Here is a 72,089-nt window from a genome sequence, read left to right as displayed (position 1 = left end):
AGATTCTGCTCTCCCTCAGTTACCTTCCCACCGCAGAGCGCCTCACAGTGGTGGTGGCTAAAGCGAAGAACCTGGTCTGGACTAACGGCAAAACCACAGCAGGTCAGCATGGTTTTTACTCCAACTTTCTTGTCTGTATTTCTTCCTTTCCTGTTTTTCTAACTTAATGCGGATTCGAACAGATCCGTTTGTGAAGGTGTACCTCCTCCAAGATGGAAGGAAGATCAGTAAGAAGAAAACCTCCATAAAGAGAGATGATACTAACCCCATCTTCAATGAGGCTATGATCTTCTCTGTGCCTGCCGTCGTGCTTCAGGTAAGAGATAACACATAGGACGGATTATTAATACATTCTTAATTAATTAATACGTTGGATGCAGAGATTTTTGTCATGGGAGAGGGGCTGAGACAGACACAATTTATTAAAGATATGGCACAGGGCACACCTCACCCCTAAAGTGTGTATTTTGAACATTTATCCAGAAGACTTTGAAATTTCACAAAATTTACGTCCGTTGCTCAAATGATGTATTGCCTGTTCATGGAAGAAACAAAAAATTGGTGGAGTTTCACTTAACTTACTAATTAATAGGGATAAAACAGAGATAAAATAGTAACTTTAATTTAAATTTTATAATTTTGTGTCCTTCTCTGTTTCTGTACTTCTGTAAAGCTGCTTGGAGACAATGTCCATTGTTAAAAGGGCTATACAAATAAATTGAATTGAATTATTTATTTATCTATTCTACTATTGTTAGCATTGAGGATAATGGTGGAGAAAAACAAGGGTAATGATAAATATAAGGTTACTTAATTGTATTTCCATAGTCGATGTTTGTAAGGATATGTTTTTATATCTTTTTTGTACAAAACAAACAAACAAACAAAAACAAAAAACACTGGCACAGGATCCAAAGTGATTAAGGTCAAAAACAACAGACGCAGGTCAGGAGATCAACAGACTGTTAGGAGTAAGGCTGACAAAACCAGGTCAAGAAAACCAGAAGCATTATATAAAAAAAGAGACAATCAACGAATAAAGGCTCAGTAACAACACACTGACTGTATACTTCATGTATTTGAGAAACAAAGAACAAATATCATCCCTCCTGCTAAACAGGCAACATTTCCATCTTTATTAGATTTAATTCAATTCAATTTTATTTGTATAGCGCTTTTAACAATGGACATTGTCTCAAAGCAGCTTCACAGAACATATGAAATATGGAACAGAAAGTTCAATATTAATATTAAACAAAAGTTCGAGATTAATATCAGACTTATATTTAAATTTATTGAAAATGATTTATGTATTAATCCCTAACAAACCTGAGATAACTGTCGAGAGGATAAACTCCCTGAGATGATATGAGGAAGAAACCTTGAGAGGAACCAGACTCAAAAGAGAACCTCATCCTCATTTGGGTGACACCAGAGAGTGTGATTATAAATGATTAAAAACACCGGAGAGTGTGATTATAAATCATTAAAAACACCAGAGAGTGTGATTATAAATCATTAAAAACACCAGAGAGTGTGATTATAAATCATTATAAACACTGAGAGTGTGATTATTAATAATGTCCTTTCTACAGTCATATACAGTCAGTTGTGTAACCAGGAGCTCCTAAGCAACTCTTAAATTAGCTCAACATCTGAATTTATTATAGATTCAACACCAACTCCTCCATGCCCAAGCTTTCAAATACTCAATGATGGAGATACAGCATGATGACACATAGATGAATGTTATTAGTTGATATCAAAATTATTGACATTTTACTTCCATCCATGTTTAAGATTTGTACACCATGTAGCACTTCATGTCAGATATCGCACTGTCGTATGTTTCAACTTTGACAGAGATGAAACCCTGCATTACAATCTGTGTACTTTCTTTATAAAGACATACAGCTTTGATTAACAACTGTTTATCGAACGCCACTATTCTGCAGCTTGTATTGGTATTGTTTTATGATATGTACATTATTACTATCTTTATTGGGGTATTTTGTCTTTTAATGTTTGTGTAATGCCTGTGTTATGTACAGGACCTCTCTCTAAGAGTCACAGTGGCTGAAAACACAGAAGACGGGCGTGGTGAAAACGTAGGTCATGTGATCATCGGGCCAGAGGCAAGCGGCATGGGCATCACTCACTGGAACCAAATGCTGGCGACTCTGCGCAAACCCGTCTCCATGTGGCACCCGCTGCGGAGGACCTAATCTGATTCCTGCCCTCCTGATCCCACCTGCATGGTGCCTACTGTCTCCGTGACCCAATCATCAAGACTTCATCAAGAGGTCATCGTTATTCAGGAAAAAAACAGTATCTTCTTAAAGCAGTTGCACAGCCAGAGCCACGGAGCAGATTGTAAAAGGAAAGACTCTGAGAGAGACTCTGCCTGTCTCTGCTTTAATTCCCAGGTCCTTTTATCCAGGTTAAATCTGTCTTCATTTGTAGCAGTTATAACAGGGTGGCTGACCCCATTGAGGGCCAGTCAACACTGAGTTGTAGTCATTTGTTCAGTTGTGGAGTAAGGAGTAAGTGCAGCCACATTCTAATACCTACAAATTATTATTATTATTATTATTATTATTATTATTATTATTATTATTATTATTATTATTTCTGTGTTCTGTGTGGTTTTATATTTTTATGCTCAGTAAAAAGCAATAGAACACATCTGTATGTATGATGGAGAGAACTTTAACCACTTCTTTGTGAGAGTGCAGTAGTTCAAAGAGTGTACAAATTCATTCTTGTTAAATTCACATTCCCGTCCCGTCCATCGGAGCCTTTCTGCTCGTAAGAGAGACAAGCTCTGTGTTGTATCACGGTGAAAGTGAACGCATTAAACATGAATTATATATTTGATATTATATTTTAGTTCACACCTTCGTCCCTGGGTTTGCCTGCATTTTGGAAATTTATTCTGGGCGTTGTTAATCACCTGTTGGAAGTGTTTGTTGAGTTTCTGCAGTTTTGATTTGTTGATTTTTATGCATTCTGTCTAGAGAGATTTGTTTAAAAAAAAAAAAAAGAAAAAGAAAAAAAAAAAAAGAAGAAAAAGACATCCTGCCTCCAACTGTTACTGACTACTGACTACTACGAGGAGTTTGGCAATAAAATTTCTTTCATTCAGCAGAAATCCATTCAACATTCACATTCAGATAAAGGCAAAAATCTTACTACATGTTCCTCACATCCAGGCAAGAGTCTGTTCAAAGACATGTCTAGAAATAGTATACAACTAACCAGGTTCAAGTTTTTATTAATGTAGCCTAGATGATTAGCGTTATCTCAGTGCAGTGTTTGAGGTTTCATGACTAACTCTGTTGTACACAGCACTCAGTTTCATCCTGTGCCAAATCAACCACTAGAGAAGCAATATTTTATTTAGGCTTGAGTCTATATTCTGTTTGTGAACAATGAAATTTAAAAAAAAAAAAAAGAAGTCATTTTGCAGTGCATGGAAGTGTAATAGATATGGTATATTGATGTTAAAATATAACTCTTTAAATAAAGAAATGTCTCGAATTGTTTCCTTGTCTTTTCAAAATAATATTAAAGTTCAGAAATTTGATCATTATTTCTTTTTTATTACCAAAGAAAAATAATTTTTAAAAAATCTACATGCATTTGTGCCTGCAGCAAACTTTGATATTATTCCCCCCCAAAAAATGTTTAAAACCTCCAGATATAAAATATATTTAAAGATATACAAAAGGAATTCTCATATGTTAATCACTTATATTTTAATGTACCCCATGAAGTCCATTTAAACTCGAAAATAAACGTCCTCAAATTTGTGCATTATTTTAATAATGAAGTGTTTCACTTTCTATTTTAAATATATTTTTGCCTTTAAATATTGTAATATTGATAATGTAATAATAATTAATAATGTAATCATTCTTTTATGAAGCATCTTGTCATCAGTTCAACAACAGACAGCAGGTAAGTGATCCAGCCTTATAATGTGTGTGTGTGTGTGTGTGTGTGTGTATGTGCTGGTAAGAATCATACATCAACCATACGTATATTTCACAGCATCTATACCATGTGCTCCGCCCAACGACTGCATATAAATACATCCAAAATGTCTCCCTCTAGTGGCTGGCTGCGGTACTCTTAAACCCCGCCTATTCCCATGTTAGTAAACGGAAATGTTTACGTTACAGCTTCTCAAAATAATCTTCTGTAATTTTTAAAAGTTGTCCTTTTCTATCTCCCTTCATATTATACACGTTTCATCATTATTTGTGATAAAAAAAAAGAAAGGTTGTGATTGATGAGGTGCCCATGACAGTTGAGGTTAATGAACATGAACTCATGAACATAAAGCTCTTGATGGTTCTGTAGCAAAGCCTTGTCTTGTTGTAACCCTCTCTCAGCTCATTATATTACTATTATAACTAGAAAACCAACCTGAGTGAATGAAGTGACAACACAAGCAAAATTTCTTAACAATTTAATAATTTAGACTTTTTGTTAACACTTAAAGCTAGTTTGGTAAGGTTCGGTTTGTTTTTCTTTTAAATATTGATTGGTTGCTGTATGGCATTAAAGCTGGAAAAAGACCTGATTTATTTTATTATATTTTATTTATATATTCTCTGGACACTTTAATTTTCCCTTTTTAATTTCAATTCACTTTCATGGATAAATAATAGATGATCAGGCCAGGGTAGCACAGGTTCCTGTAGTAGAAGCTGGCCACACTACATAGTTATGTGGACACTCTGGCATGGACACCACGAGCGTCTCTGCTTCTCTGTCCTCACCCAGAGGAACGTTTAGTGGAGTTGTGGAGCTGTGCATGTTACTCAGTGCATGTTACTCAGTATCACTGTGCTGTTTGAAAACCTTCAAGCTTCAGATTCATCTTTGGTTTGGTTTGGGTTTTTATGGTTATGGGACCTAATTTATACACCAACCACACTGTTTCAAGTAAATCAGCTGCTGGTTATTTTCAGGTTAATGACCTATTTTTTTTTTTTTTCCTACTTTGACATGTACCATGTTTCTGCAACACATCTTTTATTTCTTATTATATTAAGTGATTATAGATAGCATTCTACTGTAATTATATTAATGATGCGTAAATTATAGGTTTTAATTAATTAATTAATTTATTTGTTTAATTAATGTCTGTTGTGGAAAGCAAATGATGAATGATTTAGTTCAGTTACAGAAGACACACAATTCAGACATTCAGCAAAACCACAAAGAACAGCTTTCAAATCTTTTGTCCAGTTTAAATAAAAAAAACATAGAATACTTAAAATCTTAAATATAATGATATTTTTATTATTATATATATTTTTATTTTGTAGCTGTTACATTTTCTAACCTTAGTTCTGAAACTTTAAAATGATTGTTGTTCAGAGGTGAATTTAATTTCCATTTAAATTTTATGCAAAATGTTTGGTTCAGCAAAGTAGGGAAAGTGTTTCCTGATAAATGATTGGCTTGTTTGTGTAAGGAAGTAAAAAGGAAGTTGGTAAGAAAATAGTCAGTTCTCGTAGTCAGCGTGTTGGATTCAGCAGAAATGGGCTGGCATGAAGACCTAAGGGCTGGTCAGATCTGATCAAATCGTTATAACCAGACACCAGGATTGAAGCATCTCTTTCCTGTCTGGTCCAAATTGAATAAAAGGCTACTGTGGCATAAGACAGAAAATTTTAATGAAGGTTTCAAACCTTGTCTACTTGTTGAAATTGACAATAACAGGTATGTAAGGATTGCAAGAGAACCTTGGAACATCAAGAAGGTCACATGGTCTGATCTTTTACGTTTTTCAATTTTCAGTCTCCTCATGAGTATAAGCATCAGAAGGTCACAGATAACGAGTGTAGGTTATGGGTGAGCTAAACGTTTGCTAGCAGCTAGCCTGATTCCAAACACTAGACATTTTACTAAGCTGTGCTTTGTAGAAGATGCATGTTGATGGTGCAACCCCCACCACCATGGGGAAGAGCAAAGCTCAGACTAAGACATGCAAGTCTAGGAACATGATTTCGACTATGAACAATCATGTTGTGTGCTTTTTTATTACAGGGGTAGCCCTAAATTATCCCAAAGCTTTAGCCAAGCTTCAGAACATCTCTTGATGTTCTATGCTACAACACCTTGAATGGATCACATGGAAAAGTGATTTTGTGGGGATGGGATTAGTGGAGGTTGTAGTCTAGAACCTTCTGCATGTGCTAAATATTCATTTGTCCACTTATTTTTGTTATCTCTTTCCATTCCCTCTCTTTATACACTCACAGAAGCTTGAAATCTTTATTTAAGTCAGCATTAAATTAGGTGAGAACAAAACATGATAGTCCACATACTAGTTGAATAGGCGATCGGAAAAACTTAGTGAAGTTGCATATTCAATATAAACATCCCTAACTTTTCATTATTATAGTATAGTATAATGATAATTAGATGTATGCTAACTATAACAGTTAACTTTTAAGTATTCTGTGCCTCAGAGTTATTTTGAAGAACAGTACATACACTGGAAAGCTGTTTTTGGTATTTTGCTAAATGTCTACACAGAACAAATCTTAAAGTGTTTTCTGCAATCAAGTGGCATCCCGTCCTCCCAGCATTCCCAGGATTAACTCCCTGCAAGCTCAATCTAGTCAAATCTGAGCTGGTATGAAACTTTCACAGGAAAGGAAAAAAGAGCTAAAGATGATCTCTAACCTGTTCTACAGTTAGAGTATGTAAATAAGGACTTGACCTCTGAAAGAAACGGTTGAATCTGAAGCCTGGAGGTTTTCAGACAGCAAAGTGAAGTGTAATACTTGTGCTTCAGTGAGAATTCTTTGTATTTGGAAATATTGATTTATTATTATTAACATTATTATTATTATTATTATTATTATTATTATTATTGTGTATTTTTTTTATCAGTATTAAAAGTCCTAACTATTTGAATATTTGCTATAAATGTAGTATCCTTTTGTGGTTGTGAAATATCTTTTTTTTAATTGTCTTTGTGTCTGTTTCAGTCCAAATACTGGAAGATTACAGCGAAAACATATGGCTCCAAGGCGTGTTCTATCAATTACATTGTGCTTGCGCTTATCATCATTTCCTTTATAATGTTCATAATGTTGATGGTAGTGATTTTTGCAGTGTTGTAGTAATATGTATGTAGTTTCCAGACATAATTAAACCCCAGTCTCCTATGTCAAATTTTAGAGTAAATGTGCTATTTAAAAAGTAGGAAAAATGTTACACAGCAAACAATATCAGTTTTCAGAAGAATAATGTGCTGTTTATGTCCATCTAAAAGTCATAAAATACTTGTGCAATGAGTAATAAAGGATTCTTACTGACTAAGGTATTGACTTAAAGTTGTTCATTTAATTGCATTAAGTGTAATGTAACACCAAGAAGAGAGAAACGCTGGATAGTTGCAGCACAGGGTCTACTGATCAGTAATCCGGCAGCTTAAGCACTGAATTATCCCCATCCACAATTCATGGCTTCTCCTGGTGCAGTGCCACAGGATAATATTTGTAAAGCAATAACATTTAAGAATTCACTTCTACAATAAGTTAAAAACTTTTTTTTCTGGATCTATAAAAGCTATTCTAGAGCTATGTAACATCCAGGAGGTTTCTAAGACAATGTTTCCTGGACAGCTGGTGGTTTCCTTCATGGTGTCTTTCCATAAACACCATTCTTGTTCATTGTTTTTCTGTTAGTGGACACATGAAGAAAGATTTTTGAGATTTGTAGATTTTCTGCAGGTCTTTTGCGGATATTCTTGAGTCCTTTTTTTCTCCTGATTTTCCTCCAGTTGTAGACAATGTGACTTATTGTAAATTGAACAGCCAGGTCTTTAGAAATGCCGTGAAATTCTTTTTCAAGTTTATGAATCTGTATAATGCATCTTATAAGGTACTGTAAGATCAAGGCATGGTTCACAATAATGAATTATTTTCAGATTTTGAACAGATTTGTAAGTAAACAACCTTAGGTTCAGATGCCTAAAAGCCAAAAGCAGCGGGCTAAGGAACAGTTTTTATCCCACAGTGGTTACCTTAGTGAACTCAGCTTCACTAACCTCCTTACATGGACAGTAACTTCCCCCCACACACTGATAAACCCGGCAGTGTCTCTGTAAATACTCTCTGTACATTCGTTTGTATAGTCTGCACATAGATATGTATATTCATATAGGTATATAGGTGTGTGTGTGTATGTATACTCCCTGCATATCCATCCAGCTGTAAAGTTATGTAAAGTTAGCTTTTATTTATATACATATCTGTATATATGTTCATATTGCACTGCTAACTTGCACTTCTGGTTAGATGCTAACTGCATTTCGTTGCCTTGTAACTATGTGCAATGACAATAAAGTTGAATCTAATCTAATCTAAACTTCCTATCAACCTCCTGAATGCAAATACCAGACTAGTTTTTGGAGGTTTTAGTGCAGAGGTTTGCTTACTTTTCCAGCTTGCACTGTGAAGGATTACTCAATAACCCTCGATAAAGACCTGATAACTCCTACTGTATGTGCATAATTCGCTTATTGAAATTGCCCCTTGTCTCTGACTGTTACTAGATGAAGATCAAACCACAATTTGAGAGCAATCAATGCAAAATCCCTGGTAATTTAACAGGTTTTACAAAGCTGGGTTTCTCATTCAACCACAAAAGCATTAAGTGAGGAACTGGAGATCTTCCACATCATCACTGGCAAACCATGTCTTCATGGAGCATGCTTTGTGCACAGGAGCATCGTCATGCTAGAGCAGGTTTGTGTTCAAGTGAAGGGAAATTGTAAGGCTACAACATACAAAGACATTATGTATAATTCTCATCTTTCGCTGTCCAGATTTGTGTCGCGTTTTTCTGACATTTGGAATGTTTACTTAAGTGGGCCGATAGTTCACGCATGCGCAATGCTGATCTGCGTACCTTGACCCGTGAGCCTCTTTTTACCGCGCATGCGCACTCATCCTCGCACGCAGTGACACGAGATTGCCACTGTTAAAATTTGCTATAGTGATACGCGTAAAATTTGCCTATTCCAAAATTTACAAAATTAGGAAAACCTGCCTTTGATTTAAACGTACCAGAGTTCTTTTTCATTGTAAATAACAAAGCCCGGTCATGACCACTTTCAGTGACCAATCAGAATAAGAGACTGAATCAGGGGCGGGGCTTACTGAACTTACAAAAACAGTGGCAGACAACTTGCAGGTCAGGAGCCTTATCACGATTCTTGTTGGATTTGGCGTTTCTTTGAGTTATAAGAAGGATGGCGGAAAACAGAGAAAAGGCTACGGATCAAATGAAAATATGGAAAGAAGGCAGAGGATCTCAGGTTTGTTTTTTAAAATGTAATGCTTCTGTGAGCACCGTGCTAGCTGTGCAACGAGTAACGAATAATCGAGGCAAAGGTCACACAATACACGTTACTGCTGCTGTGAATGTTTATTTATTGTATTTACATTATTTATTTAATAACAACTAAGAGCTGAAGTTACACGCCGGTAGACATTGTACACAAAGCGATCAAATTGGTGCATTCGATTAGCTCGTGGTAGTTAGCCTTTATGTCTGTTCAATAATAAATGTTATGTCTGTAATCTTGTATATCTGGATTGCAAATCGCACAGATCACGTACAAGAAAAGCCAGTTAGATTTCAGACCTGCGCTCTAGACTTGTAGCAATAACGAGTCTAAAGTATTAAAAGCTGTTTTTCTTCGGACTAGCCTGTTTAAATCCTCTAACGAGATTGGTTGCTTTTATCAGCGGGCCAGCCAATCAGAGAGCCTGGCTTACAGTTCACAAGCGGTCGCAGTGCTTCTTTACGTGTGTTGGTTTTTAACGGGGTGGTTAAACTGTGCGGTTATGTAATCATGGCCGATGGACCAAGGTCTGTCCGGGAATAAAGTCCTTCATTTACAGCATAATAATGCTTAATCGTGTTTAATGTAGACTAGATGATAATTCTGTTTGATTAACATTATGTTCCAACTGATGTTGACACTGTTATCAAAGTTAACCATGACCCATAGAAAACTGTTGATAACTAATTGATTACATTTAAAGCCAGAGTGTTTTCCTTTTATTCATGCAAATAACCAAACCTTCAGACCAACAATATTTGTGTTTAGCGGATACAAGTGCATTATATAGTCTCCATCAAAAACATATCGAGTGTGTACTCACCTGAAGGCAGATGGTCACTCGGTATTGACAATTTGATGTTGGTCTTCCTTTTGGGTTTAGATGATTTCTGCTGGGAATATGGTACAAAGCAAGGTGTGCCTTTAAGACGGTTTTGGTTGGTGTTTGAAGAAACACGGCGATGTAGTGAATCTTGTAGGAGAACGTAATCTTATGTATAGATGCTAGTGTATCAATTTCCTTACATTGACCTTACCTGTGTATCCATTCCTGTCTCAGAGACCCGATGTGTTGACCACGGGAGCAGGTATTCCCATTGGTGATAAGCTGAACCTTCAGACGGCTGGACCCCGAGGCCCACTGCTGGTGCAGGATGTTGTCTTCACGGATGAGATGGCCCACTTTGACCGCGAGCGAATCCCTGAGCGAGTGGTGCATGCGAAAGGAGCAGGTCTGTGCTCACAAATGCTCAAATACAAGTCGGCCATCTAGTCCATTGTGGTAGTGTATGTGTGTTTAAAGATTTACCGTCTTCAGGGTTGTTCTCTGAAGAGATCACTGAATTTCATTAAGAGACCCAGGCTTTAATCTATATAGTGATTCTGTATAATACTGTTCCAACTGACTGGGCTGGGGCATTGTTTAATTTTCAACAAATGTTCTTGTGAAAAATAACATCCGTTTAGGAAAATATGATGTAGTGTTTGTTGGTAATACTTGGTCAATAAAATACTTTTGCTGTTTTCAACTTGATTGTTTTAAATGGAAGGATGATTCCATCTTACTGTGTGAAATGTAGTTAAACTAGTTGATTCACTGCCATGTCTCTGCTGGTAAAGTGCAGTGCAGTTTGTTGGGAAATATGTACAGAGAAAACTTTTTGAAAATTCACTCCTGACTAAAGCACTTTTCCTTCGTTGTGAAAGTGTCCAAAGTCTATTTGGATGGCAGTAGGTGGGAGTTAATCCAGACCTATTGAATTAGTCCTCACTCAAGCCCTCTAATCTTGGTTTGTAGAAATTAGAGAGATTACATTAAGCAGTGGCTGATCAGAGAAATGTGGAACTTTTTTTTCCTTTTCTGATTGAAACGATGGAGCAGCAGTTTGATACTATTCCTTCTCCGCAGGTGCATTAGGTTATTTCGAGGTGACTCATGACATTTCACACTACTGCAAAGCCAAGGTGTTCGAGTATGTGGGCAAGACTACTCCCCTCGCTGTGAGATTCTCTACTGTGGGTAAGACACGCTTTCTATCTCCTCTCTATATAACTACCATTTATATAATATCATAAATCTTTAATATCTTGTGCTTATTTGTTATTATACACTTTAGGAGACTGTTCATGGTGCAAATACAGACTGGAACAATATTCCAAACCTAGTCAATGTCATAATGCATCCCTTGCACTTTTTGCTTTTGAAGGAAACGACTCATGCATGAGTTCTGTTTTAAACTTCTGAGTATTTTTGGGTGAATGCAGCAACAATGATGATCAGTAATTATAGTGAAGTTGACCATACTGTAAACAAGTGTTTCCCTAAAAATATCTAGGGAAAATAGCTAAAATTATTAAAATATAATAAAATAAAATAATTCTTGATTGTTTTTTGTTTTTTAATGCAGAGTGCCAATAGTTATAATAGCAGTATATAGTTGTGTGAGAACTGGCAAGTGGGGGTGTGCTTTGACTCTTCTCTCTCTTATCTTACTGCACATGTTTGGTTCAAGTCAGATTAAGTAGTTATATTGGCAATAACACAGTTACCCGTTTCTGTTTATGCAACCGGACCCACCTCCCAGCCTCAACCTTTTACCCATGAACTCCATCTTTGGGTCAAAACAAATCCACTTCAGTGTAGTGCTCTCGGCATGCACCATGGTGGATGAGTTTGTTATAGTGCCAGGAGCAGCAGTATTATTTCTCTCGCCATTCTGTTTCTTCAAACCCTGTCTGTATTTCTAGCCGGTGAGTCTGGTTCAGCTGATACAGTCCGGGACCCTCGAGGATTTGCAGTGAAGTTCTACACCGATGAGGGCAACTGGGACTTGACAGGCAATAACACACCCATCTTCTTCATCAGGGATGCACTTCTGGTGAGAGAGAGACAGGCAGATATTCTGATTTCTTGCACTAGAATGTTTTATGTATGCTTATTGAGTGTTTGTGTTTTTGCACATGCCTAGTTTCCGTCCTTCATCCACTCTCAGAAGCGAAATCCGCAGACTCACCTGAAGGACCCTGACATGGTGTGGGACTTTTGGAGTCTGCGTCCGGAGTCACTGCATCAGGTTTGTTTCCTCTTCTAGAAGATGTTCCACTAGATTTGGTGTGGATTTGTGATCGTTCAGCTACAAGAGCATTAGTGAGATCAGACACTGTTGTAAGAGTGAGGAGGTCTGGGGTTCAGTCTGTGTTCCAGTTCATCCCAAAGGTGTTCAGTGGGGTTGAGTCAGAGTCAACAGAGTTTTATAGTTTTATGTTCTATCAGAGACTGAGAGTTCTTAGTCTGTGACTCAGTGAACCAGTATCAAGATATTATTGAAAGAGACCTCAAAGCAATTCTGTAACAGTGTCTGCCATATGCCCTAAACATATATGTAAAGAAATTAATCTTGGTTTCTTCATATGACAGACCATGGCCCGGGACATGCTTAGAGCTTTCCAAAAAGCACACAAGCAATCATTGTGTGTTTTTTATGGCTGTCTATGGTCTTATGGGTTTTGTGGCTGTCTATGGAGCTATGGACAACAATCATTTTGCATTTTTGCCCTTTTTGTTGTCAAATCTGTTCTTAAAACATCATCTTTTAAAAAACATCTTTTGCATAGTTTTTCATTACGATGTTCTTTTGCATAATAATATAATTGTAATATTACAAGTTAAGGGAAAAATGGTCCAAGGGTCTGCATATTCTCACTCTAAATTCAGAGTATGTCCAACTAATCCACACCTCAGTTGTTTCCGTCGTGTGATTATTTTTTCTCGTCTTTCTCTGTTCTTGCAGGTGTCCTTCCTCTTCAGCGATCGTGGATTGCCTGATGGACATCGCCATATGAATGGCTATGGATCCCACACCTTTAAGCTGATAAACTCTCAAGGCAACCCTGTCTACTGCAAATTCCACTACAAGGTGTGGTTGCTTTTGAGTTTGTTTGTCTGTGTCTTTAGTCCTATGTGTATGTTGGTGTGTGACACTGCCTCTTCCTGACAGACCGATCAGGGCATTAAGAATCTGACTGTAGAGGAGGCAGACCATTTAGCCGCTACTGATCCTGACTATGCCATCCGTGACCTGTACAACGCCATCGCCAATGGCAACTTTCCCTCCTGGACCTTCTACATCCAGGTCATGACCTTTGAGCAGGCGGAGAAGTACCTATGGAACCCATTTGATCTAACCAAGGTGCCCCAACCTTCTTTTCAGTAGCCATGCTATATGTATGTATATGGCTGTGATATTATTCCATGAAGGACCATGAGATGATATATTTCTCATGAATACACAATAATATTAATGGTAATTTCTATTACTACTACTACTACTACTACTAATAATAATTAATAATAATAATAATAATAATAATAATAATAATGATAATAATGATAATGATAATGATGATGAGCTTTTTTCCTTTGACTCTCAGGTTTGGTCCCATAAAGACTACCCCCTGATTCCAGTTGGACGCATTGTGTTGAATAAAAACCCTGTTAATTATTTCGCTGAGGTGGAGCAACTGGCATTTGACCCCAGTAACATGCCACCAGGTATTGAGCCAAGTCCGGACAAGATGCTACAGGTACAGCCACAGACACTCATATTACTCATTTATTTATTAATTGATTTATCTATTTATTTATTTATTGAACATATTGAATTATTTTTTATTGAATAATTTATTTGAATCATATACTGTTTCTGTGCATTTAACCCTTGCATGCATAAATAGTTTATATACATTTTTTTTTAAATTAAATGACTATGTAAATATTTTACTATGAGTAAAAAAAAAAAGAAATAAATAGCTTCCACGCTATGTGTAGATTTCTCATTCATCTGATGACCATGTTACCTTTTAACAGTCGGTTTGTTTTAACTCTGCTAATTATATATATCAGCTGGAGCAAGCTGAACCACTGTGGGGTTTTTGTTGCTGTCTATGGAGCTAAAGACAACAATCATTTCGCATTTTTGGTGTCAAATCTGTTCTTAAAACATCATGTTTTAGGATTCCGGGTTTCTAGGGCTCTCTCCATTCACATAGATAGGCACCTGGTCGTATGTGATTAGAATGAACAATAATGTGTGTGTTGCCAGAAAGGTTGCTGACTTTACAATAATAACCATAAGGAGGGTATTAAATACCACACTGGAATGTTTTCCTACTGACTCGTACTACTGAGTCATTGACACCGTCGCATCCGGGATCTATGTTTAATTTACGTCGTCACAAACTGCCTTTGAAATCAGTGTTTCAGCACCTTCATATTTAACCTTACCTTAAACATTATATACATTTATGCAGGTATTTCATCAGCCAATCATGTGGCACCAGCACAATTCATAACATTATACAGAAGAGCTTTAGTTCAATTTCACGTCAAATATTAGAATGAATCAAAAGTCTGATCTCGGTGACTAATTATGGCATGGTTGTTCGCATCAGTTGAGCTGGTATGATTTTTTTCAGGGTTTTGATGCTGTTACCAAGCTCAAAGCCACAGCTGATTTTGTCTGTTTTTTCAGCATAGTATAGCTGTGGTTGTGCACAAGTGCATGATAAGCCTGCAGTTTCATAGCGTGTGAGGATTTGGCACCTATTTGGGTTTGAACCCGCACACAGACTGACGTGAGGTTAGCTCTTAAATTATATTAGCTCTGGAAAAAAAGAGACCATTGCCCAATCTCCAGATTTGAACCCTATTGAAAACCTCTGGAATGTCATCAAGAGGAAGATGGATGGTCACAAATCATCAAGCAAAGCTGAGCTGTTTCTTTTTTTACAAAAAGAGTGGTATAAAGTTCCCCAACAGCAATGTGAAAAACTGGTGGAGAGCATGGAGCCAAAACGCATGCAAATCGGGGTTATTCCACCAAATACTGATTTCTTAATGTTATTTAAACAAAGCATTAACACAATTTGTTTACAAATTATTTGCATTTAGTTTTATTTGAGTTATTAAAGCTCTGCAAATACTGCATGACCTTGGGTTATTTTGATGTGTTGTCATTTCCTTTAAATATACACTCTAACAATAGTTATATTTTGAATTTAGGAGAAATATTGTCAGCAGTTCACAAAAAATGAAACAAAACTGTTCATCTCACCAATACATGTACCTGTAAGAAAAAAAACATAAACTGATTATTTTGCAGTGGTCTCTTATTTTTTTTTTTCCAGAGACGTGTGTGTGTATATATAAACATTCTAAATAGCCCAGATGCATCACCATGGCAGCATTATTTTACAAATAGCATGATATTATAAATGTATGTTTCTATATTATCATGCAGTAAGAATTACTTGCCTACTATTAAACATAACTTTTTATTATCAAGAAGCTGTAAGAATTTTAATATATCATATATGGTTTCTGTGCATTTAACCCTTTCATGCATAAATTATTTGTGTGCAAAAAGGTTTACTTAATTAAATTACTATCTAAATATTTTAGATATGAGGAAAAAAGTAAAAAGAATAAATAAATACACAAATTTGTAAAAAAAGTAAAATATATTTTTTTTAGGATTTGCATAGCACAGAGTTAAAAAAAAAAAAAAAAAAAAAAAAAAACTCTTAAAAAGGTTTTGAACAGGAAGTTAGTAAAGATTGAGCGCATCAAGTATTCTAGAGAGCTAAGTTTACATTATTTTAAAGCAATGGTCTCAAGGGATTTAGTAATGATTTTCATCTCAATTTTTTTTTTCTTGCATAACTTTACAGTGTAATAAAGTCCCTGTGTCTGTGCTGATATCGTACATGATATTCTGCTCAGGGTCGTCTCTTCTCATACCCCGACACCCACCGCCATCGTCTTGGAGCCAACTACCTCCAGCTACCTGTTAATTGCCCTTATCGTGCCCGCGTGGCCAACTACCAGAGAGATGGACCCATGTGCATGACTGACAACCAGGGTGAGAAGTTCTCACACATACTTTATACACACACTGCTGCTTTGTCTCTAGTTTTACACACTCCGACTCAACATCATGCCTTGCCACACATCTGGACAGATATCCAAACTCTGCACAAAACTCCAGAACACTTCACAGCTGTCTGTTCCAGTTCCACAACACAGAACTGATAAGAGATTTGTTATTTGTTTTTTTTTTAAAAAAAAGGGGGAGCTCCGAACTACTACCCCAACAGCTTCAGTGCCCCAGATTGTCAGCCACGCTTTCTGGAGTCCAAGTTTAGAATCTCTCCTGACGTCGGGCGCTACAACAGCTCGGATGAGGATGATGTGACACAGGTACTGAATGGTCTGACCTCGTCTGTAGGTGTGGGATTGAACATGTTGTGCTTTTCTAAATTGTTTTCTGTTCTCCTGTAGGTTCGCACTTTCTTCACCAAGGTCCTCAACGATGCTGAACGTGAGCGTTTGTGCCAAAACATGGCAGGGCATCTGAAAGGAGCTCAGCTGTTCATTCAGAAGCGCATGGTACATTTTGTTTTGCTGATTTTTCTTTCTCGGACATTACGGATAGTTTTAGAGTTACGGACAGTTCTCTCTCTGTCTCTCTCTGTCTCTCTCCCTCATCTTCACAGGTCCAGAATCTGATGGCAGTGCACCAGGATTACGGCTCTCGTGTTCAGGCGCTGCTTGACAAGTACAACGCAGAGGGCAAAAAGGTAAGGCTTCGTTCCAACAAAACACACCAATAACAAAATATGTTTCTGCCTACATGACAAATATTTGCTTTTTTTTTTTTTAAATTTTGTTCTGTATTTGTTTTTTTATTTTTTTTATTTCCAGAACTCCATCCATGTGTATACACAGGGAGCTTCATCTGCTGTGCCTTCAAAGATATGATGTGTGGAAATTCTCTCGTTGCTTTTAAAACCACACATGTAGCGAGCACTTGATCTTTCTTGTATCATTTAAGCTTCAAGACTAAAGTATTACCAGTGTAACTGAATAACATTCTCCATTAGATTAATTTTGAGAACAATTTAAAACACACACAAACTATGCTCTAATCATAGTTCAGCAGTCAGAAATCTCTTGATGCACTTCATTTTTTTTTTATATACTAAGAAATAAATGACTCGAGACATGAGACAACTCATGAACATTTCTTCAGTATCTTATTTTAGCTAAATACACACAACTCTAGTGCAAGTCACATTTCTTTAATTTTCCAAGTCGCTTTTCTTAAGTGATATTTCCATTAAGTAATTATATAGTCTGACAAAATGTAATTGAACAAATTCTTTCTTAGTTTTTTTGCATGTCCAGATTCAGTAAAAAAAAAAAAAAAAAAGTTCAGTAAGGAAAACTAAAAGCACAATATTCTTCGGCTTATTTCCAGCATAGCAGGATAAACCCTTTAGTCTTGTTTGTTTTTCTATTATTTCTATTATGTTCTCAGTTAAACAGTCCTCAGTCTCATTAACAACAAACTTTATCAATTACGTGTCATCACTGCAAAGAAAAAATAATCAACTTTTATTGTTTGAAAGAGTTTGTTCTACTTGCATTGTTTTGTCCTGTTATATACATGTCTCGTCTTTTATTAGCTCACATGTTGGAATGTTGCTCAGACACGCAGTAGTTCAGTGGTTTTGTTGTTTTTCTGTTTGCCACAGCATCACAGCCAGATTTGTGCTTGCAGGTTCTTGTAGGTTAAAACACTGTTTTATCTAAACTCTGTGTGAAAAACCATCCTCTAATGATCTATCCACAGTAACTTGGCACACCCTAGAAGTGTATCTGCTTTAATATTACGAAGTTAAATATTACGAAGGGTATGTCTAGTTAATGCTGACATTAAAAAATATCCTTTTACCAGCTAAGAATGTTTGTTTGTTTTTTTTGTTTTTTTTCTTTTTTTTAATCACTTTGATATAAGGATAGAGAAATGGTTTAGAGTTTAAAAACTAAAAGAATTAAGATCAGAACACAATGTAATTGTGCCTTAAGTCAAATATATCATGACTTACTATAACTGGATGTATTTCATAAGACTGTTTTGGAAAAAAAAAAACATACAAAATGCCTGGACTGTTATCTGTCCTGTATCCTATCCTGTGGAAGTTTGCTGTGTGTTCTGTAATTGAAATCAATAAATCCTAATTTGCTATGCATTATACGTATTCGATGTTTTATTTCATCTCGTAATCTCTTTCGTTTAAATCTTCTCTGGCTGAATAAATGAAACTGGCTAAGGTTTTTACTTGTTTGATTAAAATTTATCTAGTTGCTTATCAGTAATAGAATACAATAGATTTCCTACTCTATGCTTTCAATATAATCTGGGAATTCCCAGGGCATGTACTACCTGCTATATTTGAAATTAGGACATTAAATTGAAACGTTGCAGAAAATTATACTGAAGGTTCTTTCAGTTCCAAGAAAAAGAAATATAAAGAAAAGTCTTTGCCGTTTCTGTTGTTGCACTTGAAACAGTGTGGTTAGTGGTTATAAAGGAGGACAAGCCCCCTTAATAATCTTAATACTGAAGATCACTTGGCATTGTCTGAACTTAGTATATGGTTGTACAAGATTAATAACTCAAACTCAAGAGTTTTTTTAAAGTCTTACTGTCACCTCTGGTCTGTTAATTCCAGATAAATAATTTCAGTAAAGTTTCTTTGTGACAGTGTCCATTGTGAAGTGTTATGTAAATACATTGAATTGATACACTACATTTTCTGATGATAAGAGGGTGCATATTCTTTTAAAACGTTTCTGCAAACTTCACTTTTAGGACAAACCTCAGAATAAATAAATACCACTTACTTTTTTTTATTAATAGCTATTACAGTTCATTAAATGCTTTTGTACAGTCTCTTCTACTTCTTCTTCTTTCTTCCTTCTTGTTATTGTTAAATTATTTCCTTTAATTATTCCTTAAATCTATATTATGTAAAACGAATGATTTTGCAAGTCAGATTCTTTTTCTACAAGTGTTTGTTAAAATGGACCTAATTTCTTCTTAAGGAAGTTTTTTCTTAGTTAATTTTCCTCTGTGAGCATTAGTTTGTCTAATAAATATATTATAACTTGTATACTGTACATTTATAAACTGTCTTGTAATATTTTGGAATTTTTTTCTGTATAGCATTGTTTGTAAATAAAAATGTGTAGTGTAGTTATTTTATATCTGTACTTTTGATCACCAACGGCTGGTACCAAATTCTTTGTGGGTGTTAAAAAAAAAATACTTTGCCAATAAACCTTATACTGATTTTAATAAATAAAAGTCTGAGCAAAAAAAGTCACTTATTTCTTTTGTTCTTGCGCGTGTTTCAGTCAAGAGACCGGAAGATGGTTGGAGACATGAACGGAGCGAAGGAGTATGGCTCCAAGGCACTTTGTCTCAACGGCTTTGCTCTCGGGCTTGCCATCATTTGCTTCATTATCACTATCACAGTAACCATTATAATGGGCACCCAAAAAAACACGTGCTGTTAATTGTGATGTACTTGTGAATCATATTTGTGAAAGTATTAAAGAAAGATTGTCACTGGCAAAGGCATTGACTACTGTAGTTTATTTAATTATGTTAAAACATATTTAAGCTGTAATATCAGGAATTACTGTTCCCATATATAGTGAAATAAACTGCAGTGTGGATTCTTATAATCTGATATGCAGTTACAAGCAAGAACAAAATCATATTTATAACAGTGCGTCCATGTAGAACAACAGCAATATTCTATAACATTCTTTGCCCACTGCGTGCATATAACCTGTTTCTTGGTTCTGATGCATCCAGAGACCATCTCAGGGACAACATTTTAAACACAAAGTATGCAAACAGCCTAATAATTTGTCATTGAATTGTTCTGAAATTCAAGCAGCAGTTAGGACAGATAAAAGCCTTTATTTGTTACAGTAATCCAAGAAATTAGGAGTATGAAACCCAATACATCACACCAGGAAAGCTTGAATGACAGTCCAGATGAGCAGTGTTAGAAGACAGAGGTGGAGCTTGGACTTGCAGAAGTGGAAGGGTGCAAAACAGAAAGAAAGCATGTTAATTTATGTAATATTGATAATATTGATCTAAACATTGACACATATACATTTCTGGCATTTGGCGGACACCCTTATCCAGACTGACATGCAATTTATCTTATTTTTATAAAACTAAGCAATTGAGAGTTAAGGGCCTTGCTCAAGGGCCCAGCAGTTGATAAAGATATCTTTGAAACCCTTTCAGACATAAGAAAACAAAACCAAATATTAATGAATACAAAAAATATTCAACATATTCATAGTACAACAGCAACAAAAACAGCAGTAATTAGTAGTGTAACTGCAACTGAGTTAGTTGCACAAGAGCGCTAGAGCTGGTCGTTTAGATTCATATCAGTGAGTCGAATCTTTTGATTCCGTTCACCAAAAAGATTCGTTCAATGATTCGTTCAGTAACCCTTATCATGAGCGCTAATGTGTCCCTTATTAGATATTATATTTTACTATATAGATATTATATATTTTATTATTATATATTATTATTGATTTTAATTAATTAATTAATTAATAAATAAATAAATAAATAACATACATGTATAAAGTAGTTTTCCATGTTACAGTTTCGTTCATGGACGGCAATTACCAGTTCGTTCATAATCAGAAAGTCCAACCAAATGATCCACACTCTCCTTTTAAATCATGATTATGCTTTCGTGTACAAAACTTCTCCAAAGTGCGACATTCACTTCATAGCATCTCTCCAGCCCCCTTCACCTGTTGTTGAACCACAAAGGCTCACATCTGAACTGAATGAACGACTTGCTTCGTTTGTTGAGTTCGTTCATGACCTTCCCAAGATCACGTTATTAAGTCTCGATTCGATCATACAGTATAGTTCACAAAATAGTGTGATGTCCTTACATTAATGCACCACTAGGTGGCACTCAGGTAAAGTGAGAAGAGCATGTGCGTGTAAGTTATCCTGCTTGCTCAGAAAAATATAAAAGTTTCCAAAGAGAAATAATTTTCATTAAGAGGCATACAGATATGCATGAAGCTGCACATGATAAGAAAACTAACACATATTAAATTATATTAGCTCTGGAAAAAAATAAGAGACCACTGCCCAATCTCCAGATTTGAACCCTATTGAAAACCTCTGGAATGTCATCAAGAGGAAGATGGATGGTCACAAATCATCAAGCAAAGCTGAGCTGTTTGCTTTTTTACAAAAAAGAGTGGTATAAATTTCCCCAACAGCAATGTGAAAAACTGGTGCAGAGCATGGAGCTAAAACGCATGTAAATCGGTGTTATTCCACCAAATACTGATTTCTTAATGTTATTTAGCCAAAGCATTAACACAATTTGTTTACAAATTATTTGCATTTTGTTTTATTTGAGTTATTAAAGCTCTGCAAATATTGCATGATCTTGGGTTATTTTGATGTGTTGTCATTTCCTTTAAATATACACTCTAAATAACAATAGTTATATTTTGAATTTAGGAGAAATATTGTCAGCAGTTCACAAAAAATGAAACAAAACTGTTCATCTCACCAATACATGTACCTGTAAGGAAAAAACATAAGAAACTGATTATTTTGCAGTGCTCTCTTATTTTTTTTCCATATATATATATATATATATATATATATATATATATATATATATATATATATATATATACGAGGTGGAACAGTTCACAAAATCCTGGGTTCAGTTTGTATCATGGCCCTGTGGTCACGGTTTTCGGTTAGATTCGGTATACATTGTTAATGTTTTTTTTCCTTTTTAACACTCTAGAAATACCACACATCAGCATATAATGTATAGCATTATAATTCTACCATTTACATTATTTTAAAAACAAGTTATTCTCAAGGTCATGTAATCAAAAAACTGAAAGAATGAGGAAGCTTGATCTTAGGAATAGACACATTATTGTGACACTGATCATCATAAATTAAATGTGAGATGTTAAACTGTGAGATTCTGATACAGCAAGAGGGGAGATGTTAATTTCAACAGGCTTTTCATTTATTTGTAAAAAAGTTGGCCTTAAACAAATTGTTGCTGAGAACAAAAACACTTATTGTCAAATTTAAAGAATAGGCTTGTCACTGTCACTGCCTACATGTATTACAGTGTTAACTTTGTGTTGGCTCTTACAAAAAATGAATCTTTAAATGAAGAAAAATAAGTTAAAGCTGGTGACATTCAGGCAGAGGCCACCAACATAAAAAGAAACATAAGATCAACCAGCATAATACTTTTCCTTTCTTTAAAATAAACTCAACCACTTGAAATGAAAAAGCAGGATTTGAGAGAAAACCAAACAAATAAATATTGCTGGATTTTGTATCACAAGTCAGTGTGCCACTGTGTTATGTAATGTAAATAAATTAAATATCAAATTAGCTGCCCTTCAATATAAAATACTGTATATAAAACTAAATAAATGCATACTGCATAAATAAAACTAACTAATGTTGTTTCAAAAAAACATTGCTCTGTTCATTCTACTTTCATGTTCTTTTGTAAGAAGATTAGTATGTCGACGTTTTCTGCTTAGAGACAAGATGTACTTGCACTGACAATGTCCCCTGCTGTAAACACGATAATGAAGTGTTTGTGGGAGGGAATATTATATATACGGCTCGAGTACTTCAATCATATTCTCAGACAATGCTCTTTAGCCCTGTCCGACTTTTCACTGAGCGGTTGTTTAAATGCTTCGGGTAGTAGTTGTTATTTCCTACCCAACTTTCTCTTTTGTCAGTTGACACACTGGGGTACTCGATCTTAGTGCAGCTTTTGACTCCATTGACCACACTATTGTACAGCGTGGGGCACAAAAACTTCCCTTTTTTGAAGGCGAATGAAAGAAAAATTGTGGCTGATAAACAAAATTTATTTTTTGATAATGAAAGAAAATAATTTCAAATTTCAAATTATGCTGTTTTAAACAAAATATCTTGAAGGTGGTGGCCACCGTTCTCTATGCACTGATGCAACCGATTTCTGACGTTTCCCTTTACACGTTCCAGAGTAACTGTGGATGGTCTTTCTGTTTCATCTTGTCCAGCAGTAAAAGATCTTGGTGTGATTATTGACTCTGGTCTCTCGTTTGAAGCTCATGTAGATAATATCACTAGGGTAGCCTTCCTTCATCTCAGAAATATTGCTAAGATAAGAAATATAATGTCACTTCATTATGCAGAAAAACTAGTTCATGCTTTTGTTACCTATAGATTGGATTATTGTAATGCCTTATTGTCTGGATGTTCCAGTAGAAGCATAAACAAGCTCCAGTTAGTCCAGAATGCAGCAGCTAGAGTCCTAACTAGAACCAGAAGATATGAACACATGTTATGTAGTTCTCTTTCAAGCTATACATCCCACTCCCAAGCTCCCAGTATTCTGAGTTTCTACTATTACCACTGGTTCTACCCATGGTCAGAGTCTTGTCACTTGGTGGTGCTCAAGAAGCCTGGAGATGGATCTGTGGAGACAGCAGTGGACAGAGACACTTGGGGACTTTCACAACATCACATCTCTGCCGTTATATCTGTCAGCTTGCAACATCAAAGAAACTCAGAAACTACACTGACCTAATAGTTCCTCATAAAGAAAGGACATTATTCAGTAACATTTACATTACTTACTGTTCACTGTCACCCGAATGAGGATGGGTTCCTTTCTGAGTCTGGTTCCTCTCATTTCATCACATCAACTTTAATGTTAACTTTATTTTAAGTATATATATATATATATATATATATATATATATATATATATATATATATATATATATATATATATATATATATATTTCGCATATTTCCATATTTCAGCTTGATTTCAGTTACGGAGGAAGACTCCATCAGCCAATCCATCTTGTGGGAGATGCTCCAGGAAGCATCGGGTGAAACCTTAAAAAATTGACAGATAGAATGCCCAGGCTGTAATTGCTGCAAAAGGTGTTTTTTTTGATGAAGGCAATGTTTGAAGAAAACATTCATCATTGACATGTCAGCATTTAGCTGTAGTATATATACAGTATCTCACAAATACTGTCATCCATGTCTTTGTGGACCTTGCTTTGTGCACTGGTGCACAGTCATGTTGGAAGAGGAAGGGGCCAGCTCCAAACTGTTCCTACAAAGTTGGGAGCATGGAATTGTCCAAAATGTCTTGGTATGCTGAAGCATTCAGAGTTCCTTTCACTGGAACTAAGGGGTCAAGCCCAGCTCCTGAAAAACAACCCCACACCATAATCCCCCCTCCACCAAACTTTACACTTGGCACAATGCAGTCAGACAAGTACAGTTCTCCTGGCAACCGCCAAACCCAGACTCGTCCATCAGATTGCCAGATGGAGAAGCGCGATTCGTCACTCCAGAGAACGCGTCTCCACTGCTCTAGAGTCCAGTGGCGGCGTGCTTTACACCACTGCATCCGACGCTTTGCATTGCACTTGGTGATGTATGGCTTGGATGCAGCTGCTCGGCCATGGAAACCCATTCCATGAAGCTCTCTGCGCACTGTTCTTGAGCTAATCTGAAGGCCACATGAAGTTTGGAGGTCTGTAGCGATTGACTCTGCAGAAAGTTGGCGACCTCTTCGCACTATGCGCCTCAGCATCCGCTGACCCCGCTCCGTCAGTTTACGTGGCCTACCACTTCGTGGCTGAGTTGCTGTCGTTCCCAAACACTTCCACGTTCTTATAATACAGCTGACAGTTGACTGTGGAATATTTAGGAACGAGGAAATTTCACGACTGGATTTGTTGCACAGGTGGCATCCTATCACAGTTCCACGCTGGAATTCACTGAGCTCCTGAGAGCGACCCATTCTTTCACAAATGTTTGTAAAAACAGTCTGCATGCCTAGGTGCTTGATTTTATACACCTGTGGCCATGGAAGTGATTGGAACACCTGATTCTGATTATTTGGATGGGTGAGCGAATACTTTTGGCAATATAGTGTATATATGTATATATATATAAAATATTGTGTTGGTCCTCCTTTTGCTGCCAAAACAGTTTTGATCCGTCAAGCTGATCAAACCATTGCTGAACCATTTAGTCATATGAATTTAGTCATATATTCCAGCCCCAGTGAGATGCTTTAGTTGGCCATGTAGTATGTACAGGAAAACAGTGCTGAAAAAAGCCTCAAATTTTGCAACTGTGGCATTTATTACGTTTATTGCAGAAGTAGGAAACTGTTCTGTCTGATAAGAGAGCAGACATGAAAAAATAACAAATAATAATATTAGAGCTGGAGATAAGTACCTGAATGTAGAATGTACCTAAAAAGGGTAGCTAAAAATGCAAACAGACAGCAAAGCTCAACAGACCATAAAGAACTGTAATAATTGCGGTAGCGACCACGCAGCAAAAAGAGATAAGTGTCCTGCATTTGGTCAACAGTGCAACAGATGCAAAAAATGGAACCATTTTAAAAAATGCTGCAGGTCCACTCAAGCTAACCAAGCAAAACGACGCTATACTAAAGCTGTCCATAATATAGAACCACACCAGAAAAACAGTGAAGAAAGTGAATCATTTTTTATTGATGGAGTAATTGCAGAGTCTGTTGATTCCTTGACCAACCCAACACAAAAGAGTGAACTGTACAGCACTGTACACATACATTGCAAGCCGGTGGAACTAAAAGTGGACACTGGCGCTAAGTGCAATGTAATGGATTTAGACACTTTCCAGAACCTGCGAAAAGGGGAAGAACTCAATGTGTCGAACACAAAGCTCATAGCATATGTCGGCAACGAGCTACACTCACTTGACACCATCACACTACCATGCAGTATAGCTAGCCAGACCTACAACCTGCTGTTTTATGTCATCAAAATCTCTGCACAACCACTATTGGGTCTACCAGACTGCCTACGCATGGGACTTATAACACTTAACAAGGAAGTCCACCAGCTGAGCACATTCAGTCATGATGAATTCACAAACAGAATTCTCACAGAATATGCTGACCTTTTTAGGGATGAAGTGGGTAGACTACCTGTTACATATTCCATGAAAATAGACCCCACCATCGTTCCTGTCGTCTGAGCAGCAAGACGCATACCAGTTGCTATGCAAGACAAAGTTAAACAAGAGCTTCAGCGCATGACGGATCTTGGCGTCATTACACCCATTTCCGAACCAAGTGAGTGGGTGTCTTCCATGGTTGCTGCTCATAAAAAAGATTCTAACAGCATCCGAATTTGTATAGACCCTAGAGACCTGAATACAGCCATAAAAAAGACCCCACCACCCAATGAGAACAGTTGAGGAATTCTCAGCACAGATGTCAAATTCCACCATCTTTTCGGTGCTTGATGCAAAAAATTCGTTCTGGCAAACATCCCTAGACCATAAATCTTCACTAAACACAACATTCAGCACCCCATTTGGCCGATATAGATTCCTGAAAATGTCTTTTGGCATAAATTCGGCGGGTGAAGTTTTTCAATGCTCAATGGAGCAAATCTTTGCTGGATACCCTTGTGCTGTCATTGTGGATGATATATTGATTGGTGGACACACAGTAAAGGAGCACGATGATAACCTAAAAAGAGTGCTTGAGTGAGCGAGACAAGTAAATCTCAGGCTGAATTCACTGAAATGCAAATTCAGACTGAACGAGGTGAGCTATGTGGGTCTTCAGCAGTGATGGCCTGCATGCTGATCCATCAAAGGTTAGAGCCATCAGCGAAATTCCAGAACCCACCAGTGCCACTGCCCTTCAGAGATTCCTTGGAATGGTCAACTACATGGGCAAGTTTATTCCCAACCTCAGTGACATATCTGCCCCACTTCGCCACCTAACACACAAAGACACCATATGGTGTTGGCTGCAGCAGCACCAGGAAGCTTTCAACACTTTAAAAAAATGCCTTGCCAGTCTTGTCTTACTACAATGCCAACAATCCTGTCACCTTAACATGTGACTCCTCACAGTTTGATTTAGGAGCAGTGTGCCTACAGGACAATAAACCTATCGCTTACGCCTCACAGACACTGAAATGCGCTATGTGCAAATTGAAAAAGAGCTCCTTGCTGTAGTCTTTGCTTGTACCAAGTTCAATGATTACATCTATGGCAAGCCAGTGACCATTGAGACTGACCATCAGCCTTTGGTGACAATCACCAAACGTCCAATCCACAGCACTCCTGCTCGACTTCAACGAGGAAAACACATGTACGTAGCAGACACTTTGTCACAAGCCCCACAAACTTCCACACATGAACAATCCATGGAACAAAACACCTTTGAGGTGATGAATGTTTGCAATATCTCATCGTCACACATGGGTGAACTCAAACGCCACACAGTAGATGACACCATTCTACAAATGCTTGTGAATACAATTTGACAAGGATGGCCAAACAAACTGCACAGTCTTCCCCCAGCAATGTGGCCATTTCACCCTTACAGACACGAATTGATCATAGATGATGGACTTGTGTGAAAGGGACACAAAGTGGTTATCCCAGAAACACTTCATCTGTAATATATGCAAATTGTGCATCGAGGTCATCCTGGAGCTGAAACCACAAAACAACGTGCACGTGGTATATTCTTTTGGCCTACCATGACAAAGGACATTGATGCTTACATCACATCTTGTGCCATATGCAACAGCACCAAGCCCCACCAGCAAAAGGAGCCCCTCCAGCTGCATACAGTTCCCAGCCTACCATGGTGAACAGTAGCAGCTGATATCTTCGAATGGAATGGTCACCACTACATGGTGCTTGTTGATTCGTATTCAGGCTGGTACGAGATTGACCAGCTCCAGAATTTGACCTCAGTGAGTGTCATCAAAAAGCTAAAAAGACACTTTTCTGTTCATGGATCACCTCAAACCCTCATCACAGACAATGGGAGACAGTTCGTGAGCAATAAGTTGAAAGATTTCGCTAGGGCCTGGGACTTTGTTCATAAGACCAGTAGTCCAAACTACCCTCAGTCAAATGGCCTAGCAGAGCATGCAGTCCATAGCGCTAAACAACTCATGGAAAAGTCCAAGCGAGATGGCACTGACATCTATCTCAACTTACTGAATCTGTGAAATATTCCACGAGATCCAAAGCTTGGCTCTCCAGCTCAGAGACTAATGTCCAGACAAACCCGCACCACTTTGCCATGGCACAGCTCCTTGCTAGAACCTTCTCCTCTGGCCTCTAAAGAGATTCATCCACAGCTGACAAAGAAAAGACAGCGTCAAAAGAACAGCTATGACAAAAGAAGCAAACAACTGAGCACACTCTCAAAAGGTCAAGTAGTGAGGATGCAAACCCCTCGTGGTTATGACAGAAGAGGAATTGTGAAAGAAGTCTTCAGTGAACCAAGATCTTACATTGTCCTGTCAGGAGGAGAGGAGTATAGGAGAAACCGCAGACATCTCCTATCTGTGGAAGAGCCAAGGCCAGGTCAGGATGATAATGATAATGGCTATCAGGTAATCTGTGCTCCAACAAAAGTGAATGATCCAGTTCCAAAGATACCTGAAGTACTCATTCAAACAACCACAGGCCAAGGAACTTCTCACACACACACACAATTGAGAGCCAGTCCTTATGTGACACGATCTGGACACACTGTTAACCCTAACCCAAAATACATGGACTGAAGTGTTTGATATGATGCTGAATTGCACATTTTGTTTCATTGTTTATCTAATATAACGATGCAGATTTTGTTATTGTGCAATAAGCTTTATTCATCTGTCCACAGCACACAATAGTTACTTTTCAGTCATTGCTTAATACAACATTCGTTGTTCTAGTGAAGTAACAAAAGGTTGACTCAATGTTCATTATGAGGAATTTTGATGTTAACGAGTCTAATCCTGTTTTGTGTTTAATACTATGCTTAGGAAAGGGGATGTAGTACAGCAATACGTGTGACATCACTATCGTATGTGATCACAAGGTCCCTCTCTCTACCTGGCCACACCCCCTCCCCTCCGGAAGATAGCGGTGTGTTGATTAGCAGCTGTCGTGTGATGTGCTTACACGTTCAATAAAGCCTCCGATTACAAAGATGGACTGTTTGCCAGTTTTACTTATATCACACGAGTCAACACAAACAATAAATACACAAATAGTATGTGGAGGCTCATAATGGTTTTGGTAATCTTACGGTGGAACGCAAAGAATTTATGATATTCTCCTATTTCCTATTTCATTGATATGAATTGAAAACATGTATAGTTAACTTTAAAGAAAAAAAAAATCATAAATTGTGTGATTCAATAATACTCTGCAATACAGAAGGATATGATTAATAGTGGTAACTATTATTAGTAAGTAATAGTAGCTTTCATTAAACAAGGATATGGCAGAAAATCCATGACAAAAATTGAAAAATTAAAGCTCTGTAAATTTCAACCTTGAGATAAAACTAGCTGTGGCGTACATGAACTCTTCAATATCCCTATATTGGTGTCAGAAAGCCAAAACAGGGATCATAGGGAGAAATTAGGGAGAAGCCATGCTGCTGCATTCTGGATTAGATGTAGATGTCAGATGGTTCATAGGGACAGTAGTTCAGTCTTTAAATGACAAGGGGCTTAACAAATGCCTTAGTGGCTTCTATCAACCTCAGCTGAGGAGACTAATCATTTTTTTCCTGCATGTTCACTGGGGGTCCTCAATCTCTTAGTTTATTGCCTCCACAAAATAGGCTTTGGCGTTCTTAGACTTAGGGGGATCCAGTCTTATCCGGAAAGGGCTGGTGTGGGTGCAGGATTTCATTCCAACCAAGCAGAAGCCACACCCGAGTCTATTGAAAGCCATAATTACCTGATTAAACAGGTGGAATCAAGTGTGCTTGATTGGAATGAAAACCTGCACCTACACCAACCCTTTATTGATAAGATTGGACACCTTGCTTGGACCATGGACTATCAGTAGTTGATGTATTTGAGTTTTTAAGGTTTTATGAATAGTTGTTCGCACCCATCCTGCCAGAGACGGCACTTCACTCTAACATTCTGAGAGGGCTTAAACTGGGTTATGAGGAAGTGCAGCACCAGCAATTAGCTCAACAGCACAGTCACGAGACGGTTGAGTCTTTTTAAATTGTAAGTGTGCCTTGGATCACCTATTTTGTTTTTACATTAGTATCTTCAGATAATCAGCCCTGATGTTTTGAAAGATGTTTCTATGATCTAAATCTATCATTTTGATAAAACAAATTACCATTTTCCACAATTTTACCAGCCAAGAAATCTATTGTAGGACTATGATATTTAATAAAGATACAGTAGGATTTAGATTTTTAGAGTTTAAAATCAGAATTAAGATCAGAAAGACATGACAGCCACAATGCGATTGCACTTTACTGAAGTCAAACATTTCTTGCTGAAAAACAAAGGCAGGATCCCATGCTCTTATTGCCCCTTGTTGCTCTCAGGGAACTAACCCAGCCATGGAGGGATTAACTTCCAAGCCTGGTAAGACCTTTGCCAAATCTAATAATCTTGTGTGGTTAAACAGTGTGGTTATAATAAAGACCTGCCCCCTAACCTCAAGCATAAATAGTCGAGCTATTCTCAAGCAGCGCAGAGAGGCATAACACCAAACAAGATGCAAAGCCCCGTGGTTCAACTGAACGCTCCACTGGGTGATGGGAAAGGATCAGGGACAGTCATGGTGGCCATACAGGAGCATCCACCTGATTACGTAGTGTGGTCTGTTGCCAACCTCCTCTAAGGAAACCCGCTCTGCCTGGGTCTGCTCGCCTTTTATTTCTCCATCAAGGTGAGTGAAATTTAAAAAGTCATCCGAGTGAACCCTGCTTAAGAGTAAAAATGTGAAACTTCACAATAAATAATAATAATAATAATAATAATAATAATAATAATAATAATAATAATTTTCCCAAACATTTTAATTTATTATTATGTCTTAACTATTATTTACACCTGAAAAGGGTATTTTTATTTAAGTAATTTGTTTAAATTACTTTAAAGGCATTTAAATTACATGCCTTTGTGAACTATGTGGTTTGTTGTTCTTTCAATATTTGATCTTAATTATTTATTCTAAAAAATAAAGATTCTGCAAGATTTCTCTATTGGAAATGTTGGTCAAAGTGTTGGTTATAGCACCTAATTTCCACTTTATAAATGTTTAATGGCCTTTATTAACATAGATTGTGTGATGTATAGAATAAATTCCTGAGTATGTCTACAGTATTGAGCATGTAGACTTCATTTGGCACACCAGTTGTTTTTATTTTTTACATGATATAAAATTAAAGGCTACTGTGCAAGTACAAAACCATTAGAATGAAGTGAAATGTTTCATTGTCCTTGTGTGTTTCAGTCCAGAGACTGGTTGGGGACATTGCTGCAGCAAATTCATATGCTTCTAAGGCGTGTTACATCAATGGCTTTGCGCTTGGGCTTATCATTCTCATCTTCATCTTGATCATAGTGATCATAGTGATTCAGGTGACTGTGAAAGTGCCAAAATTAAATTCATCCTGAAATTCATCCTAAATAACATCCTGTCTCATGAGATTTGAGAAAAACATAATCCTCTCTCAAAAAATTTTGTCCTTTTGAAGTGAAACACAAAAGAACTTGAATTATGTATTTGTGAAATGATTAATAAAATATTGTTATGTTGTTTATTTAATGAGGCACAAAGCAAGAATACACACCAATACACACCAGTGGTGCAATCAGCTGTCTGTAAAGTCAGAAAACAAATCATTTGTTCATTTTTCTGAAATTTTTTTTTTTACTTTCCATGGTGGGTGAAACCATGGTTGCTTGGTATAACTGGTTTCATCATATCCTGCCAGAGAGATGAAGAAAAACAAAATAGAAGTAGATCTTTCACTGTGAAACATTTCATCTTAGCAAGTTGAACTATCCTGAAAATGATCAAATGTATTAATTTCTATTAGGAAAAATTTGAAAAAAGTCATATAATAATTTATAATAATGATATAAATTATAATATTTTTTTTATTCGTTTGACAAATCATTTTGATCTTTTCTAGAAATTTCTACTCAGCTACATTCTCAAATTAAAAAAAACAACCACAAGAAAAAAAAACAGTTAAAATAATCTTACAGTTTATTGTAATCTTATAATTGGAAATATTAGATAACTTTTATGAATTAAAAAAAAAGCTAGACTGCACACAACCTCAAGCAACATTAGCATCAACTGCTACGTGACCCAGAAATACAAGCTACAAGCAACTTCCCTAGTTTGAGTTTATAGTTTGAGTTTTTTTTGTTTGTCTTTTTGTTTGAGTCTGCATAGTGTGATGTTAGTTAGTTTCCTATTATATGTAACAATTTTTAATTTCATTAAAGTTACCGCACTTTAGAAATGAATCATTATAGAAATAAATCGTTATCATTGTTATTACTGACCATGCCTCATCTGTGGGATCTGTGAATTTCTCACACCACATTGTTCTTTTCTGTTGTGTTCCAATTTGAAGAGTACTAAAGATGATGTGCGGTCATTTATCTCAAAGTGTAGTACATTTCCCTGAGCTCAGTGTGCATATATATATACATTATATATATATATATATATATATATATATATATATATATAATATATCATATATAATGATAGAAGTTTTAAAAGAGCATGTTGCAACATATTAGAAAATGACAAACTAGCACACGGTTTTAGAGATGGGGATGTAGTATTTTCTAGTGCCAAATTTGACCAGAAATTTTATTTTATTTTAGTTTAAGTTTAAGCTAAGCAAAAATAATCATTCAGGCTATACTCTTAGTATAAGTTACTCTTATACTCTTATTGTACTCTTAGAACAATATGTGCTTTTATGATTTATGAGATCATCAGTAGTAGGACTGTAATCATGGGGACATACAGGTGATGGCTGCACAATTAATATAAGCATATCCTCAGTACAAGGATTTTGATTTATTTACTAGTGCTAATTACTTACTGTTTACTCTTACTGGTCAGTTCATATGCCACTGAGTGAACATTATTATCTGTTATTTGTTTGTGTTTCTGATACTTTTGATATATTGTACTTGATCATTGGAAATACATAAAATATATATATTTCAATATATTTTTAAATGTGTATCTGTAGTGTAAGCCAATTTTATATTTGTCTGTGGTGTGGTAGTATATATGGTGTATTCCTGAGTTTTTGAGGGTTCATTCAGGCCTATTTATTCATTTATAATTGTTCCGGTAGACTACCTGTTACATCACCTGATAAGGTTAGCCTACAAGATTAACAGTCTGGTGGATTACATGAACAGGGTGGCGGTGACGGCAGCAGCAAAGATGGCCTGGGATGGAGTCAAATTCCCTGGCTGAATTACTGTGAGTTAAGTTGTTCTTTTATAACCGCTTGTTTCTCAGGGGTCAGTCGATATGGTCGTTGCTTTATGGGAACTGGGTAAGTGGTGTAAATACAATGTTGGAGAACAGTCATCCTTCCAAGCTGAAGAGTGCTTTTGGGTTGGCTTGTAGAAGATAAAGTAATTGTTGCTTTCCTTCCAGAGGTAAGTGAGCTTCATAAACAGCCATCTCTATCAAGATTTGGTCATCCAGATGGGTTAATGTTAGTGATATTGATGGTGGGAATTGTAATGGAGAAATAGAGCTGAGTAGTGAAAGTGTTTTGTTTGAATCTGGAGTTTGAGAGTTCTTTTCCAAATGTTGAGACCTTCCAACAGGAACGCTGGCATATCCTGGTTGAAAAGGATACTCTTCCCTGGGGTTTGGCTTAAATGAATATTTCTGGTCAGCTACATTAATCTGCAAACCACTGGAATAGATGAAGTCCAGGCCTAAGACAGAATAAACCAGGGCTTTGGAGGGGAGAAGGCAGCATGAGTAGAAAAGACTTTGTGGTGAAGTGTGATCTGAACATTTGTCCATCCTAAAGTCACTTCGGCCTCTCCATTTGCCAAATAGAGTGGACCAAGGGTCCAGGGATGGCAGATGGATGCTGATTGGATGACTGGGTGGACTGCAGGGAAGAATAGATTGGACAATTACCTGGTGGATGCTGTCCTTTACATCTCCAGCACTGGACTGGTGGCCTTTCAACAACTCGACTGACAGTAGGTCTCTGTGGTTGAGTCATCCGTCCTTCATAGTGTAACTGCTGAACATAATCTTTCTCCAGCTGAAAGCCTAGTTTCGCCAACTTGTCCACTGTGTTTACTCTGCCACGAAGTGAGGTAGGCTAGGTAAGGCTTGATGTTTTTGTGAATCATTTTTACTAGCTCACTGTCCGTTAGGGAGGGCTTCCACCATTTGCACAGTGCTCTGTATGAGAAAGCAAAGTCTCTGATTGATTCCTTTTCTGCCTGTGTTCTAGTTCAGACCCACTCCGCCAGCTCATCTTCATAGTCCTCAGAGTGGAAGGCTGAGAGGAAAGCAGTTTCAAACTCGTTCCAGGTAGCAATAGAAGATCGAACAATTTCCCACCAATCACATGCCGTGCCATATAGGACAGTGCGGAAGGTAGCCAAGAGTTCAGCATCAGTCAGGGGATGTAAGGCCAAAAAGTCTTGACAGCAAGTTAGATATAACAGTGGATCAGTATCATCTGAAGGTCTTCCAAATGTTGGAAAAGTTAGTTTCAAATGATCACTTCTTGTTTCCATGCAGTTACCGTATCCAAGATTTGCTGATGGTTGAATTCCATTTTTGCAGCCAGTGTTGCAAACTTTTCCTTGTGCAAAGACATGGATTTTGCAGATTCAAGAATGCAAGTTCTTTCACAGCCTTTATACAGTCAATTAAAGGATCCAAGTTTCCTTGTACAGTATGTGAGCGGTGAGCTGATGGATTTCCTTTCCTGGAGTAGGGAGGTAGCCAGGGAGGTCATGCTACATCACTGAGGAGGGAGGTGAATCTCCAGCGGATGCACTTGTACACAGTATCGGGTCAGGCTCACATGAAGGACTGCCACCTGGAGGTGTGGTGGCAAAATGCACTTGGGACCTGGGATGGGGCCCACAGTGTGTGGGTGTAGAGTGATAGGTGGGAACCTGAATAGGTGGCGGGAATTGTCCTTGTTGCACGGGTGGCCAAACAGCAGTGTCTATGTCTGGGAGATCAATTTCCACAGAAGTTGAAGGAAAAAGGGGAGTAGTGGCCATGTTTGTACTGGGTTTGTAAATCTGTGGGCAATCTGAAATGTTGGGCAAATAAAATCAAAAAAAGAAAAAGAAATTCTGGAATGTATGAGTTTGTTTGTGGGGCAATAGGGGCAGCAGGAAAATAAAAACCCAAAATTGTAAACAATATGTTCAGGATTTACAAGAGGTTTACAGTTTTTCCCAACACAGAGGTTCAAACACCACACAGTAAGTAAGTAAACACTTAATCAATTCAAGTTCACATTCAAGATCAAGTCTTTCATTTCATGCACTCTTTTTATTTTTATTTATTTTTTTGTTCAAGTCCCTGTTCGGGTGCCACGTCTGTAACGGTGGTGACACCCAAGTGAACATTTTAACTAAAATAATACTAGTTCGGGTGCCAGACAGGGGTTAGCCTGTCAAAATAATTAAATAATTAACCCAGATTACCTCCAAAGGGCACCTATTGCATACAACATTATGATAACAGCCACATAATAATAATAACAATAGATACGTCCGAAAATAAATGCACATAGAACGAAAATTTCCGATTAAGTTTCGCATACGTTTTTCACAAGTAGGAAACTATACATTATACATCGATCACAAACAAACAAAAACAAAACAAAACCATCAAACCCCAAAAAAAAACAAAATCTGCGGCGATCGCAAGGTTTTGTCTGCATTCACAGCAGCAGTTTCAAGCATCCAGTTCTCAATTATTTACAGTTCAGAACCGATGATCAAGAAAGGAAATACAAACAAGATTAGTTCCAGTCGGCCTCTTAGTAAGGAAAATCAGTGTGCTAAGATGATAAAGAGAGAAGAAAAAAAATGCTCACATTAAGGGGAGTTGTTTGTTGCATTATGCGTGTGACGAATGTGGCGTAGGTGATCGGTGAGTGAGTGTGTGTGTGTGTGTGTGTGTGTGTGTGCGCACGGCAAACCATAAGCCATCCAGCCGCCAGCTCAGCTTGGGAACTTGGCACAGAGTTTCAAACAGCGAATTTGGAGAGGATTTTCATCAAGGAAAGAAGGCAGCCAGGTAAACGCACTTCCCATTCACTCCTGAGACAAACACGTCACTTTACGTTGGTCCTGCGCTCGGATAACGATCTCGGTGACCCTCTGACGTTCACTCCAGCAACACACCTGCGTGAGTTTGCGCTCAGCTGATACCGGTGCAACCTCCACCCCAGACACTCACGACTTCTTTCTTTGATCCTAACTCTAAAAAACAAAAAAAAACCCCACCCATTTTGTCCCTAGTCCACTATATATCTCACTACATCACTTCCTTCCCAAATTAAATTCCCGTTCATATTTGAGACGTTTATTTTGGTTTCACTTTTCGCTCCGCCTTTACTGCTCTGCCACAAATTAGAATTGGTATTTAAACAGTCCTCTTCATCATGCTGTTCACATTTTGACATCATGAGACCAAGACGACACCTAACAATTGATCAACAGTACCTCGCCATTGCGAGGCTTCAAACTAGATGTTCTCAGAGAGAAGTGGCCTCTGAGCTTAGAGTGTCACAGAGTGTCATCAGCAGGTTGCGACAGAGATATAGAGAGACTAGAAGAGTCACAGAAAGGCATAGAAGTGGACGTCCTTTGGCCACATCCCACGTTGATGACCGCTTCATTGTGAACAGTGCCCTGCGGAACCGGATGATGAATGCCACTCAACCCCAGGCACATTTAAGGGAGGTGAGAGGCACCCAAGTTTCACGTCAGACCATTCAAAACCGTTTACATCAGTGTGGTCTGCATGCTAGATGACCTGCAAGGGTACCTGACCACACCACCAGGCACAGGCGTTATCGTCTCGCATGGGCCAGGGAGCATTTACGCTGGATGACGGACCAGTGGGCATCAGTGCTGTTCTCTGATGAAAGCTGATTCACGTTGAGCAGAAGTGATGGCCGCCAACAATGTTGGAGACGTCAAGGAGAGCGCTATGTATCAGCCACTGTTGTGGTGGTGTTACAGTCTGGGCAGGTGTGTCTACTCAATACAGAACTGCCCTACATCTTGTGAATGGTACAGTGACAAGCCAATACTACCTGAATAACATCATTAATCCAGTCATTGTGCCCCTGCATGAACAACACAGGCCTGATTTCATCTTCATGGACGACAATGCTCCAGCTCATCGAGGTCGCATCGTTAGGGAACTGCTGCTGGAGGCTGGGGTACAGGAGTGGCCTGCACTTTCTCCAGACCTGAATCCCATAGAAAACCTATGGGATCAGCTGAGTCGCTGTGTAGAGGCTCGTAACCCTGCACCCCAGAACCTCAATGACCTGAGGCCGCCCTTCAAGAAGAGTGGAATGCCATGCCTTGGCAGACAATAAGTCAACTCGTGAACAGCATGAGACGTTGTTGTCAAGCTGTAATTGATGGTCAAGGGCAAATCAAATCAAAGTATTGAGACATTGACATTTTTGTTGTGGTATACCCACCACTGCTTTTGTTTCAATAAATTGTTTGAGATGAGGAAATCACCATTGCATGCTTCTACTTAAATGTCATACTTTCATGATATAATATCACTGTAGCATGAACTTTTTACATTTTCCATAAATTTCACCCAAAAGCCAAATATCCTTAACTTTTTGTGAGTAGTTTATATACATATACACTATATTGCCAAAAGTATTCGCTCACCCATCCAAATAATCAGAATCAGGTGTTCCAATCACTTCCATGGCCACAGGTGTATAAAATCAAGCACCTAGGCATGCAGACTGTTTTTACAAACATTTATGAAAGAATGGGTCGCTCTCAGGAGCTCAGTGAATTCCAGCGTGGAACTGTGATAGGATGCCACCTGTGCAACAAATCCAGTTGTGAAATTTCCTCGCTCCTAAATATTCCACAGTCAACTGTCAGCTGTATTATAAGAACGTGGAAGTGTTTGGGAACGACAGCAACTCAGCCACGAAGTGGTAGGCCACGTAAACTGACGGAGCGGGGTCAGCGGATGCTGAGGCGCATAGTGCGAAGAGGTCACCAACTTTCTGCAGAGTCAATCACTACAGACCTCCAAACTTCATGTGGCCTTCAGATTAGCTCAAGAACAGTGTGCAGAGAGCTTCATGGAATGGGTTTCCATGGCCGAGCAGCTGCATCCAAGCCATACATCACCAAGTGCAATGCAAAGCGTCGGATGCAGTGGTGTAAAGCACGCCGCCACTGGACTCTAGAGCAGTGGAGACACGTTCTCTGGAGTGACGAATCACGCTTCTCCATCTGGCAATCTGATGGACGAGTCTGGGTTTGGCGGTTGCCAGGAGAACGGTACTTGTCTGACTGCATTGTGCCAAGTGTAAAGTTTGGTGGAGGGGGTGTTACGACCCCGAAGTACGCCTAGGGGAGACTCAGGGTCAGAAACCGGTGGTTTATCAAGCTGATAGTGGGTGAAAAAGTCCAACCGGGTCTAAACAATGACACACAGTGTAAACTGGCTGAATGAAAAAAAAACAAGGTTTCACAACACAACCTGTAGTGCTTAATCAGTTTACTGTGCTGTACAACAGAAAACACGTATTTACAATATTTACAAATTTCACAAACAAGCCAAACACGGGGCTGGACAACGGCGGTGCTGAAGAAAAGAAAACCAAGTAAAACAAAATGATACTTCCCTAACGCTGCTTTATTTTTAATACATCCTGGACTACAAACAAAAGTGAAACCAAAAACCTGCCTATACTGCGCTTCCCTTACAAATTTAAATACAGGGGGTGGCACCCGCCCCTTTCCTAAGGTGTCTAGACAGTGTGACGTCCTACGTGTTGCACAGTGTATGAGCGCGCTCTTTCTTACCTGTCCGAGCCCCGTCAGCACAACACTACACAAACACACACAGCTGTACGTAACAGGGGGATTATGGTGTGGGGTTGTTTTTCAGGAGCTGGGCTTGGCCCCTTAGTTCCAGTGAAAGGAACTCTGAATGCTTCAGCATACCAAGACATTTTGGACAATTCCATGCTCCCAACTTTGTGGGAACAGTTTGGAGCTGGCCCCTTCCTCTTCCAACATGACTGTGCACCAGTGCACAAAGCAAGGTCCATAAAGACATGGATGACAGAGTCTGGTGTGGATGAACTTGACTGGCCTGCACAGAGTCCTGACCTCAACCCGACAGAACACTTTTGGGATGAATTAGAGCGGAGACTGAGAGCCAGGCCTTCTCATCCAACATCAGTGTGTGACCTCACAAATGCGCTTCTGGATGAATGTTCAAAAATTCCCATAAACATTGTGGACAGCCTTCCCAGAAGAGTTGAAGCTGTTATAGCTGCAAAGGGTGGACCGACGTCATATTGAACCCTATGGATTAGGAATGGGATGTCACTTAAGTTCATATGCGAGTCAAGACAGGTGAGCGAATACTTTTGGCAATATAGTGTATATATATATATATATATATATATATATATAATATTATGTTTGTCCCCCTTTTGCTGCCAAAACAGCCCTGACCCATCGAGGCACGGACTCCACTAGATCCCTGAAGGTGTGCTGTGGTATCTTGCACCAAGATGTTAACAACAGATCCCTTAAGTCCTGTAAGTTGCAAGGTGGGGCCTCCATGGATCAGACTTGTCTGTACAGCACATCCCACAGATGTCCGATTGGATTGAGATCTGGGAAATTTGGAGGCTAAGTCAACATCTCAAACTCGGTGTTGTGCTCATCAACCCATTCCTGAGCCATTTTTGCTTCATGGCCCAGCGCATTATCCTGCTGAAAGAGGCCACAGCCATCAGGGAATACCGTTTCTATGAAAAGGTGTACATGGTCTGCACCAATGCTTAGGTAGGTGGTACATGTCAAAGTAACATCCACATAGATGGCAGAACCCAAGGTTTCCCAGCAAAACATTGCTCAAAGCATGACTATCTCCGCTGGCTTGCCTTCTTCCCATACATCCTGGTGCCATGTGTTCTCCTGGTGTGAAAGAAAAGGTGATTCATCAGACCAGGCCAACTTCTATTGCAATTGCCATATCCAGACTCATCCATCAGATTGCCAAACACAGAAGCATGATTCTTCACTCCAGAGGGCTCTCGAGTCCAGTGATGGTGTGCTCTGAAGCTCAGGTGCTCACTGTTGGTGCTTTCGGTGGTGCACAGGGGTCAACACGGGCACCCTGACTGGTCTGTGGCTATGCAGCCCCATACACAAAAAACTGCAATGCACTGTGTATTGTCACACCTTTGTAAAGCTCACAATGACCCAAATTATGCAAAAGGTTATGCAGAAATTTTAAAATCTTTCTCTTTAATATGAGATGAGGTCTTTCACCTAAAGATTTATTCAAAACCGCTATTATTTCATGTGCGAAAAGAATGACTGGAGTCAGACTTCTGGAACAGAGAGCGAAATCATCAGCACAGAAGAAGAAGAAAAGTGAAAGGTACTGGTGTGAGAATCAGGTATGAGAAACAACAAAAATCAGCTGAATCTGAATCGTTTGAAGTTTACCAAAATGTAGAGGGATACACTATATTGCCAAAAGTTTTGGGATGTCTGCCTTTACATGCACATGAACTTTAATGACATCCCATTCTTAAATCTGTAGGGTTTAATATGGAGTTGGCCCACCCTTTGCAGCTATAACAGTTTCAACTCTTCTGGGAAGGCTTTCCACAAGGTTTAGGAATATGTTTGTTGGATTTTTGACCATTCCTCTAGAAGCGCATTTGTGAAGTTAGGCTCTGATGTAGGAGGAGAAGGCCTGGCTCGCAGTCTCCCAAACCAAGGGGCCCTTAAAAAACAACACCACACCATATTACCCCCTCCACCAAACTTTACACTTGGCATAGTGCAGTCAGGTAAGTACTGTTCTCCTGGCAACCGCCAAATCCAGACTCATCCATCGGATTGCTAGACAGAGAAGCCTGATTCTTCATGTCTCATGGCGTCGGTAGAGGGTGTTCGCTTTACTATTCTTTGAACCTGGGCTGTAAGTGACAATGAAATTGAAGTGAGTTAAGAATAGGGCCCACCATGCTTGACGTGGATTCAGACGCTTGGGACTCTTGATATATTCAAGGTTCTTATGATCAGTGAGTACTTGAAATGGCTGGTGGGCCCCTTCTAGCCAATGTCTCCATTCCTCCAAGGCTTCCTTAATAGAAAGCAATTCATGGTTTCCAACAGCGTAGTTAGTCTCTGCTGGCTTCAACTTCCGTGCCGGCAATTGTGGAGGGCCTAATGAAGCCGGCGGACAATTCTTCTTTTATGTATTGTTCCACAGTATGAGTCTCAGGTGGGGACAAAGGGTAAATATGCCCCTTAGAAAGGGTTGTGCTTGGCAGCAGATCGATGGCACAATCCCAAGGGCGGTGCAGAGGTAGTGGGGCGGCAGGTTTCTTGCAAAAAACTCCAAAAAACTGATTTGCTACAAAATGTTAAAAGCGCTTTACAAATAAAATTTAATATAAATTTCAAATTCAAATTTTTATTTATCACATACAAAATTAAACACAGTACGACATTTTTTTATGACTGTCCTTTGTTTTGAAGAAAGAAGAATAGAATGAATTTAAAGTGTATAAACATAAAAATGTAGGAATATAGATAAAATATTTAGAGAAAAAAGGAATATAAAAACTAACATAGTAGATATATTTAAAATATGATAAATTATGAAAATATATATGTACATAGTGTAAGATATGTAGATGAAAGAAATATACATATCCGGTTATATCAGGGATGTCAGGGGGTAAAGTGACGGTGCAAAAAAAACCTAAAAAAGTATGCACCAGGGGCTTGAGCCCCGAATGATTTTAATCTAGCCCCGAATGTTTTATCCCAAATTCTGCCACCGTAGAGGGATTAAGTAAATGTTGATTGTTTTAGTCGAACACTGTTGCCATTTACTGTATGCAATTTTGACTGACATCTAGGGATGTGCACATCGATGCTGGAGTATCGATATATATAGCTGCAAATTTGGTATTGATTTTCTAAAAAGTATAGATATTTTAACTATATTAATAATTTCTGCATAACTAAATGTTTTTATCGCTGTGGATAAGATGGTCGGTGACGGTGATCATGTGCCATTCAGCTACATACTCAACACACACACACACGTCCGCATTACAAAATGGCATGAAGGCAGAAAGGAAAAGTAGCGTAGGGTGGTGCTACTTCTCAACAGCAGGGAAAAAAATTGCCCGATGCAATATTTGCAATAAAAAAAAAACCCACACACACACTGAAACTTATAAAGAGGTGGAACAAAAACAAGCTGCCCAGTCTTCCTCTGCCCAGTCTCCCTCTGTCCGACAAAAGATGTTACAGGAGAGTTTTAAGGGAGGCAAACCCTAGGTAAGGTACAAAGAGCACAGTAATTACTTAACTTATTAACTGTACTCTCTCTCTCTCTCTCTCTCTCTCTCTCTCTCTCATTACCATTAGGTGAATAAGAATAAATATAAAAGTGTGTGTGTGTGTGTGTGTGTGTGTGTGTGTGTTTGCATGCACGCACTTCTGTGTGTATGGAGAATGTACTAGTATTCCTTACATTATAGAGACCAAAAACATCCACACATGTATAATAATACCAATCAATTAGAATATACAGTTTGTACAGTATAAATATAATTATGTGTTTGGAAAGTGCCCTTAATGTTAGATGTAACAGTATGTGTGTATATGCGTATACTGTGTGTGTGTGTGTGTGTGTGTGTGTATTTTGTGTAATTTGCTATTAATGGCAAGTATGAGTATGCAATTTGCCTTTACATGTAATGATCTTTTTTCTAAAAATTAACATTATTTTGAAAAATCACATTCACATTTAAAATAATAAGTGGTTTCGGTTTCAGTATTGTTATCGGTATCGTTAAAATTGTAACAAAAAGTATCTGTATCGTATCGTATTAAAAAATTGTGGTATCGCCCATCCCTACTGACATCTCTCTCCGCATGTGCACACACACACACACACATACACATGCCAAAATACCGTGACATATAGGACCCTTTCGAATATTATTCCATACCTAAGACTTACAAAGGCCTTAAAATAAATAACCCCGAAGACATTACAGTCTGAACATCATGACTTTTTATTATTCAACTAAAGCAGTTTTTAAGTTAAAATACATACATGGCTTAGGCGAACAATGGGCCAGAACAGACTCCATCATTCGGCTGTTCTGTCTATTGAAAAAGGAATTCTCAGCACCATAAATACTAGTATGGTAATTGACCGTTTTACTCAAGTCAAGTCTCAGAGATCTTTTTAGATCTCTGATGATTCCACCCACAAAGAAATAGGATAGAAAAGTCCAAGAGCATGAAGTAGACAAGATACAAGCAGCAAGACAGATGAGAGAATGAGAGATGAGAGAGCAATAAGAGAAGAGAAGAGAGGCAAAATAAATAAATAAACAAAGAATAATACATACAGTAGTGCCAGCATAAATGAGGAATGAAATAAGAGGTGCAAGTATAATATAGAGTATTATAAAATAATAATAATAATAAAAAAGTATTTACACATCACTGCTTCACACACAAGCTGTTAAAGAGATAATATTGCATGGTATACCTGTGTGAGAGAGACAATGTAATGAATTTAATAAACTCCTTTTTAGTAGCAAGATGGGAGGAGTCCGAAAAAATTTAATTTTCTAAAGTTGCATACTATTTGTGTTAATTTGTTTATTATTAAACAATATTATTAAACAATTCATAAAAATGCCCTTGCAAAATGTGTTATTCTTGCTTACCCTTTCTCCCTAATTAGCCCCTGATGTTTCGGGCTCAGCCCCCCATGTTTTCAAATCCTAGAAACGCCCCTGGTATGCACATAAAAGAGATGCTTAGTGAATGTGACCTGTGCAGAGTAGTGCAGTTATAGTTCTATAGTTAATTCTATAGTTTGGTCATATATTCCAGCCCCAGTGAGATGCTTTAGTTGGCCATGTAGTATGTACAGGAAAACAGTGCTGTGGCAATATATGAGTGACCCTCAAATTTTGCAACTGGGGCATTTATTAAGTTTATTGCAGAAGTAGGAAACTGTTCTGTCTGATAAGAGAGCAGACATGAAAAAATAACAAATAATCATTAGAGCTGGAGATAAGTACCTGAATGTAGAATGTACCTAAAAATGGTAGCTAAAAATAGAAACAATACAGAAAATACACAAATAGTATGTGGAGGTTCATAATGGTTTTGGTAATCTTACAGTGGAATGCAAGGAATTTATGATATTCTCCTATTTCATTGATGTGAATTGAAAACATGTATAGATAACTTTAAAGAAAAAAATCATAAATTGTGTGATTCAATAATACTCTGCAATACAGAAGGATATGATTAATTGTGGTAAATATTATTACTAAGTAATAGTAACTTTCATTAAACAAGGATATGGCGGAAAATCCATGACAAAAATTGAAAATTTAAAGCTCTGTAAATTTCAACCTTGAGATAAAACTAGCTGTAGCGCATATGAACTCTTCAATATCCCTATATTGGTGTCAGAAAGCCAAAACAGGAATCATAGGGAGAAATTAGGAAGAAGCCATGCTGCTGCATTCTGGATTAGATGCAGATGTCAGATGGTTCTTAGGGACAGAAGTTTAGTCTTTAAATGACAAGGGGTTAACAAATGCCTTAGTGGCTTCTATCAATCAAAATATTTGAATTACCTTTACAGGGATGTTAAGCACTGTATTTCAGCTGACAAGATATCTGCCATATGATCTCAATATGCAATATGTTCTCAGGAAGCGCCCCACACCTGATTGTTGGATTGGGTGATACCCAAATGTGAGATTGACAAACACACCTAGATTTTCCCTTAAACTCCCCCAGAGTTTTTTTTTAAATTGTATTCCTTGGTCACTTATGTCTTCAGGAATAACAGAGAACATCCTTTAGGCTGGTGGCAAGATGAGCTCTTCAGTGTCCTCCTTGGGAGGGGCTGTGTACAGACGAGACATCTCTTTGGTGTTCTTAGACTTGGGGGGTCCAGTCTTGTCCAGAAAGGGCTGGTGTGGGTGCAGGATTTCATTCCAACCAAGCAGAAGCCACACCCGAGTCTACTGAAAGCCAAGATCAACTGATTAAACACGTGGATTCAAGTGTCCTTGACTGATATGAAAACCTGCACCTACACCAGCCCTTTGTTGATAAGACTGGACACCTTGCTTAGACCATGGACTATCAGTAGTTGATGTATTTGAGATTTTATGGTTTTATGAATAGTTGTTGGTGCCCATCCCACCAGAGACACTTGAATCTTTTCTAAATTGGAAGTGTGCCTTGGATCACCTATTTGGTTTTACATTAGTATCTTCATTTAATCAGCCCTGATGTTTGGAAAAATGTTTTTATGATCTAAATCTATCAAATCCATTTTGATAGAACAAATTACCATTTTCCACAATTTTACCAGCCAAGATATCTATTTGAGGACTTTAATATTTGATAAAGAAAGGATGTAGAGTTTTAGAGTTTAAAATCAGAATTAAGAATGGCTGAATTGTTTTGTTTGTCCCATATTCCTTTATACACAAGAGTATTACTATTACTATTGCTAATGGTATGAACTCTGTGGATGTTATGCTGTGTGTTCTGTAAATAATTCATGATTTAGATTATATCTGCATGACTGTGTTAAAATAAAAAAAGTTTACTGGTTGAATGAAGTAGATTTTTGGTTTTGATTTTGATCTGTTCAAATGAATTTAAAGCTTTTAAAAAGCTAAAAAAAAATACCCATCTCTGTTTAACTTGAAACACTGTGGTTAGAGTGAAGACTTGCCCCATAACCTCAAGCATAAACAGTTGAACAGTAGTTCTTAAGCAGCGCAGAGAGGCATAACACCAAGCAAGATGCAAAGCGCCATGGTTCCACTGAACGCTCCACTGGGTGATGGGAGAGGAGCAGGGACAGTCGTGGTGGCCATACAGGAGCATCCACCTGATTATATAGTGTGGTCTGTTGCCAACCTCTTCTGTGGAAACCCGCTCTGCCTGGGTCTGCTCGCCTTTTATTTCTCCATCAAGGTGTGTTGATGAATGACAGTGAAATTTAAAAAGTCATCCCAGTGAATACTGCTAAGATTAAAAAAGTGAAACTTTAAAATAAATAATAATAATAATAATAATAATAATCATTTTCCTAAACATTTTAATTGTTTATTATGTCTTCACTATTATCTACATCTGAAAAGGGTATTTTTATTTAAGTAATTTTTTTATCAATTTGAAATGTGGATTATGTGGTTTGTTGTTCTTTGAATATCTGATCTTAATTATTTATTCTAAAAAATAAGGTTTTTCAAGTATTTCTCTATTAGAAATGTTGGTCAAGTGTTGGTTATAGCACCTAATTTCCACAATTTACACTATAAATGTTTAATGGACTTTATTAACATAGATTGTGTGATATACAGAATAAATGCCGTACATAATATAAAATTAAAGGCTACTGTGCAAGTACAAAACCATTAGAATGCAGTTTGCAGAAGTGAAACGTTTTGTTGTCCTTATGTGTTTCAGTCCAGAGACCGGAAGATGGTTGGGGACATTGCTGGAGCAACTTCGTATGGTTCTAAAGCGTGTTGCGTCAATGGCTTTGCTCTTGGCCTTATCATTCTCATCTTCATCTTGATCATAGTCATAGTGACTAAGTTGACTGCCGCAGTGGCAAGTCATCTGCATACATTGAACAAATACTATTAAATTAACATCCTGTCTCATAAGATTTAAGAAAAACATCATCAATCAGAAAATGATGTCCTGTTGAAGTGATGAACACAAAAGAATTTGAATTATGTATTTGTGAAATAATTTGAGTAATAAAATATTCTCACTGATCAAAGCATTGAGTACACTTTGTTCATTTAACAAGGTACAAAGCAAGAGTTCGCTCCAATTTTTTGTTGATAGAAAAAGTCAGGGGTAAATGAGAAAAAGGATGTTAATTTCATGGTTGCTTGGTAACTGGTTTCACCATATCCTGCCATAGAGATGAAGAAAAACTAAGAAAGAAAAAGTAGGTCTGTCACTGCAAAACATTTTATCTTAGCAAGTTGAAATATCCTGAATATAATTAAATGTATCTATTATTTTATATTTAAAAAAAACTCTAAACATTTTCTTCTTAACTATTTTATAATGATATGAAGTAGTGCGATGAAATAGTTTAAATCATCTTAAAAATATTATAGTCTTATAATAGGAAATATTTGATAACTTTTATTAATTTTAAAGTTTTTCAGTTAGTTTTTTTTTTTTTTACAATGTTATTGCCTCAGGTGAGCGTGTCGATTTGCTAAACTTCTAAGCTAATATGAAGCCTACCATGTAACCTTAAAATCCCCAAAAAAACAATTTTCAAAAACTATTTCCCCAAATTTAGTCATCTGCCATTTCTTACCTCCCAGCCAGCTTTCTGCTAGCAAACAGCTACCAACAGGAGAAGGAGAAAGCTAACATATTCATCCTCTGAGACACATGAAGCTAATCAGTCATATAATTTTTTTTATTTTGTACATGATATCTCCTACCTATGAAGGAAAAAAGATAGACCGCACACACCCTCAAACAACATTAGCAACAACTGAGATGTGACCCAAACTACAAGCAACTTCCCTGTAAGTTTAGGGGTAAGACATCTAGTCAGTCTTGATATTGCAGACCATCCCCCATGTTTGGGGGCTGTGAATTTCTCACCTCATTGTTTTTTTCTGTTGCGTTCCAATTTGAAGACAACTAAAGAGGATGTGCGACCACTTATCTCGAAGAGTAGTACATTTCCATGAAGCTTGCATAACTACATGCAAGCAAAAAAACACACATACACCCACACTACTCTGCCTCCACACACACACATTTCATTTCTGTAGTAGTGTGTCTCTAATGTAGCATTTGATTGGTGTTTCTTTTACTCCTCTGGGTTTCACATTCTATTTTATTCCCTAGTCATAGTTATTACACTGATGTTTTACATTTTCATTTTTAATAAATCTAAAATACTAAAAAAAATAAATAAAAGATTAGGAGGCTGATACTAAATAACACTAAAGCCACAGCCTCTGCTCCGAAGGTGCTGCATCATGGCTGACCCTGTGCTCTGACCCCAACCCTCCAAGAATGAGATATGAAAAGAAAATTCACTGTGCTGTAATGTATATGTGACAAATAAAGGCTACTTAATGGAGAAGTTGAATTTCCAGAACAAAAATTTACAAATAATTTACTCAGCCCTCTTGTCATCCAAGATGTTCATGTCTTTCAGTCGTAAAGAAATTATGTTTTTTTGAGTAAAACATTTCAGGATTTTTCTCCATATAGTGGACTGCAATAAGTTTGAACTTCCAAAATGCAGTTTAAATGCAGCTTCAAAGGGCCCTAAATGATACCAGTTGAGGAAGAAGGGTCTTATCTACCAAAACGATTGACCATTTTCTTAGAAAAATAAAAACTGAAAATGCCCCCCCCAAAATAAATAAATAAATAAATAAATAAATAAATAAATAAAAATAAAAATAAAAATAAACCAACATTCAGAAACTGGGTGGGACAAAATATCTACATTCTATAATTCAGTAATATGTTGAACCACCTTTAGTAACAATAATTTGAATTAAATTTATTTTTTTTCCTCTCACATCGTTTCGGAGAAATTCTCTACAATGTTTCAGTTCATTTATATTTTAGACGATTCGTTTATGTACAGTTCTTTCACAATTTTAGGATCATTTTACTATTGCATGACCCAGTTACAGCTCAGTTAAAGCTGCTTCACAACTGGCCTCACATTTGTCTCACAAATATTCTGGAAAAGAAGCTCATCATTGTCTCAATGACCGTGCATTTCCCAGGTCTTGTGGCTGCAAAACAAACCCAGATCATCAGCACTCCATCAACATGCTCTCTTTTTGCAAATAATATTTAAAATTGTTTGGCGATTGCCTTATAACTACTCCCAGATTGATGAGTGAACAACAGTTGCTTCTCTGAAGTCATGGCTGATATACCAATATCTTTTTAATTTCAAAACATATTTTAAAAAATCAGAAAATTGCATATGAAAATAGGTTGATGTACTATCAAGATGCTCAATGTGAATATTTTCTCTAGAAATATTTAATAATGGACCTGTGAACTTGGCATTTCAAATTCATACAATACCATCCGAGCTGTTGGGTGAGGCTTCTAACCAATAAAGCAAACTTTATTATCAGCCTTTGAAGGAAAGTATATCAAGCCAATGGTAGCGAGAAACCTGTATTAGCTGTTTGTTTTAACCTAATCACATGTCTAGGAAAACCACAAAGACTTACCCCACTTCACCATCTAATTAACCTCAGGGCTGTGCTATCTATCTCTAATGTGGCTCTCCATCATCATGCGACACTCACAGTGCTGAGCTTGCAAAAAAATTTATCCTCCATTTTGCTCATAATTATGCTGAGAGATGCTTCCGGTGATGTTTTTTTACACATCACTACACCCTGCAAGTTAAACCACTCACAGCTATCTAATGAACTATATTGCAGAAATCAGACTTATGCAGTAAATCTGAATTTACTTCACCTACATCATATTTACTCAATAATGGTTCTCTAGTGGCCTCTCTGACAAAAAGTGCTCTTCAGACCCTGCCTGTTTCTAAGTCAAGCATGAAACTCTGTTGTAAAGTGCTGTTTGCCCAGTAGGGGGCAGTGACTAGATGTTCACGCTTTCTAAAATTCCTTTCTTGCTGCTTTAATTTAAGCAGAACAAAAATTACAATTGTTTTGTAAAAGTTTCTTTACTAATCAAAAGGCTTGTACTTTCAATTAGACATCAGTTGCAGTAGGACAGACCATTACACCACTGATGCAGCGGTGTATGTGTGTGTATTTGCGGTAGATAGGGAGGTTATTGATGTTGCTCTTGCCTAGTGTCCATCAGACATAATAACAGACCTCTCTCTCCCTCTCTCTCTCTCTCTCTCTCTCCTCATGTTAAGTCACCACCCCTCCATGGTGAGAATATAAGCTAGAGTCACGATTCCAGGGCCTCAGCAGAATCAGAGCTACAGCAGGTTCAGTTCCTCACATTCCAACGGCAGGATGGACAACGCTACGTACAGCTATTCATCTGACTGCACTCCACTCACAAACTGCAAGTCCTCACGCAAGCCGCAGGGCTCTACGGTGGTGAACATGGGCCCTGTGACCAAAAAACCTCTCAATGACTACTTGGTCTGGTCCCTCTGCAACACCTTGTATGTCAATTTTTGCTGCCTCGGTTTCATGGCCCTCATTTATTCCATCAAGGTGAGAAAGAGCATGTAGTCTTCATTTCTGCTTTTCTTTTTGTCTCCATTCCTCTTGGTTTCTGTTCTGTTTTCTGGAAATGCAATTTAAGGTAAATCTGAATGCAAACACTATTAGAATAACTGCTTTTATTTAGTATGTGAAACTTTAAAACTTTTAATGTAGGAAATTTGTGTAGTGTTTTTTCTCTCTTGGTTGGGTTTCTGGCTGAGCATACTTTGATGTTGCTCTGATTTAAAGACAGTGCAACAAAAGTACTATACAAGAATATGTGTGAGTGTGTGTGTGAGTGAGAGAGAGAGAGAGAGAAAGGAGGCAGTAGCCTGGCACACTTCCTCTGTTATTCTGAAATTAGAGACACTTATGTTTATAACTGGAGTGTAATTAGTAGGTAGCTAATAGCAGAGCCATTCTCTGTGATTACAGACAGGACTGGAGACATATCTGTCTCTCTCTCTCTCTCTCTCTCTAGCTCTCTGTCACTATGTTTGTTTCCTATTTTTGGTTTGGCTAGACAATGCAACATTCTAAAAAGGGCAAGCCAGAGAACCTGACCAAAATGTGAATTTGGGTCTGCATTAAATGTTTGTGTGTGTGTGTGTGTTCTTTACAGGCTCGAGACCAGAAGACCCTGGGAGACATGCGTGCGGCTCAGGAGTGCTCGGACAAGGCAAAGTGGTACAATATCCTGGCGTCTGGCTGGAACCTTCTGGTGCCGCTGCTTTTCCTTGGGCTTTTCGGACTGCTTCTCGTCCACCTTGGCAGCCTGCAGGGAAGCTTCGACTTCTTCGGTGAAGAAGGCTACCAGAATTTCATGAAGCTCTTTGGCAGGTAGACAGCGAAGGAAACATCTGGAAAAAAAAAATTCCAATGATCCCAACAATGAACAATAATGATCCCTGGACTTATAAACCTCTGTGCCTCGTCAACCTTTGTTTATCTTCTCACTAGTGAATTATTGTATTATTGTTTTTATTATTATTCTAAAAAAGAATTGTCAGATTCTTGTATGGTAAATGTGAGAACTATGAGAAATATCCAATGCATTTGTTGTTATTGTTGCTTATTTGAAGTTAATGTGACATAACTGGAATAAACTATTTAACGTCATTAATTACTTTGATCTCGTCACTGTTTTGGATAAACTTAAAGAATAAGTTATAGTAAGAAACTTAGATGTGTGCAATGATCCCAACAGAGTCATGTGTGTGTGTATGTGTGTGTTAAACCACAAAACGTATATCAGATTTGGACACCAGTTCTGTCATAATTAATATCTTCTTAATATCAAAGATGTAAAAGTGTTTAAGGCACAGGATACTGCAGTTCCATCTTAATTTTTCTTAGAGGTGAACATGATGTTGTGGTGTCTGAAGCCAAGTTTGGTGTCTGCTCTGTAATACTGTGGTGTGTATGTACTGTGGGCTGCCCTGCCCTGTTGGGTTCCACTGCTGACCACTCCTCGCTCTGTTGGTATTTATATGATCTAAATGACAGACCTGCCTGCCAGTGCTCGCTGCCCGCTCTATTTCTGCTTGCTAAAAGAGTGGAGACAGATGTGGAGGGACTGATTAAAGAGGAGAAAACAACATATACTTTCATATTCCTCTCTTTCCTGAAATACACACAGTAGCCAGTGTCAGGAAGAGCTGCATTTGCTCTTCTTCATCTGACCCTCATATGATTTAAACACAAATCATATAGTACTTTGTAGTTGTAGGTATTCATAATGCTGGAACCTTGAAAAATTGTTACAAACAGGAATTAAATGGAATAATACTTTATATCAGGAATCCACTCGCAACAAATCTAAGGTTGGGATGGGGGCAGTTGTCAGGTCCAGGGGATGGGGTGGAGGGGCTTAATGGTTAGGGCAACCCAAGTGTCACATGACCACAATACACCATGGATATAAAAAGCCTACACAGGCAGGTGTCTGTAATAAAAAAAATTCAACCAAGATAAAGATTCAAGACTAAAGAAAAAATTAAACCAGGATAAATCATGTAAAATTACAAGGTAAAATCACAACATATAAAATTTCTGGGGGAAAAAAATATATAGGAAAAAAGTTACAAGTGCCTGGTTGCATAAGTATACACCCCCTAAACAAATACTTTGTTGAAGCTCTTTTTGATTTTATTTCACAATTCAATCTTTTTCTAGAACAGTCTATCAGCATGGCACAGCTTGACTTGGCAATGTTTTTCCTGTTCTTTCTTGCAAAAAACATTCCAGACCCATCATATTGTTGGGGACTTCTCCTGTGCATAGCCTGCTTCAGGTCATCCCAGAGATTTTTAGTCGGATTCAGGACTGGGCTTTGGCTAGAAAGCAGTAACATTTATTCAGTTATGCTGTTCATGGCAGCCTCCATGGTAAGTGTTTGTCTTGTCCTTTTATAAATTTAGAGAGACGTCCTGTTCTTGGTGATGTCGCTGTGTGTCTCTCCACTTTTTCTATTCGTTCATGATGGCCTTTATAGTATTCCACGGTACATCTAATGCTTTGGAAATTATTTTATACCCCACTGAATCCATGTGTGCCTTAGAAGCCAAGAAAATCCTACAGAAACAGTTAAGGTTTGTCAGAATAATTTATCAACTGTTGTCAGCTGTATGATGATGATTACTTTTTTATGATAATTCGATTGAATGTGATAGGTTCATTCTCTGCACAGCCACATAGTTATAAGCTACAACCAGGTTACTGTAATTTTTTTTTTATTTTAACAAATTTTTCCCTAAAATGTTTCTGATTGTTTTTCCAAATAATTTTCTGAGAAGTCACAGGAGTTTGCTAGAGTAGATACCTAAATAAACATCATCATGAAGACTATAAAAAATTCCAAAACAAATGTATCAGACAAGGATTGGTTTAAAAAATATATTCCAAACCCGATACAAGCTCATCACCCAGAGAACACCATTCTCACAGAAGGTAGCATAATGTTGTGGGAATGCTTTTCCTCAGCTGGAGAGATTGATGGTGGTGCTCACTGCTGCTGGGGATGTGACCCAGGGGACTGCTGTGGATAGAACCACTTGGTGACTTTCATGCTGTCTCTGAACTGCTGTTACATCAGCCAACTATCGGCATGAAGGAATTAGTGCTAAGACATTAATAAACCCAGAAAATACATTACATTATTAAATTATTTACTGTCTAATGTCACCCAAATGAGGATGAGTTCCCTTCTGAGCCTGGTTTCTCTCAAGGGAGTTTCCACTGTTGCCTCAGGCTTCTCATTAGGGATACATGTTAGGGATAAATAGTGACTTAACATTAAACTTTATAATTCTTTCTATATTTCTATACTTCTGTAAAGCTGCTTCGAGACAATGTCCATTGGAAAAAGCGCTATACAAATAAATGAAATTGAACTGAAAAATTGTTCCAGCCTGCAAGAGACTTGAGAGTGAAGCATAAAGACTTCCTCTAAATCTAAGCATCCAGGCAAAGCAACACTGGAATGGTTCAAAATCAAGAATGCATATGTGTTAGGAAAGCTCAGGCTTTAATCCAACTGAGAATCTCAGGCAAGACAATTGCTGTGTACCCATGGAATCCGATCCAAGCTTGACCAATTTTACGAAAGAAGAATAGGCAAAATGATTCAAATGGGCAAAGCTCATCTCAGATGACTTGCAGCTGTCATTGCAGCCAAAAGTGGTTCTACCAAGTAATATGCTTGGGGAAGGTGAATACTTATAAGAGAGGTGTCCAATAAGACTTATATAAGAGATCTTATCCTCAAAGGGTGTGTGTTTATTAACCTTGTACAAGCTTTGAGCAGTCTGTGTAGTGGTAGTAACAGCTTTAACAGGCTTAGTTTGACAAGCCTTTTCAGAAGTAGATAGAACTTGAACTGCTGCATCAACCTTAGTGCAGCTGGAGTTGCTGGAGTGCTGGTACCTTGTGAAGACTGAGCTTTAAGAAAATGTGCTGCGTTGAAGCACTTCAAGGGAGGCTTGGATGTAATTCAGCTGAGTGCAGGTTAAAGCTAGGACACAGAAAAAAGGGATGTTTAAAATAGCTGTAAATTGAAATTAATTAACAAAAGGAAGACCGGTGGCTCGGAATAACTTACCCATGTTGTCTTTGGAGCCAGAATGAGCCTGTTTGACAAAAGTAAGCTGGAAAAACCCCACTGATAGGGACCAGAGAACACACATTTTTTAATATAAGGTTGACATCAAAGTTTGATTATAATGGAAATGTTAAATAGTAATATATAATGGTGTCAAGAAAAGTCTTAAATTTCTAAAGAGAAAAACAGTTGAGCAGTTCAGCTGAGGGGTTTTGGTTTAGGTCATCATTTAATGATAAGAGAAAAGAATATAAGGACAATGTATTGGAGAGTTTGTTTCAGAGGTTGCTGGGATGTTCATTAGAGCAACTCAATTCTTGTAACCAGTGTTGTTTGCAATAAACCTCGTATCTGCATTCATCTAGTCGCCATAATTCGTCTTATTTAGTTTAAGTCCTGCTCGACTGAGCTAGTCAGGTCAGTGTGGAGTTGGAGTCAGATATAGTAAATTGTTTGAAGATTGGATGATTTTTTTTCCACAAGGGCCAGTGAGGGTGCAGGTTTACCAGTCAAGTACACCTAATTCCATCTGTTTAATCAGTTAGAAGGCTTTCAATAGACTCAGGTGTGGCTTCTGCTTGGTTGGAATGAAAACCTGCACCAACACTGGCTCTTTGTGGATAAAATTAGATAGCAACACTGCACTTAAACACTGAAATATTAGTGTTTCAATTAGTTTTGCATTAAATACTATATATACTGTCACATGGTTAAAAATCCCAGAAGTGTTTTCAAACACTAAGACAACACTAAGGGCTGGCATTGTCTATGTTTAAGATAATAAAAGAATATTTGAAAATCTGCTCAAGGAACTCCATTAAATCTACAGGAACTGTAAAGGATTAAAAGGTTGTGTTGGCGAGACATGGTCCACGTTGTGCTCCATCCTCCAGAGGTTGCTGCTACCTTGGCAATATTGTACACTGTTGCCGAATGCCAGAAGAAATGAGAGCCAGATAAACTAGGTGTTATGAGAATACCTGTCTGGGAGAATACAGAGCTGGGAGTGTTTTACTGAGCTCCACCCCTCCATTCACGTTATTAATCTGACTCACTGAACTTGTTCAATGCACTCACGAAATTTTAGATCACAAGACACAAATTCCAGGCTCCAGCCAATCAAAATGGTGCATTTTCTTTACAGAGGGTGGCTTTAGATTGTAATGTATACAAACAAAAAACCTACAGTGACGTGTATAAAGACCTGTCACATGTCACCACCGTGTGTGCTATCATGAGCCTCACCAGGTAGGCTTCAAAACTTATTAAAAATAAGAATATCTGTGCTGAAGATTGAAATAATGCCTTGATACTAAGCCATAATTAACACAGATTAATTATAAAGTTGATATTAAAATGGTATTGATCTGGTGTAATAGAATTTTTAAAAAGCAGTGTACACTGTAATATTTTATATACAAACAGAGATTGTGATTGGGGATTAGTAGGCATGTAGTTTTTCTGCACTCTTGGTGCTGTAGGGTATTTGGGTGGATCACACAGTCCATGTACCCAAATTAACATCTACGGTACATGACTACAGAGCGGACCTCAGTGCCGCTTTGAGCTTAAGGTATAATCTTCTCCACTAAATGGTCAGGAGATTTGTGCTGGTAATGATAAATGGTTCAACTCATCAAATGAAGCTTGCTGGGTGTTTCTCAGACCCCACCCAGTTCCCATAATAGCTTGTAAAAAAGCACAGATGATACGGTACAGGCACATGTTTGCACTTAGCACCAAATACCGGACTGTTCAGTTTCAGTTTATGGCCCATGAGAGTGAGAGTTTTATATGTTTCTTTAAAATGTTAGAAACACAGCACTGTTCAGTAAAGTTTGCACATAGCCTATATATCAAGACCACACATCTTGATATCTGAAATATTGTTTCTCTTTTATATATAATATATGTATATATAATATTTTTTTAACTTATGCAAAATATTGCTTTCCAAATAAACAACACTTTCCTTTGGTACACTATATTGAACCGAAATTGTGTATATTTGCATAACAAATCTCGTTCCTTACATTCTGGTATGCAAAAGCTAACTCTTGTCATAGTTTTACAGAAAATAGTTGGTAGTGTAACCCTCTTTCTCCTCACAGGAGGAAAATAACCAGCAAAGAATTAAAAACTTCTCTTCTTTAAACATGTACTATCATGAGCTGTCTGATTCTGTGCCAGTTTTCTATGTGGGTCAAAGATTCCTGCTGAAGTGGCTCTGCTTTGTTAGAACCACAGACAGAGAAAGTGTGTGAGAGGGAAGGTGTATCATGTGTAGACATGTAGACATGAATTTAAAATGATAAAAACTTTTATATAATTATATCAGGTGAATTTTTCAACACACTTTTCCTGAACAGAAATGCAGTCTTAATATTTCACAGCTTTTCCCTCTTTCTTTTTTTCAAAATTTTATTGAAAGAGGGTTTTCGAGACACCATGGTACAATCAAAGTACAGCAATTCTGTTACAAAGAAATGAGTCACTTATAATCCAGTACAATATATAGACATATATACATCCACATACATATATACTTATACCCACTTATATACATACATACATATATATACACACACACACATACATATATATACACACACGTACATACGCACATACACACATACACACATACATATACACGGATACATGTATATATACACACGTACACACATATGCACACCCACATACTTAAATCACATAATGAAATACATTTTATATGTACATAACATTACACAGTAATGCGTTTCCACTTTATATATTTACCAAATGCCAAGGGAATTTGTTTTTTTTTGTCTTTTCATCCATTTTTTTTTGTCTTCTTAATTCACATAAAATCTGTTTATAAACTGTCTCGGCAGGAATATGGCATTGATTAATGATCATTTTACATCTTGTTTTCCATATTTTATAATTAACTATACTTATAATTAACCAATAAAAGTCTTCTATGTTTTTTGTCATTTTTTTTCCAAATACTCCATACAATATTGTTTTCTCATTTATATTTATGTCGATTCCCAAATCTTTAACTTTCTGCCATATTTCTACGGATCTTGGACACTTTATCAGCAGATGTTCAACAGTTTCATCTTCGTTACAAACCCGTAAAGGACAAACTTTTGTTGTTACATAACAGCTCCACCTCACTACACACCTTACTGCTAATCTACCTACGCTAATCAGCCAAGCTACATCACGGACATTTTCTGAAATATCCTTTGAATTTTGAAATATTTTTTATACATTTCTTACTCTGTGATGAGATTTATGTCTAACTATTCCTCCATATATGGTTTTATTTGACTGAGTGCTCCAACTGATGTCTACATTTTTATATTTGAAGGTGAAGTCCCCATATATAAGTTTATAAAATGGTAACTTTTGTCTTGCTCTACCTATTTTTTTTCCCCCACGTTTTACTTTCTCCCACCCAGCCAGATTTCCGATCTATCGCTTGCGATACGTTTTTACAAAAAGCTATTTTAAGTTTACTCTCTAGTTCAGTGACCCCCAGCCCGCCTAGGTCTCGGGGTTTATACATTAAAGTTCTAGTGGTAACTTCCCTATTAGTACCCCATATAAATTTCACACACATTTTATTTAATTTCATCGTTATTTTTTTTTCTGGGGGAAAGATAGTAGCTAAAAACAGTAGTTTTGATAATACAAATGTTTTTATTACCTGTATTCTAGTTTTATAGTTAGCTATTTTCCAGTTTCCCATCTCATTCCTTATCTCTTTTTCCTTTTCTTCCCAATTCCGTTCAGGGCATCTGTCCTTTGTAAGAATTAAACCTAATACTTTAATTTCTTGTTTAACTTCAATATCTAATGCAGGCATATTATTGTTACCCATCCAAATCACTTCAGTTTTATTATGGTTTAGTTTAGCTCCTGAAACCTCTTCATAATTTTTAAATAATTCTCTTACGACGTTCAGTTCTTCTTGATTTTTAATAAAGATGGTTGTCATCTGCATAGGCGGTAATTTTACTAAGATTCCCTGATCCTACAGACACGCCTTGTAATCTATTATCTCTTTTTATCATATGTAAAATTGGACTTATCGCTATTACATATAGTGCAGCACTTAGTGGACAGCCTTGTTTTACGCCTCTGTTTACCTCAAGTATGTCAGTTAATTGACCATTGACATTTATTCGTACTCTTGACATTGTATATAATGTTTTAATCATGTTTATGTATTTTTTAGGAAACCCATAATGGTCCATTACTTCCCATAAGTAATCCTGTGAAATGTAATCAAAAGCTTTCTTTTGATCTAATCCTACAATGAAAACATCTTTGATGTGTATTTATAATAAGTTCCCTCAATGTCCCAAGATTTGTCCCACATATATCGTCCTTTAATTGCACGTTTGCTCTACTTCAATTATTTCACTCAATATAGTATTCATACGGTTCATAAGAATTTTTGCAAGGATCTTATAATCTAAATTCATTAGACTTATTTGTCTCCAGTTATCAAGTTCATGACTGTCTCCTTTTTTATACATCAGTGAAATTATATTATGGTAAAATAGTTCATTTCCCTTCCTGTATCCCTTCATTATATAAGTCAGTTAACATGTCTGTTATATCTTTCATGCAAATCTTATAGAACTCTGCAGGGAGTCCGTCGGGTCCTGGGCTTTTCCCATCATTTAATTCTAAGATCGCATTTATGATGTCTTCTGGTTTTATAAGGTCTTCTAAGTGTTGGAAACGGTCACCAGCCAATTTAGGGCACTTTGCTAAGAAATTGGTTATCTTCCTCTTTTCTATCACTATCTTAGTTGTTGCGTCCTTACACATATTCATTATCAAGTTCCGCTTTTCCCTTTCATTCTCATCTCTATTCCCTGCCCCATCTCTTATACCTTTAATATATTTTTCTTCCCTGCGTTTCTTTAATTGTTTAATCACATGCACAGGATTTCCTGTAAATCTTGTGTTAAGTCCTGCATGAACATGTACATTCGGAAATAGCTCATCGTTCATTTCAGTTAGTTCGGCCTTCATTTTAGACAATTGAAATTCGTCGTTGTCCTCCCTATTTTTTTTTTATTGTAAGACTATATTCTTTTCAAGTAGTTTATTATAATACTTGTTCTTTAATTGCTTCAATTGTTTACATTTGTATTTCAAAAATGTTGTGATTTGTTTCTTAAAGACATTCCATAGTTCAATGCTCGAGTTTGTCAATACTTTAAGGTCTTTAATTCTCCTTATTTCTTTAGTTAAATCATGAACCATTTCGTTGTTTTTAAGGCTTGTTACATTCAACTTCCAGTACCCTTTTTTCTCATAATTTATTACATGTACTTTGGCCACCACCGCTAAATGATCGGAGTCCACCAGATATTCAGTTTTATAATTAGTCACATTCATTGTTTCAGAGATATATATCCTATCTATTCTTGTTCTCACTTTTTTGTCAATACGTGTGTATCCTATGTCACTAGGGAAGAGCATTCTAAACGTATCCTTGAGGGAATATGTGTCACATATCTCAGTTAGCAATTTACCTTCCCTAGTTATGTCCTTATCTACCACAGGGAACCTGTCTTTTCCGTTAGTAATCGTATTAAAGTCCCCACACAGTATAATATTAAATCCAACATTTAGAAGTTCATATAATTTATAAAATATTTTCATTTTCCCAGCCCTATCCGGAGGTGTGTACAGGTTTATGATTCTCATTTTTTGATTTTTATAGTGGCAATCTATTAACATCAGTCTTCCAGGGATTATCTCTCTATACAAGATAATTTCTACAGCATTTTTAAAGAAAATACCTACACCATCAGCCCGATCTTCTCCTATAGAGATTACAACATGATTCCCAGGCCATCTTTTCCCTCTTTCCTGGACGAAACATATTCATGATCATGCTGTGTGTGTGTGTTTGTGTGTGTGTGTCTTGTTGTTGCGAATTTTACCAGCTCTGTCTACGTTTCAGCTCTGCTCACTTCTGGAACCATTTTCGTCTTTTTGTCACAGCACTTCCTGGCCATAATCACACACAAGTGTGATTATCACACGTTACCTACAGGTACTACCACTTCCTGTCTATCCACAACAGACACTTGACCATGGGGATGTGGCAACTTGCTGGTTAAGGTGTTGGATTACTGATTGGAAGGTTGTGAGCTCAAACCCCAGGTCCACCAAGCCACCACTGCTGGGCACCTTCACTTTCAGTTGCTCAGTTGTATGAAATAAAATCTAAGCTCTGGATATGCATGTTTGCCAAATGCCTTAAATGTCCCTGGTGCTGTATAAACCCACCACTTAATTTAGGCCAGAGAGCCATCTGGCCTGCTGCTAACATCTTGAGTCAAGAGAATCTACCAATACCCCTTGTTTAAATCTGGTGTTGAATAAAAGCAAGTGGCGTCTTACTGGAGCAGTTAATTAATGGTATGACTCAAATTTAGACACTGGGTTAACTTTTCCGCACAAAAACAGACCAAGACGACGAGGCTGCTCCAGTCACTGTGGAAGTCCTCAATTATTCACATAGCACTGAGTGTACAGCTGTGATACGAGTTCCACCCACTTATCCCCATTCCACCCACTTATCCCAAAGTGCCATGGCACCCTGATCCTGGGGAACTGTAACCAAAGGGGTAGAAGGAGAGGAGGGGAGAGAGCCTGAGAGAGAGAAAGAGAGAGAGACAATGCGGATTCGACCAGGTGATCCACCACTCTGTCGAGAGATTCTAATTGGTAGCACTGGACGGAAGGAAAAACAAAGCACACTTGCCATAATCACAAGTTAGAATCATCATACGTTACTCTCCAGTTCAACCTGTTCTCTCTCTGCAGCCTATGCTTGACTATGCCACCACTGAAACAAAATCTTGCTAGGAAAGCAACATAATAATAATAATAATAATAATAATAATAATAATAATAATAATAATAATAATAGTGTAGTATAGTATAGTATAGTATAGTATAGTATAGTATAGTATAGTATACTTGTATTCTTGATGTCTCTAATAGATAATATCTCTAATATTATAGACTAATGTTCATTGGACCATGTTGAATTGCCTGAGCTGGGTTTGGATGGATAAAAAGATCAGTCTGGTTGATAGTGAGAGTAGAGGTCTGTATCGGGACTCTTATGAGAGAGAGAGTGAGAGAGATAGAGAAACAGAGAGATTTTTACAGATCTTAGTACTGACTCTAATTAAGTGTTGTACAGCAATTAAAAAAAACATTAAAGAAAAACAGAACTGACTCATACACTGAGCCATTGCAGAGTCTCTTCTGCACCTGGAGGCTTTGAGGTTTGATTCCCGCCTCTGCCCTATTTGCATGGGTTTTTCATTTTCTCCCCTTGTTTCAGGGGTTTCCTCCAGGCACTTACATTTTCTTCTCCAGTCCAAAGACATGCATAGTGTGTGTGTGTGTGTGTGTGTGTGTGATTTTGCCCTGCACCACTTTGTCCACTGACAAATCCTCCAGGTTTCCAGTGACCCTGTATAGCATAAGGGGCACATAAAAACGCTTTGCTTTGTATAATTCCTTATCTTTAATATTTCTTTAATTGATGACAGTTACATACAAAATAATGAATGTACAATACATAATGAATTTAAACTAGGCCGTGTTATAAAAGGCAATAAACTTTCATTAGTTAGTCTTCTTATACATACACATACATTTATACACACTCAGGAACAATGTGTAGGATAATAATGTTTTGTGGAACAGATATGCATCCATGTGTATCCAGCTTAATAAATGAAGCCCACTATGAGTGTTGTGTTACAGTAGTGTTTAACTTCTACAGATGCCTGCTGGGACAGACGGAGGTTAGGGAATTTATAAAGCAGTGTATGCTGGCAGTGGGCACTAAAGCTAGTCATGCCAGCAGCCTTGCAGATGTTCTGGTGGAGGGAGACTTGCGCGGCCATTACAGCCACGGACTCAACCGCATGGGTGTGTATGAAAATTCTTTTTCACTAAACACCATTTTGTTTTCTTATTTGAATGTGCGATACTACACAGAGTTCTCTTTACCCCAGTTTCCTCCCCACAGACATGGAAGCTGATTGACGTCTCTAAATTGTCTGTAGAGTGTGAAAGGAAATGTGAATGAATGTGTGATTATGCCGTGATTATGATGAACCGGTGCATCCTGTGTGTCCTTTATGCGAGTCTCACAATATGCTGCAGGTGTCTGAATAATGCAACAACCTCTGAATTTTTGGCGCACTCAGTTCTGGAAGATGATGGCCAAAGAAGGGCAAGGGCAAAACTACATATTATTCATACTTTTTAACAGTAACGGAGGAACGCAAATGAATGCAGTGAAGTAAAAGTACATTTCTGTGATTAAAAATTCATTTAAAACAACTTTTTTTTTTCCAAAAAACTGAAGTAAATGTAAAAAAATAAATGTAATGCATCACTGTCCACCTCTTAGGGTTAGGGTTAGGGTATAAGGTGTATGGTTATGGTGTAGAGTTAGGGGTTAGGGTATAGTATTTGATAAATGAAATGCAAAAAAAATGAAAATATCTTGATAATAGTCAAAAATCTCATTTAAAAAAAAAATGCAAATAATTTAAATTGACTGAATTTTTATTCATAAATTTAGTTAAGGCATTATTTACAGCCCAGTTTATTAAATATATATATTTAATAAACTAAATATTATTAAACCTACACTATATTGCCAAAAGTATTCGCTCACAAATCCAAATAATCAGAATCAGGTGTTAAAATCACTTCCATGGCCACAGGTGTATAAAATCAAGCACCTAGGCATGCAGACTGTTTTTACAAACATTTGTGAAAGAATGGGTCGCTCTCAGGAGCTCAGTGAATTCCAGCGTGGAACTGTGATAGGATGCCACCTGTGCAACAAATCCAGTCGTGATATTTCCTCGCTCCTAAATATTCCACAGTCAACTGTCAGCTGTATTATAAGAACGTGGAAGTGTTTGGGAACGACAGCAACTCAGCCACGAAGTGGTAGGCCACGTAAACTGACGGAGCGGGGTCAGCGGATGCTGAGGCGCATAGTGCGAAGAGGTCACCAACTTTCTGCAGAGTCAATCGCTACAGACCTCCAAACTTCATGTGGCCTTCAGATTAGCTCAAGAACAGTGCGCAGAGAGCTTCATGGAATGGGTTTCCATGCTGCATCCAAGCCATACATCACCAAGTGTAATGCAAAGCGTCGGATGCAGTGGTGTAAAGCACGCCGCCACTGGACTCTAGAGCAGTGGAGACGCGTTCTCAGGAGTGACGAATCGCGCTTCTCCATCTGGCAATCTGATGGACGAGTCTGGGTTTGGCGGTTGCCAGGAGAATGGTACTTGTCTGACTGCATTGTGCCAAGTGTAAAGTTTGGTGGAGGGGGGATTATGGTGTGGGGTTGTTTTTCAGGAGCTGGGCTTGGCCCCTTAGTTCCAGTGAAAGGAACTCTGAATGCTTCAGCATACCAAGACATTTTGGACAATTCCATGCTCCCAACTTTGTGGGAACAGTTTGGAGCTGGCCCCTTCCTCTTCCAACATGACTGTGCACCAGTGCACAAAGCAAGGTCCATAAAGACATGGATGACAGAGTCTGGTGTGGATGAACTTGACTGGCCTGCACAGAGTCCTGACCTCAACCCGATAGAACACCTTTGGGATGAATTAGAGCGGAGACTGAGAGCCAGGCCTTCTCGTCCAACATCAGTGTGTGACCTCACAAATGCGCTTCTGGAAGAATGGTCAAAAATTCCCATAAACACACTCCTAAACCTTGTGGACAGCCTTCCCAGAAGAGTTGAAGCTGTTATAGCTGCAAATGGTGGACCGACGTCATATTGAACCCTATGGATTAGGAATGGGATGTCACTTAAGTTCATATGCGAGTCAAGGCAGGTGAGCGAATACTTTTGGCAATATAGTGTATTTCTAGCAATTTCTTCTTAATTCAAAGTTTATATTTTTTTATTCTGTTGTCAGATCATTTGTTCTATATAGATTTTTTTTTTCTTAGCGTTTGTCCCACACACTTGCAGCGTCCACTGTTTGTAGCGGAACAATCAACCTACACGATTTGGCACAAGTTTTTACGCCAGATGCCCTTCCTGTCACCACCCTCCCATTTTTATCCAGGCTTGGGACTGGTGCCAAGAGTCTACTCTTTAGCGACGGCGCCCTGCCCAGAAATCGGACCCGGGCCGCAGCAACAAGAGCACGGGATCCTGCCACTGGACCACCAGGAGGCCATTTGTTCTATATAGAAATGAAAGCTTAAAATAAGCAAAATTATCTGCCAGAAGAACTTAAGCAGAAGAAGCATAAAATTAGTAAATACAAAATGTTTAGAAATAGGTTTATTAATTTTATATCTGGTTTGTAGGAAACACTTACTAAATGTTGCAATATTTAAGACATCTTTACATGTTAAATATTTTTTTGTTAAATACATTTTAGGAAGAATGAATGTATTAAACTCGCGGATTAATAGAAAAAGTGAAAACTTTCAGGACTCTGAAAACAGTGTTGTGGTATAAAGTGCAGTAATGACTGTAAAACAATGTGGACTGGACTGGAAAATCTTGTCCTGTGAGTCTGTCGGTGCTGAAAAATATTTTCTACTTCACGGCTTTTATGAACTGGTTATTTTGAATGTGTATTATAAATTTTAAAAAATCATTTACAAAATCAACTCAATATTAATAGTTGTGTTCCAGATTTATATGTAAAGGAGACTCGAGCAGGAATCTGTGCAAAGGAGGGTGAGCCGGTGGTGGAAAAGGAGTCAGTGGCTACAGCACTTGTAAACGGAAAGAACCTCCTGGGTCCAGTTGTGGGAAACTACTGCATGAGTTTAGCTCTGAAGAAAGCACGAGACGTGGGCATCGGCTGGGTTGTGGCTTACGGCAAGTCAAATACACCAAACATCATGAATTGAACTATTTACAGTGAAATCTGTCAGGATATCATATAGTTGCTGGTCACAACTGAGAACGCAGTAAACTTTTTTCTTTGTCTTTGTTCAGCCTCCAACCATTATGGAATTGCCGGCTATTATTCCAAGCAAGCACTGAAACAGAACATGATTGTGAGTTCAACAACGTGTGTGTGTTGTATGTGTGCATGTGTACACACACACACACAATGCAATGCGACACCTAAATATAACCCTACATCAACCCCAGAAACCAAAAGCAAACATGTGTGAAGTTGTTTGTTTAATGTTCGTTGTATTTACGTTTTCGCTAAGGACTTTTATTTTGGCGTTGTGTAATGGAATGGAATGGAAAGGAAAGTGTGGGAACGAGAAAAAGAGTGAGTTTAGCGGGCACGGAGAGTAGTGTTGCTCTCCTCCCAGTTCTAGGCCTTTTGCTCAATTAAAAATTATGAGTCGTCTATATTTTCAAGTCCATCGTCTTTATTTAAATCAGTCCACGGGCAGCTAAACCCCAAGCCTTACATATTTAATGACCAGAGTTCTCCTTGGTCATCAGCCAAATATGCCCAGAAGGTCAAATCCATCCTTGTGATGAACACCAAGCTTACACACAGTGAGATTACATCTCTTAAAGAAATATCAGTAGAAGAAGCATTTTTAGTGGTTGTTTTTAATAGATGCCAAAATAAAATATATTATTATAAATATATTAGATGATAGAGTTTCAGCCATGATATAGCACCCCTGGAGCAGAGACAGTTAAGGGCCTTGCTCAGGGGCCCAACAGTGGCAGTTTAGCAGTGCTGGGGATACCAGTCGACAACCCAGAGCTTTAACCACTTGAGCTAAATCTTCTGAAAGCATTTATAACTTAATATTTTTTACCCTGATTTCTCTTTCACTGTGTTTAGGGCATGTGCTACACTAACACCTCTCCTCTAGTGGTTCCTACACGAGGTAAAGAGGTTGGTATTCATCACTAATATCTCTATATTATCAGTGTTTCCCTTATTACAACGCAGCTCTGATGTGACATGTGACAAGGGAAGTTTACACAACACAGCAGCTTTGTAATGGCAATGTATTAATTCCTTTTTCCCTATACACTAACCTCACAGCTCAGATCCAGTCCGAACATTTTTAGCCTAAGCTGGCTGTCGTGAAGTTATCCAAAATGGCACAGACTTGATGTCAATGTGCTCTAAAACATGGGTGGAAATCACAATCCTTTGTTATCTATAAGTTTTTTATATTTTATTATTGACTTCCCTATAGTTATTAGCACAGTTAACCCACATATAAGTAACAACAAGTTATGTTTTCCACTGGAAATTTCAGGACAAAATAGAACAACTATAATGTATAACCAGAAAATTGTTAGAATGGGTCAGATATCTGAAAAGCTGGATGAGGTTCATTAAATAAATCTGTAGTGAAACGGAAGAGGAAGCTTTTATTTGTCATTTACACCTTAAAACACAGTGAAACTCTTTTGTCATATATCCCCACTTTGGAGGTTGGGGTCAAAGTGCAGAGTCAGCCATGATACTCCTGGAGCAGTGAGGGTTGAGAGCCTTGCTCAGGAACCCAGCAGATTGTAAATGTAAATTAAATTTTCATGTAAATTAAATAAATAAAACAACATCGCACAAAAAAGTTTCAAATATCATGTAGGTTCATGACATGACTGACAAAAGTAGAGCTGAAATATATACATTTGCTTTAATCCAAAGTTGATCCAGTATTGTAGGCAATTTTAGACAATATTCTGACTACACAAACTGCAAATAATACACAACTATAAGACAGGATGTACAAAATGTACAAAATAGGAAAATACAAACGATAGCTTAAGTAGGTATACACAGTACCATGACAAAACAAGATGAAAATGAACACACATTATATGTACTTATATCCATCCATCCATCCATTGTCTATGCCCGATTATTCCTAATTAGGGTCACGGGGGTCCGCTGGAGCCTATCCCAGAGCACATAGGGAGAAAGGCCACAGGTCACCAGTCCATCACAGGGCCATGTACTTATATGTTTTTCTTTATTTTTCTTTCTGCAAAGTGCACACTGGGGACAAACCCTATTAGTGTAGCAGCTCCTGCTAAGGATGGAGACAGCTTTGAGCTGGACATGGCAACCTCAGCTGTTGCTCTTGGAAAGGTAGGCACAAACACGGCTGCACACAAGTAACCGGTAAACATCTAAAGAATAGAAGTGAACTTTCTTGCATTTTTTATTCTGCCTCTCTCTCTCTGTCTTTCCCTCTCTATCTGTCTCTTTCTCTCTCTCTTTCTGTCTCTCTCTCTCTCTCTCTCTCTCTCACTCACTCATCAGGTGGAGCTTCATGCACGTAATGGCCACTCTATCCCAGAGGGTTGGGGTTGTGATGCCAATGGTCTTCCCAGTTCTGACCCTAAGGCAGTGCTGTCCGGAGGAGGCCTGGTACCTGTGGGTGGCAGTGAGACGACAGGTCTCTGTTTTAGTCTTGTCCTAACCACTTCCTGCTCCATGAGCCTATGTAATGGCCAATTTGACATCACAAGCCTACAGCAGCCTATAGTCCTGTCATTACAGCAGTAACACAGTAAACCAAGCTCAGTTATATAGTGAGCCTTCTGTGAAAGAGATGTTTATTTAACATTTATAGAAGGAGTCTCAACTCTTTATCAGTAGGTAAGTTTTCTACCACATTGAAAAATTTCTGGATTGAGACCTTTTTGCTTTTCTGTTTTGTCTTTAACAAGACAAGCTGCATATTATTATATTTTTACTTTAAGAAAGAGAAATGTTTGTGAGTCTTTTTTTAACACAAGTGCAATGTTTTCCTGAAACCACTGACAAACTGAGCAAATTGATGTTGTATAGATGAATAACACTCTTTGAGGCATACTGTTAATGGGAAATAAGCTTATTCCAGAGTCCACTTAAATCTAGCATGCTGTGAATATTGTTGTGGATCTGTCTGTTCTACATATCTTTCCTGTTAGACTTTTAGCTAGGTCACATAAATTAAGAGTAGATATTTAAAGCTATTAACTGGTTAAAGACTCGATGTAACATGTGAACTCTTCTAGATGTATATATCAGGAAATGAAAGCTGTAAAATTTAAAAAAAAAAAAAAAAAAAAAAGGAAAGGAAAGAAAGAAAGAAAGAAAGAAAGAAAGAAAGAAAGAAAGAAAAGAACTAGTCTTGCTGTTCCAATATTTTTATGTAGTTCTATGAGAGTTATAAATGATCATGTGATGAATTGACACTATCTGTGTGTTAGGAGGTTATAAGGGTTATGGACTTGGGCTAATGGTGGAGGTGTTCTGCGGGATTCTTTCTGGCTCGAACTACAGCAAATATATACGCACATGGAGAATGACTGACAGAAAAGCAAACCTGGTATTTACCTTCATATCTGTCACACACACACACACACACACACACACACACATATACACAGTTCCATAAACCCATTAAGATCTTCTCTCTGTGCTCTAGGGTCAGTGCTTTGTGGCATTAAACCCAGAATTCTTTGCTGATGGATTCAATGACAGAATGTCTGATCTGCTGTCTCTACACAGGAACATTGAGCCAGTGAGTATTTGAATCTCATGTAACCAGAGGGAAACGTAAGCAATGGCAACCAAATACAGTGATAGAATATTTGTAATGCATGAAGAGTTCGATAATTTTCACTTTCAGGCAGAGACACAGAGACCAGTACTGGTCCCAGGAGACCCGGAGAGGAAACATAACCGGACCTGCCGTGAGCTGGATGGCATCCTGTACTCATTGAGTGTGGTCAAGCACATGGTACACACACACACACACAGATTCTCACATTGATACACAAATACAATCCTAGATATAAAAGTTAAGCCTTTTACAAAAACATTACAATAAAATTCTACATAATTATGAACAACAACTGGTACATTGCACATGTAGAGATAGCACTGGTCAGACAGACAACAGCAAAAATGACACAATTATTATATCTCATCGAGTTTGAGACGGTATAGGAGGGTAACACCCCCAATCGAAATATTGAAGAAAAAAAAAGTATTATCTGAAATGGTAAAAGTATACAAGTATACATTATATAAATATTGAAAACTATTAATTATTTTGATGTAAGATATATGTTTAATCTAATTAACTGTCTTGTATAGAGGTATAACTCCAATTTCATTGCGAATTGTAATGTATAGTGTTACAGATGGTTTGTGTGTGTGTGTGTGTATGTGTGTGTGTGCAATTTCTCTCCCTCTCTGTTTTTACCAGAACGAAGTTGCCAGCACTTTGGGAGTGTCTCTTCTGCTGCCAACCCACAGACTCATCCAGTAACATGGCAGCTCAGGTGACACTAGTGTGCTTTTCTGGAGCTACATTTCTTGAATGAAGCATTAAATGATTATCAAGTCAAGACATCGACTTTTAAGAGAAACAGAATTTCAGTAATAAATAAATAAAAAAAATACTCCTGAAGTAGATTAATGATTTGTTTTGGCATTTTTGTAAATTTCAGTGTCTAGTCATAGCTTTTGACAGTGTGAACTATAGCAAATGAACGTGACATGTCGTGACATGTAGAAAAACATTCATGAAGAATAAAGCGTAGTGTTTTCTTTTCAGTTTAAATACAGTTGGACCGCCTTAATTATATCCTTCCAACAGGTGGGTCAAACAAATAATCCCCTCCCCCTATTTATTTTATTATTATTTTTAAGATATAGTGTTAGGGCATTTTTCTTTTCTCTGAAAAAACATGGATACCTCCACGTTTGTTTTTTGTTAGCAACAAGCTAGCCGACTAGCTGTGATGAGCAATATATATTTACCTTAGCAAAATTTCTACGTTGATTCATCTAAAATACAATTGAAATAAGTGAATTCATAAGCTTACATTCAGTGTAGAATCAACAAAATGTTAATAACTGAAAAAGAATAATATAAAAGGGATATAAAAAATGCATGTTTTTTAAATTCTGCCCTGAATAAACTACTTCACATACCAAATGTTTGCATGTAGTCCAGAAGATGGAATAATAACTGAATTTACACAAATTAACCAGTGTAAAAGTTTACACACGCTTGATTATTAATCCTGTGTGTTGTCCCCTAGATGATGAGTGTTTATATGTTTTGTGAGAGTTTTTTTCTGTAAGAGTCCCTTATTTGTCCTAAGCAGTTAACCTGCACCCAAATCTTCAGAAAAATCCTCCAGGTCCAAACACAACTATAACAAAAAGTGTAAGCGTGCAAGAAGGCAACACGATACATTAAAAGCCTGGCTTTGTGATAAGTTTTAATTCTTATTGTGCTATTTTTTGGGATACTTCTAAATATCTCATGTAGCTTCTGAAAGGCAGTACTAAAGGAGAAAATAAGATCTTTAAACAAAATACTTGTGTATAGAGTATAACTCATTTAAGTGTTGCTTTTTCATGCTGGGGTCATGTTGATTTGAGGCCATTTGCTGAAACACAGGGTTAAGGAGACTGTCCCCAGTTTCTGTACATAAATCTATGGTTAATCCTCACTCAGCACTACCTTGGGTAGGGAATCATTGCATATTATAAATATCACACGCAATGATTTTTCCACGCCGACACTTGGAGAAACTCTTAATCTCTACTTCACTAAATACTTAAAATTGAATGTAATCATTCATAACTACAAAAAAAAAAATCTTTCAAAACAGAGTGACAGGTAGCCGTTGATCTAAACAACTCAGTTTATTTCTTTTTTCTACAGTTTTGTATAGCAAGTGGAATTTTTCAGATAGAATTCTCTCAGATCAATAATTCTTCTTCTTATGTGATCACATATTTTTCTCATCTAAGTCACATGGTTTACACAAGATCAATGGTCACAAGCGATCATCTCAATCTCTGTTAAAACGTACTAATGGAACTACACCAACCTTTAGAATATAAGCTTTAAATGGACTACAAGGTGGAGTTGTGAAAGATTCCACTACATGGAGCTCCAACCTTGTTAGGTATTAAAGGAACATACTTCAAAATGTCTACTGCATCGAAAATCACTCAGTTCTCTGTTCTTATCCTAGGAGTGTTTTCACCCAATATTAATTTTAAAAGAGTTTGCAGGGCAAAGAGGTATTTTTAATTTAAAGTTCAATCTCAATATACAAGGTCAAATATCACTTTATTATGTGTTATTAAATGTATATTTTACTTATAGTTCTGGACATAACTGTAAAGTAAAGAGAGGGTGATAGATTTTGAACAAATGTGATGTGTGATT

General features: G+C 37.6%; 5 protein-coding genes across 6 annotated transcripts in view; all 5 read left to right on the top strand.

The window, feature by feature from the left end:
• Window positions 1-3,457, top strand: part of syt12 (synaptotagmin XII) — a 16,383-nt gene extending 12,926 nt beyond the window's left edge. The window contains exons 6-8 of the mRNA XM_058407677.1: window positions 1-102; window positions 183-316; window positions 2,052-3,457. The exon at window positions 1-102 is cut by the window's left edge and continues 19 nt beyond it. Coding sequence (XP_058263660.1) covers window positions 1-102; window positions 183-316; window positions 2,052-2,225 — 410 coding nt within the window. The 3' untranslated portion in view covers window positions 2,226-3,457. The remainder of the gene's footprint in view (window positions 103-182; window positions 317-2,051) is intronic.
• A 5,723-nt stretch (window positions 3,458-9,180) lies between these two features.
• On the top strand, window positions 9,181-18,477 carry cat (catalase). The gene is made up of 13 exons (XM_058408555.1): window positions 9,181-9,349; window positions 10,440-10,611; window positions 11,289-11,399; window positions 12,128-12,258; window positions 12,349-12,453; window positions 13,171-13,296; window positions 13,378-13,569; window positions 13,811-13,963; window positions 16,161-16,299; window positions 16,507-16,637; window positions 16,719-16,826; window positions 16,934-17,017; window positions 17,142-18,477. The coding sequence occupies exons 1-13, from the start codon at window positions 9,284-9,286 to the stop codon at window positions 17,196-17,198; spliced, it is 1,575 nt and encodes a 524-aa protein (XP_058264538.1). The 5' UTR covers window positions 9,181-9,283; the 3' UTR covers window positions 17,199-18,477.
• Window positions 18,478-42,743: 24,266 nt separating this feature from the next.
• On the top strand, window positions 42,744-47,340 carry LOC131365037 (interferon-induced transmembrane protein 3-like). Its single transcript, XM_058408613.1, has 3 exons — window positions 42,744-42,812; window positions 46,254-46,511; window positions 47,007-47,340. Exons 2-3 carry the CDS (start codon window positions 46,338-46,340, stop codon window positions 47,187-47,189), a joined length of 357 nt encoding a protein of 118 aa, XP_058264596.1. The 5' UTR covers window positions 42,744-42,812; window positions 46,254-46,337; the 3' UTR covers window positions 47,190-47,340.
• A 3,172-nt stretch (window positions 47,341-50,512) lies between these two features.
• On the top strand, window positions 50,513-51,901 carry LOC131365040 (interferon-induced transmembrane protein 5-like). Its single transcript, XM_058408623.1, has 2 exons — window positions 50,513-50,776; window positions 51,390-51,901. The coding sequence occupies exons 1-2, from the start codon at window positions 50,570-50,572 to the stop codon at window positions 51,609-51,611; spliced, it is 429 nt and encodes a 142-aa protein (XP_058264606.1). The 5' UTR covers window positions 50,513-50,569; the 3' UTR covers window positions 51,612-51,901.
• A 4,033-nt stretch (window positions 51,902-55,934) lies between these two features.
• On the top strand, window positions 55,935-71,838 carry LOC131364260 (uncharacterized oxidoreductase YjmC-like). Of its 2 annotated transcripts, XM_058407352.1 has the most exons (12): window positions 55,939-56,114; window positions 60,841-60,933; window positions 62,686-62,834; window positions 65,593-65,781; window positions 65,902-65,963; window positions 66,725-66,778; window positions 67,892-67,990; window positions 68,165-68,300; window positions 69,100-69,218; window positions 69,318-69,413; window positions 69,522-69,632; window positions 70,104-71,838. In XM_058407352.1, exons 3-12 carry the CDS (start codon window positions 62,732-62,734, stop codon window positions 70,164-70,166), a joined length of 1,032 nt encoding a protein of 343 aa, XP_058263335.1. In that variant the 5' UTR covers window positions 55,939-56,114; window positions 60,841-60,933; window positions 62,686-62,731; the 3' UTR covers window positions 70,167-71,838. The 2 variants fall into 2 exon arrangements, with proteins under 2 accessions (XP_058263334.1, XP_058263335.1); XM_058407351.1 differs by lacking the exon at window positions 60,841-60,933 and having other exon boundaries at window positions 55,935-56,114.
• The last annotated feature ends 251 nt before the right edge of the window (window positions 71,839-72,089 follow it).

The sequence above is a fragment of the Hemibagrus wyckioides genome, linkage group LG14, assembly GCF_019097595.1.
Source record: "Hemibagrus wyckioides isolate EC202008001 linkage group LG14, SWU_Hwy_1.0, whole genome shotgun sequence".
NCBI classification, from domain to species: domain Eukaryota; kingdom Metazoa; phylum Chordata; class Actinopteri; order Siluriformes; family Bagridae; genus Hemibagrus; species Hemibagrus wyckioides.
This window is presented reverse-complemented; position numbering and strand designations above follow the sequence as displayed.

Bases quoted from the DNA above. Each gene is read 5' to 3' on its own strand.
- LOC131364260 (XM_058407351.1), top strand. The intron at 69,414-69,521 runs GTGAGTATTTGA...TTTCACTTTCAG, and splicing joins TACACAGGAACATTGAGCCA to GCAGAGACACAGAGACCAGT. The intron at 69,633-70,103 runs GTACACACACAC...TGTTTTTACCAG, and splicing joins TGAGTGTGGTCAAGCACATG to AACGAAGTTGCCAGCACTTT.
- LOC131365040 (XM_058408623.1), top strand. From the start codon at position 50,570: ATGGACAACGCTACGTACAGCTATTCATCTGACTGCACTCCACTCACA. The intron at 50,777-51,389 runs GTGAGAAAGAGC...TGTTCTTTACAG, and splicing joins CCCTCATTTATTCCATCAAG to GCTCGAGACCAGAAGACCCT.
- LOC131365037 (XM_058408613.1), top strand. From the start codon at position 46,338: ATGCAAAGCGCCATGGTTCCACTGAACGCTCCACTGGGTGATGGGAGA. The intron at 46,512-47,006 runs GTGTGTTGATGA...TATGTGTTTCAG, and splicing joins CCTTTTATTTCTCCATCAAG to TCCAGAGACCGGAAGATGGT.
- cat (XM_058408555.1), top strand. From the start codon at position 9,284: ATGGCGGAAAACAGAGAAAAGGCTACGGATCAAATGAAAATATGGAAA. The intron at 10,612-11,288 runs GTCTGTGCTCAC...CCTTCTCCGCAG, and splicing joins GGTGCATGCGAAAGGAGCAG to GTGCATTAGGTTATTTCGAG. The intron at 12,454-13,170 runs GTTTGTTTCCTC...CTGTTCTTGCAG, and splicing joins GTCCGGAGTCACTGCATCAG to GTGTCCTTCCTCTTCAGCGA.